Source organism: Convolutriloba macropyga, chromosome 1 (genome assembly GCF_964194025.1).
Source record: "Convolutriloba macropyga chromosome 1, txConMacr16.3, whole genome shotgun sequence".
NCBI lineage: Eukaryota > Metazoa > Xenacoelomorpha > Acoela > Convolutidae > Convolutriloba > Convolutriloba macropyga.
Genome location: NC_134468.1, coordinates 22924112 through 22985059, shown reverse-complemented (window position 1 = coordinate 22985059; position 60948 = coordinate 22924112). Strand labels below are relative to the sequence as shown.

The 60948-nt window shown below is 37.6% G+C and overlaps 2 protein-coding genes across 2 annotated transcripts; both read right to left on the bottom strand.

Annotated features, from left to right (window-relative positions):
• Window positions 1–21448: 21448 nt before the first annotated feature.
• Window positions 21449–31047, bottom strand: LOC142336646 (uncharacterized). The gene is made up of 8 exons (XM_075385559.1): window positions 30830–31047; window positions 30322–30462; window positions 27226–27588; window positions 26681–26941; window positions 26165–26274; window positions 25556–25820; window positions 24998–25159; window positions 21449–22256 (listed from the first exon to the last, which is right to left on the bottom strand). Exons 1-8 carry the CDS (start codon window positions 30963–30965, stop codon window positions 21889–21891), a joined length of 1806 nt encoding a protein of 601 aa, XP_075241674.1. The 5' UTR covers window positions 30966–31047; the 3' UTR covers window positions 21449–21888.
• A 3050-nt stretch (window positions 31048–34097) lies between these two features.
• LOC142336636 (secretory carrier-associated membrane protein 5A-like) lies at window positions 34098–53763 on the bottom strand. The gene is made up of 6 exons (XM_075385549.1): window positions 53041–53763; window positions 51696–51831; window positions 51125–51350; window positions 50240–50431; window positions 35795–35928; window positions 34098–35083 (listed from the first exon to the last, which is right to left on the bottom strand). The coding sequence occupies exons 1-6, from the start codon at window positions 53244–53246 to the stop codon at window positions 34913–34915; spliced, it is 1065 nt and encodes a 354-aa protein (XP_075241664.1). The 5' UTR covers window positions 53247–53763; the 3' UTR covers window positions 34098–34912.
• Window positions 53764–60948: the final 7185 nt, after the last annotated feature.

Sequence of the window (60948 nt, the reverse complement as noted above, 5' to 3'; positions counted from 1 at the left end):
TCCCGGCCGAATAGTCTTCGACAACGATAACTTTGACATCTTTGGCTGTCCAATTATAGGTGAAAACACTCTATCGTAATCTATATTCAAGATATAGCGCGTCTATATGTATACAACGTAACTATATAAGATCAAAGTTCAAAGGCAAAAAAGCACTTCAGAATGCCTTGGCAAATCTAGTTAACTTTGTTAGCAGGTCTTAGTCTAGGTCACCAATTTAAACTAATCCGTTCAAAAAACCGAATTTGTTAGGCTAAGCGATCAGTTTTGAGCCATTTTGGAAGTTATTCTTAGTGGGAATTCGGCCTATGTATTTCTCAGAAATAATACGTATGTTGCATTTAGAACGGAAAATCTAAGCGAAAGTTTTGATATAATACGCACAAAAATCTCTATCTAGTGATATAATTTATTCAATTCAATTTACTCGGTAACATCTTCCGGCCCGGAAGAAAATGTTGGGAGGATCGGTACAAGCTTAACGAGTGGGCGGACGAGCGATCCGGATGACGAGCGTAAGACGGCGGAGCGGGCGACGCTGTCGGATCCGTACCGAAGTTCTTCAATCCGAGCAGTTGGATAGTAACCCCTAGGGTTGCTTTCTTCAACGATCCAAACTAAATCACCGACCTTGAGGTGCTGCTCGGCAGGCGACTGCCACTTAGATCTACGGTTCAGCGCAGGTACATACTCCTTGAGCCAACGTGCCCAAATTGCATTGGCGTATGACTGTGCACGGGCGTACCGCTTACGTTGATCAAACTCGTCGACGCCAACGATAGACGGAATTCTGGTTACTTGGTTACCGAGTAGAAAATTGTTAGGTGTTATTGCGCCTAAGTCGGACGGGTCGGCGCTTACGGGCGTTAAGGGACGTGAGTTTAATGCGTATTCGACCAGACAAAAAGTAGTGCTCAACAACTCATCTGTGAGGCGACGCGTACCGAGGATAGTGTACAGTACTCTTTTAAAACTACGTACTAACCTCTCCCAGATGCCACCTTGGTGTGGCGCACTGGATGGATTGAACCTCCACTTAATGCCCTTATGTGCAAGTTCGACAGCAATGTTGAGCGTATTCCATTTTTCCACACATTCATGGAGCTCTTTCTCCGCTCCAAAGAAGTTCGTACCATTATCCGACCAAATCATAGCAGGAGTACCCCGACGGGAGACGAACCGCTCAGCTCCCATTACACAGGAACTAGTGTCCATGGACGGGAAAACTTCAACATGGACAGCACGAGTAGTGAGACAAGTGAAGAGAAATCCCCACCTCTTCTCGATAGTCCGACGAACTGTGACGTAGAATGGGCCGAAGTAATCAACCCCTGTGTTGGTAAAGGGAGGAGACTGGTATGCGATTCTCTCCTTTGGGAGGTCTGCCATGATAGGTTGAATGGTTGCTGCACGGAACTTTCTACACAAGACGCAGTTTGATTTGGTGGAACACAGTGTGGAACGTAGTTTTAGGATGGCATAACGTTCTTGTACTTTTGACCTTAAGTAATCGATGCCCTGATGATGGTTCTTCAAATGAGTGTGCCGCAGAAACAGTTTAACAAAGGTATGACGCGCATCCAGCACGATAGGATGCTTAGTGTCAAAGTCAATTTCCACTAGCCGTCGGAGTCGACCAGAGGAACGGATGAGACCGTGAGGTCCAATAAACGGAGTAAACTGAGCAATGCGGCTGCTCTTCTTAACGGATTTGTTGTCAAGAAGATCCTTTCTTTCAGTATGAAAGGACTCTCCTTGAACCAAGTACTGGAGATGGCGCTCGGCTTCGTCAAGCTCAACAAGGTCGGCTATGCTGCCGTCTACGGTACGGTAACTTTCATGAGATGGTAAAAGACGGAGCACATATGCGATGACACGAAGTAATTTTTGATAAGAACTGAACTTATCAAACGGGATTAGATTAATGCTTTGTTCCCTAGGGGCTTGGTTACGGATGCGACTAGAGATGAGATGGAGTCATCATCTTGCTCCTTAGTTAAAACGCCGAGCTTGATGTTATCAACGACGTCAGTATTTGGTACAAAAGGGAATTGCTTAGTTCTCAAGAAGTCAGGACCCCTCACCCAGCTACTTGATCGCAAAACTTCAGCGGACATACCACGCGTGCCAGCATCTGCCGGATTATCAAAAGTGGCGACGTGGTTTCATTGGTCAACGCTGGTGTTCTCCAGGATTTCACTAACACGATTTGCAATGAAGATGGGTTGTTTGTTTGTTGAGTTTAACCACTGCAAGACGATGGTAGTATCTGTCCACATAAAGACTTTGTCCACAGTAACAGTTAATGCTCGACAGATTTCCCTTTTTAAACGGGCGGCGAGGAGAGCGGCTTGTAATTCCAACTTAGGAACTGTCATTACCTTCATAGGTACAACACGGGCCTTGCCCAAGACAAACGCCAGCTCTGTTATAATCTCCCCGGAGGTGCAAGTTACTTGAGCCCTAAGAAATCCTACTGCACTGAATACGTCTTGCGAGCTATCACAAAACATGTGGAGTTCCAGATGTTGGAATGGTCCTGAAAAGTAACTTCTAGGTATAGTGATCTAAGCTAATCGCGGCAGTTCAATACACCAGGCAAGGAATCTGTCAACTGTGTCCTTAGGTAACTCGTCATCCCAACTTTGTCCATTGACACGCCAAATGTCTTTCAAGATTAACCGAGCACCAACAGTGAAAGGTGCGACAAGACCAATTGGGTCGTAGACCTTTGACACAAGACTTAAGACCAAGTGCTGTGTTAAACTTTTCGTGATGGTGCTGTTAGTACCCCTACTTACAACCAGAGTATCGTTGTTGTGATCCCACTTAAGCCCAAGCACGTGCATTGATTCCTCCTTTGATGAAACGATGACCTTCGGTTCAGTGGATTGAGCAGACCCATCAATTCGGTCAGCCAGATCTGGTACATTGCTTACAAACTTAGTAAGCTTGAACCCACCTAGATGGAGAAGATGTACCAATTCCTTCGACCTAATGAGGGCCCTCTCGGGGGATTCCACTGAGTCCAAGTAATCGTCCATGTAAAAGTTCTCAAGGAAGGCTTTCGCAGCTTCTGGGTACTCCTTAGCATTATCGCGTGCCGTGCGCTGAAGTGCGTAGTTGGCGCAGGAGGGCGAATCTTTTGCCCCAAAGATGTGGCGCGTATACTGGTGTACCACAACATTTGATGTGGGGTCCTCCCGCCACAAAAAGCGCAATGGTGGTTGATCACGTGGTAACACTCCAGCTTGGAGGAACATTCCCTCGATGTCGGCAGATACGGCAAATGGATGTTGTCTGAACCGTAGGAGTACATAGATTAGGTTTTGCAGTAGGTCAGGTCCGGTGAGTAATGACTTATTGAGAGATGCGCCATGGAATTTTGCTGCTCCGTTTAGTACCCTACGAACATTGCCCGGCTTGTTCGGGTTAACAACCGGATGGTGTGGTAGGTACCACTCTCGTTCCGAGCGACTTTCCACCTTATGAGCATCTTTGACCCTTACTACATAGCCCTTGTCTAAGTCCTCTTTGATGGTATTCGAATACTTTTACCTTAAAGTCTGGTCTTTCGTAAGCCGCTTATCCAAAGATTTCAATTGAACCAGCGCTGAGAAATAATTGTTGGGCAGTTCGATGTTATCTTTGGCCCATAGCATTCCGACATCGTAACTTTTTCCATTATGCACGGTGGTGTTTTCAAGAATATCATGCGCACGTGCATCCGAGTTGGATCGTGGATCTACTTGCTTAAGTGCGCCGTACGACTCCATGTCGTACCAAGATTTTACCTGACTAGCGAGTTCAAAATCCTGCTCCATATTAGCTTTGAAACAAGTCGAAACTAAACCTGAAGACGACGGTAGAGGGCCGCTTAGAACCCAACCTATGGGCAAGCGAACAGCGAAGGGCGAGGACTTCTCGTCGGCAGCTAAGTACTCTAACGGGCGGATGGCATGATACACATCCTGTCCAAGTATCATCTCGATGTTTCCATAGCAATATGTAACTGGGTCTAAAACTGCTAGGTGCGGGTATGTTTCCTGAAGTGCTTTAATGTTAATGACGTCGGCGCCTACATTCAAATTTTCCTTTACGTAAGGGCTGACTTTAAATGGTTCAAATGCTTGGTTAACGCGTGGTGTTACAATTAGTTCAACTAACTTAGTGTCTACAACCTCCTCGGTATTTAAACCCTTGACTGTTAGTTTCAATGCTGTACCGTGCAAACCAAGTCTATTTGCAAGATCATTGGACACCCAAGAGTTACTGCAAGTGGTATCGCACAAAACTAAAGCCGTGGTATCTTTACCAGAAGAGCTCTTCAACTGTAATTCAGTCACCTGAAGGAGGCCTTTCACATTACTCATTGATGACAAAGTAGTGGTCTTACTCGATGATTGGACACTAGAAAGTTTACTTTGATTTGCGCCAGCATTAGAATTACTATTAATGTTGTTTGAAGGGGATTTTGATGGATAAACCCTCTCAGCTCCATGAAGAAGTGTATTATGGCAGCTGTTGCAACCGTCCTTCCTGCATTTTCTAGGATTTGGGCATTGCCTGAACATATGCTTTTCTCTCAAACATGCATATGTTCAGGCATGTTTGAGAGAAAAGCATATACCTTTGCTCGCTTCCGCCACTACCTTTGCTCGCTTAGTGGGAGACTTTTCTTTAAATAACCTACACTCCCAGATGCGATGATTGCCTTTACACACAATGCAGCGAGGGGTTGCAGGCGTTGCCGATGTTGAGGCTGGTCTCTGTGTGCCCTTAGTTTGCGTATTAGCAGCAAAAGTTCTCGAGGCAACTTTGGTCTTTAATACTGAGTTGGTGTTATCTTCAATTCTTGCCTTTGATGAAGTTTGTTTCATTAAATCATGTGCCTCGGCCTTCTCCTTCAACCACTCGTTGAAGTCAAGGAGTGTTGGCTTAACCCAATGTTTCTTCACTGTGAAGAGTGACCAAGACTCTTTTTGATTGGGCGGCAATTTTTGCACAGCCGTGTTGAGCAGTGAGGCGCTCCTAAGGTCTGCGTCATATGAAAGTGATTTAAAGACCCCAACAAGACTTGAAATTGTTGCAGAATAGTTTATGATGTTATCACTATTGTGCATCTTTAATGGGGGAAAAGAGCTGAGTTTTTCTAAGTGTGCACTGACTACTGCCTGTGGTTGGCCAAATTTACGTTCGAGTGTCCTAAGTGCATCCTTATACGTTACACCACAGTATGCGAACTCAGCGATGGCGGTTTTAGCTTTTCCAGTTACAAGAGTTTTTAAGTATGTTGACTTGACATCATCAGTCGAGGACTGTGCGTCTATTGCGCTTTTAAATTGTCCGAATCATTCGTGCCACTGCAGGGGATCACCATTGTACTGTGACAACTTCCACTCGGGCAGTGGATCGCTCTTCTTACTAGTAATTGCGTCCGCCAACTGCTTTATCAAATCTGCGGAGTCCAAAGAAGGAGCCGAAGGTGTGGGATGCGGCGGGCCACCCCAACACAACGGGTTCGGAACGGTAGCTCCATACGTTGGCGGAATAACCGGAGTGACAAAGGTGGGGGCGGTAACTGTGGAAGAACTAAATGGATTCGCTTGCATGAAGTCTGATGTTACGTAATTTTGAGCGCCTGCTGCTGCGTGTACGTGAGAGGCGCGGAGCGATGTAGTGATATGAGGGTTGATTAACGGGGCCGGTTGCGCGGTGTATAAGTTTGCAGATGTACGTACAAGTGGTACGGCATTAGATGGGACTGCTGCCGGAAAACGCCAGACATTTGGATCCAGGGGAGCAGGAGGTGCGTGGGTTATAGGGACAAAATTTTGGGGTTGAAAAATCTTTTGTGGGGGTGGTGGATGAATTAATTGAGGTACAAAAAAGTTTGCGGAGGAAATGATTGGTGCAGGCGGAGAATGGGGTAAACCGATTGAAATTATTCGCCACGGGGTTAGTGGCGTGTAGTGGTAGTGCTTGTGGCGGCGAAGGAGGAAAGCGGAATGCTGGTGGGATTAACGGGAAATGCGTTGGTGCGGGGTTTAGAACGGGGAATGAGGGGGCTGGTACATTTATGTGTGCTTGTTGCGGATTAAGTGCTAGCGGAGCATTGACGAGTGTATTTAAAGATGGTGAACGCGGAGGGCTGACTAAATTCAACTGTCCCGGCATGCTCGACCTGCGCGGGAATTGATGATCTAACTGCAAACAATCGAAGTGCATTGTTGCTTGAGACAAATGTCGGGCTGTGTTTGGGGCGTTTAGTTGAGTTGGCATACCAAAGTTTACTGGGAGTGATGGAGGCGTATATTGAGGCTGTTGCTGCTCTTGCATGATGTTGTTTGCAACATGTGCATCATTGGTTACATTGGTTCTACTACTTGGTTCTTGCGGCCCATGGACATGGAGGTTGATGTGTATTGAAATTGGAGTGTGAGTTTGGAAGTTGAGTTGAGGAAGGTCGTTGAACAATTGCTTGGTTGGATTGGGCGATGGAACCAGAAAAGTGCAAACTCGGTTCGTTTGCGACATCTGCCATGTTCCCGGCCGGTGACGAATTAACCCAATCTTGAACAAGTTTCTTGCTCTTGACTGAACTTCTTTCCGTAAAGAACCCACTCATTCTGCCTGTACCAGACCCGTCTGATGATGATTTTGTCATCAACTCAATTCCTCAAGGGCTGCAGCAGCTACTTCCTTGCGATGATCCTCCTCAAGCTGCTCAATTTCCAATTCCCGCAATATTGTTTGTTTTTCAATTTCAAGACGCTGTCTAGCAATGCGAAGCTTTGCCTCATGTTGTTTCTCAAGTTCCTCTTTTTTTAAGTCTTGATATTTCTAAGTCTTGTTGACGCTGATTTGATCTTTTTGAGGAAGTCATATGTGAACCTAATCTTGAATGGTGAGAGGTATACAGCTCTGCTGTCTCTTTGTCATGGACCGAATTGATATACCCTCGAGCAGCAGCAATGAACTCATCAGTTTTTTATGTTACAGTCTCTAACCATTGTTCAAGGTTCTCACAGGCAGCGTCTGGATCTTCAGTTGTTTGTGCCAGATCAAAGAGCTCTTCATTCTTATCAACTACTCTAGTAAAAGCATCATTGCACTTAACAATCAGACGTTCGATCTTAACTTTCCTGTCTTGCTTATCAACAGCATTGTTAATATCACCATAGATGTTATTATGTTCAGCCTCTAATTTAGCCCTCGCATTATAAAGTTTGTTAAATTTGTCCTGCAACGTTGTCATGATCTTAAGAAAAAAACAGGAACCACAAGTTTAATTTGGTACTAATATAAAGTACATAGACATGCAACAGCACAACACAAATGGGTTATACCGAACCCTAGTGTGACGGTTGCCTAGCAAACCGCCAAAGAGCAAAGATGTTCGTCGAGTACAATAGTACCCGGCGAAAGAAAGAAAGAACGGTGCGCAGAAAGCGCGAAACGGGACAGAACGGGAGACGGAACGGACGGGAAGAGACGCCGAACGAGTAACGCACGACGCAACGGGAAACCGGACGGAGTGTCGGGCGAAAAGCGCTCGACGAAGCGGGAAAATGGCACGGGCGGGGCGGAAACGTCGGGCGGATGGCGCGCGACGAAGCGGGAAAAAGGCACGGGCGGGGCGGAAACGTCGGGCGGATGGCGCGCGACGAAACGGGAAAACGGCACGGGCGGGGCGGAAACGTCGGGCGGATGGCGCGCGACGAAACGGGAAAACGGTACGGAGGGGGAGGGAAAGTCGAGCGGGTAGCGCGCGACGGGATGGGAAGCCGGGATAGCACGGGAGGGAGACGGTAAACCACAAGCGAGGAGGTGGGAAGATCAACAGCAACAAACTCGACAAAACAAGCTAGCCGTAACTCCAAAATAAACTTAAATCACACCCTAGAAAGAAGGAGAGGAGCTACTGCCAGGTAAACTAGCACAAACATTATGGGGCTTTATCAACGGCATCAAAACATCAAACATGAAACAATTTACGGCAACGATTTAGTATAACCAAAAGTCGAAAAGGTCAGAAAACTTACTAGCCGTAACTCCAGAACAAACTTAAGTCACACCCTAGCAAACCACCATACCCAGACAACAAAAGTGCATACTACAAAAATTAATAAAGCTACAACAAATTGCTAGTAAACAAGTGTGGTGAAAGTCACGAAACAAACCAGCCGTAACTCCAGAATGAACTTAAGTCACACCCTAGCAAGGAACGAGACTAAACAACAAACCAGCATACTAGCAGAAAGAAATTTTACTACAACAAAACTCAACATACTACATCATACAACAAATAAACGGGGGATAGAAAGAAACAAAGTGACACGGAAACAAAAAGACGGAAACGGAAAATGAAACCAGATAACCTGCGGAAAACGGACGGTAGTGAAAAACTCGAAGAATGGGGAGGGCAAAACGTTTAGTAAAGCGCTATTGGAGAGAACCGACCACAAACTAACCCGTAACCCGTGAGTTAACTAAGTCACACCTCCAGTCAGCGGGTAGACTCCCACAGCAGCGCAAGACTGAGTGACATTCAGGTTATCAAAGGCTTGTGCGAATTCCGCCTCCTCGAACGCATGCCGGGTGCGAAGCGTTTTACGACGGCGCTTTGAAAGTTTCTTCGGTCGGGAGCGTGTTATCAAGGACCGGGGGTTGTTCTTATGAGCTAAGACTATAGTGAGTGTTTTCAGCTCAAGCGCAGGCCTTTGGTGTAATGCTCTGTACTCTTTAAGTAAACTAAGATCTTTCTGTTTACGTTTAGACACAATGTCTTTCACTAAATGGATGGTAACTAGAGTACTACGCTTGAGCTGATTGTAAATTTCAGGATTTCCCTCTCTGGGGCAATACACTATAGCTTCTATGCGCTCCTGATACTTTTCAAGCACTTCAATAAGCTGCGAAGGTGTTAAAGGCTTATTGCTGTTACTGCGATGACGGGACAATGAATTGTTCACCACATCATGCCATATAACTAGCCTTTTTTTATGACGGAAGAAGTGACTCAATTGAAATTGCGCGGTTTTTCGGACTTTCAAAGCGTTAGGATTAAAACTCAGACCCGGTAATGCGTAAATTCCTTTTTTATAATGGTCTTGTAAGGCTTGAGGCAACGTTTTTATGGCTTGATGCAGTGAACTTGCAGCTAATATAAAAACCATATAATGTTTTTAACACATAACTGATGTGAGCTTTGCTCAAACTCCGAAACTTGATTTTTAATGCGCAATTTTCACGACTTTCCAAGAATAAGCGCTTATTTGAGGAAAAAAATCAGTTACCTGATCTTCTTTTTTTGTGAAGTTTGAAAAACTTGACCAAACTTGTTTTTTACAACGTTTTAATCTATCTAACTACTATATAAATATGCTAGATTGATCAGATTTTTTTTTCAATTTTCCAAATTTGGTCAATTTTTTCAAACTTTTTTTTGCTTTGCGTAAATTAAGACGTTGATAGCTTTCTTAAACCAAATTCGGCAAGATATAACGCAATAAAACAATTATCGCATTTTTTTGCCGAAAATTTTCAAACTTGATGTTTTTCAAATCAAAAAGTGTATGGGGTGGGTCATCGGTGACCGTTATTCAAAAAAAATTAGATTAATGGAAATGAAACCAAAAATATAAGGGGGTGTAGCTAGATTTGCCGGCTAGGAAGTGAATTTACAGCATCAAAGGATTTTCAAGTAACAAAGTTTTAGTTTGGATAGTTCTTACAGATTGTGGTTTTCTTGGGTAAGTCATTCCCATCTCTGGGGTCCATTGCTGCCGATTGTATCCTCGGTCATTTGCTCGGTGGTGTTGAAGATTCTCATGCAAACAGTCCCATCACATTCCTCAGTCAGCTCCAGGATATCATTGTCCTTCGACTCCCTAGTCACTGTCAGCTCTGGGATCCCCTCAGTCACAGACACCAACACTTGCTTCAACTTCGCCTTGGACACCTTCCCGTCTGGTCTCTTCACCTCAGATTGCGTGTCCAGCTTCACTGGCCCCTGTATCGTCCTGAAGCAAGTAATGTCGCTTCTTGAGCTTCGATTGATGACGTAATACTCCTCCTACTTGTCCGTGGACTTCTTGATTCAAATCAGAGGTTTGCTAGCTGTCAAAATTCCCTTTCGAGCAAGGAGTCCCACATCCCAAGACTTGTACACCGTTTCCAATGTATCCTTCAGAAAGGGTCGCTTTATTTCCGTAATTGTAATGAGGGTACAATAGGAACAATAAATGAGGATGTATAAAGCAACTATTGTTGTTTGTACGGCGGAAACAGCACCAGAAGTTAAAGTGGCACCAGAAATATAGGTGAAAACACTCTATCGTAATCTATATTCAAGATATAGCGCGTCTATATGTATACAACGTAACTATATAAGATCAACGTTCAAAGGCAAAAGCAAAAAAGCACTTCAGAATGCCTTGGCAAATCTAGTTAACTTTGTTAGCAGGTCTTAGTGTAGGTCACCAATTTAAACTAATCCGTTCAAAAAACCGAATTTGTCAGGTTAAGCGATCAGTTTTCAGCCATTTTGGAAGTTATTCTTAGTGGGAAATCGGCCTATGTATTTCTCAGAAATAATACGTATGTTGCATTTAGAACGGAAAATCTAAGCGAAAGTTTTGGTATAACACGCACAAAAATTCTCTATCTAGTGATATAATTTATTCAATTCAATTTACTCGGTAACACCAATCATTACATTGTAGTGTGTTATTGAACACGCCAATTATCTTGATTAAATTACTGGAAAATGTCTTGTAATTCCAATGACTTTGTCCAACAGCTTTCTTTGTCGTTCATAACCACCACATTTGCTAGACTTTTGTTGATGATTGTGCAAACGCTACCGGAATCCAATAGTGCTTTTGTTTCTATGGTCCCAAAATGAATTTGCATATTGACTGGTTCTACTTCTCTCAAACTATTAGTGTTTGAGATGACTGCCACACAGTTATCATCTAAGTAATCGTATTCGGAATTCTAATTCGCATTGTAGATAGTATGCTTTTGTAACACAGAATTTAATGGTTAACCTGCTTTTCTGCTGTTGCCGATGTTCCGACCGTTGCGGCATCTGATGCATCCTTAACATTACTGACGGATTTGGTTTTGTCGGATTTTTCGGTTTGCGGCAAACTTTCGCCAAAATGATTTATGATTCCAGAAATTTTGCAAATTTTTTCCGATTCTTGGCCGTTTTGACGGTGACTGAGTGTCCAAGTATATCCACAATTCGGACATATGGTAGGCTTGAAGTTATCGTTATTTGTCCTTGGATTGGTCATTTACTTTTCAATACCGTTGATAGACCGGTTAGGGAGTTCATTAAATACTGTATAAGTCAGAGTCCCCGATATCTTTTGTTTGTTTTGGATGCCCATTTCAACATATATCGCTAATTCTAGTGCTTTTACTGGTGTTCTCGTTTCCCTTAACCATTCTCGCTGTATTTCTCCATCCTGCATATTACCGATAAATACATCACGGATGATAGATTCTTTAGGACCACCAAGGTCGCAATTTAGGGAGAGTTCACAAAGAGATCCGTACAATTTTTCCACTGGCTCTCCTTTTGATTGTTTTCGAGTGAGAAATGTGTATCAATCGAAGGTGATATTCCTTTGTTTGGTGAAAACATTATCAAGAGTATCCTACAGATCTTTTGTGGACATCTGATCAATTTGAACAGTCAGTTCTTAGAACCCAAAAATCCGTCGGCCCTCCGTGTCTAGACTAAGATTTGTAAAAGAGACGGCTTTGCTATCGCAAAGTTTCCAATGTCTGTCGCCATATGGAATTCCCGCAGCCTCGATTTTCTGGCATGTGTTGAGCCACGCCTTTTTTAGTTGCTTGTTTCGGATTCGACAACCTTATTCACTTTGAGCAGCGCTGTTGTCCACGTCCTCCTCGAAAATCGGTTCTGGAGGAAAGGAGACTTTATCACGGTGTGCTTCGCTCAAAATATTGATTGGGATGCCCTCTTTTGAAAGTGTCGCTAACTTCAAAATCATCCTCCATCTCTTCCATCTCAATGGGGGTTCAAAGGTTGGTCCTTCCTAGAACGGTTCTACCCCAAGCAGAGCGCGTTCTTTCGTTGCTGAATGCGCCATGTGACATCTCACTCCGTGGGTATGTAATAGTGTTGCTATTACGTGCTAAAGTTTTCAGCTTAGATTCGCGACACGAATCCACTATCGAATGTTCAATTGAGGTTTGAAGCTCTGATACTATTAAATTGAATTTTAACACAATTCCAGTTTAATCTTTGACTTCGAAAGCTATCGAATTTCCACTAGTGAATTATCTTGGCTCAAAACTAGATGTTTTATAGGTAAATGAATTCACGAAAGATTGTGAGAAATTTGAAATTTGATTAAGTTAAAAAAATTGGGGAGTGTGAAAAACATGAACAAACATGAACAATTGACTTTTTAGTCGGAGATAAAATTAGTTAACGGAAAAACTATAAGAGCCATCCGAAAATCGCAATCAATTTATGGAGGTCATAAGATATAGTACGTTTTACAATATACATTTACAACAGCTTCCATTGAAAGCTATTGGTTTTAGTGGCTCCGGCACTACGCCTTGTATCTAAAATTAAGTTGTATTTGTTTAATGGTTCATGTTTCCTGGTTCACGCGAGTCACATTATCACAATACTCATAGATCCCATTGGCGTTGAAAACATTAAAAATTAAAAATATATAAAAAAAATTCTGTAGTTAAATTATTTTTTAAACAAATTTGAAAGTTTTCTCTCGGATTTTTTCAATTTCTGGTTGTTGCCTGTAATTATTTTTCTTTTTGTGGGTTGTTCGTTTTTTTATTAATGAAAGGTCCCTAAATTGGCTCCCAAAATCGTTTTTTCCAAGCTTGAAACTTGGAAAGTCTAACCATTAAGAGGTCCCTTCCCCTTTCTGTTGGTTTAACTTTCAAACTCTTTATAGGTTTTATGTTACAATCGGTGTGTGATATCTTGAACAATATGCATTTTCCTAAAAGTTTTGTGACTGATCAGTTTCTGTGATTCTTTTTGTTGTCCTCTGAAATAATCGCATTGTTCACAAGTCCCAAAAATCAGATCCAAGTGAAAAATACAATCTTTCATTTATAATTTAGGAGAAATAACGCAATAATTTATATTAACATATATAAACATAACGGACTAACGTCGGGCAAAATTGCTCTCAAACGACCGGCGAGCGGCTGGCTTCGTCAGTAGCTAGCCACTGTTTAGTAAGCCTAGGTTTCGCTTAATTAAAGGGGCTTGAGGTGATCGCAGCGGTAGGCGGCAACAGGGGGCAACTGTGGTATCCTTTGGATCAATGTGGCCATTACGGCATGAACGATGTACAGGGGTGGGTATTGGGGGATAGGCTGATGTGGGGGCGGGGGCGTGCGATCAATTTCTAAGAACCGCCCTTCACACCGTAAGTATAAGTCTCCAAAAGAGTTTTTGTGAATCGCAGGAGACGAGTGAGCTGAAACGCTCTGTGATAACACAAGATCCACTGAGCGCTAACCTCTTTATCTGGTTTCTGAGAACAAAACATCAATTGGGTCTCACGAAAAATCGCAAAAAAGACCAACAGGATTAATATATATAATTGGTACGAACTCCGTTTGAGAGCAAATAACAATGACTTCCTAAAAGTGTTAATTAAGTCATTTATCATAAAACGTTTCTACAAAACTCCAACTTTAATGAGGGTAATATATAATGACATCACGCCACATAACAGCAGCTGCAATGCAGCATCAGCAAAAGCTTAAATTAAACAGAGAGAGAGAGAGAGAGAGAGAGATGGAAAGAGAAGAAAAAATCCGCGAACGAGGAAAAAATCCGAACCAAGAGAGAGAGAGAGAGAGAGAGAGCGCTAGAAATATTTTCCATGATGAGATTCGACTCTGCAACTTCTAGTTTTTTAGCCTGGTTAATAATTGGACCATATAGAAAAAAATTGAAAAGTGCAAAGTTTAAGAGAAAAGTTTTCAAATTTCGCAGTCAAAAAAGCTCGAAAAACCATTCTTTGTCTCTATAGTTCTGTCACGTAGCCCATCTGCAAGACATTTGAAATTTTGTTGGCCAGTAATGATCGTTAAACTCGGAAAAGGACAAAAAATTAAAAACTTTGAAAACAATGGAAAAATCTAACAAAGTCTTGCAATAATTCTCAATATTATTGTATTCAGAACCATTTCATTTCATCAAGAGACTATCCAATATCCTTGTTTCAAGCCTTAAATGCTTTCACTGGCACATAAAGATCCATAAACTTGAAAAAAATTCAAATTTTTTGGAAAAAAATTACATATTATCAAAAATTGCTAAAACTTGGGTAATTAAAAAATTGATAACCGTTCCAATAACTCCAAAATCTGCAACAGCTTATAATCGAATTTTGGAGGAGGTCCCTGAGCCCTTGGTGCCAGAACAAATTTAAAAAATTTGAAAATATTCAACAAACTGATATTAAAAATTGCTAAAATTTGTGATTTTAAAAAGTTCAAAATTACTCCATGGCCAATAAACACTTTCCAGCAATTTATTTTGAAACCGTAACGCAGGTTTTCTGAACCCTGAGGCTGAGAAACCCTGAATAATGACAATTAATGTTAAAAAATGAAAATTGAAAGTTTCGCAAAAAGTGAAAAACTTGTGGTGTTAAAATCTTGATTAACATCCCATTACATGTATAGAGTCTATACAAGATATACTGTAATCTATTATTAAACCCTAGAGGAGATTTCTTGGCTCTTGAAAAACCTAAAAAATGACAAAATTTTTCAAAAAAAATGATAATGTGATCAAAATTGATAATTTTTGTGATATTAAAAATTTGAAACGAGATTACATGGCAAAAAAATTAGTTTATCAAACTTTTTATCAAACCCCTGAGGAGGTTTTTTGGCCCCTGGGTCTCGAAAAACTTGAGTACAGACAATAAATGTCAAAAAAATTTTTAAAAATTCCAACACAAAAATGCTTAAATTCGTGATGTTAAAATCTTCAAAACCTTTCCATTATCCATAGAAACTATGTAGTAACCTAAGTTCCTTCACACCTACTAAACGCGTCTAAGGGCCTCTAAGGAAACTTAATGTCCGCTGGGCGCTACCTGTTTGTCCCCTTTTTGAGGACGAAAAGTCAAATGGGTCAGGCGGAGCGAAAAAAGTCACATAAAAAGACCAACAAGACTAATTTAATTGGCAAAAACTTCGTTTGAGAGCAATTAATAATCAGATAATAGCTGATGACCTTGATGCCTTCAATACTGTTTTCGCATACTGTTTTTAAATTTTTCTCTTTTTTTGTATCTGTAGTTATTTTGCATTCCTGTCCTATAGCAAAGTCGCACTAGACACAACGTCCATTGGTTTCTTGAGGACGTAAGTAGAATGTAAGCTAATGTCTTTCATAACTTTGTGATTTCTTGAATTAAAAACTCGATTTTTTGGACTTCACCTCTTCTTTCTTCTTTTTGACAACCAGTTACCTAGTCCTAAGTTTTCTAATGCGGTATAACATTTTATAATTTAGTAGTTTATAATTCTTTATAGTTGATAATTTTATAATTTGCTTAGTAGTTTATAAGGTAGCATAAAATTTATTGAAAGATCAGTCATGCGTTCTCTGAAACAGCAAAGCCTCATTATTAGAGGCAAATAGAGCACTCGCGTTTCAGTATATTCGAACAATTTTTTTGTATAAAACTGATTAGACAACTCATGTGAAGCACTCGTAAGAGCTTGCGTTAAATTGACTCTAGTAACCCGGTGCTGGGAAAATTGGCCGACAGGGCGTTTAGCCGACAAGGAAAAAATGAGAAATTTAGCCGACAGTCTCTTCATAATAGGTAATAAAAGTCCATAATTGGTCCATAAATCAGTAGTTCGGTTGTGATAGATTCATATCAAGTCCCACGGGCCGCTGAGGCATGGCCCGCGAGGCATGGCCAGATACGGTAAAATACGGTCCAACCACGGATAGACCTTCGTTACACTAGTTCATGAAAATACTGCTGTATATTTGTCCGCTTAGCAATAAGTGTTTTAAATTGGCCAATCACAGCTTTAGAATAAGTTTTATTGCTCATTTTCATTAAATTGTCGGTTAAATTTCCCAATTTTTGGTTGTCGGCTAAACGCCCTGTCGGCCAATACGGCGGCCACCTAGTAACCCATACTTGAAATGACGTTACTACAATAAGTCAAAGATCGTACTCATATGCATTACTGAGCTTTTGGATTTTCAATTTCAATTGCACGCTAGAGGGTTATTTTTTGCATAGTTATATTGCGATGTCAAAAGCGACGCTTTCGAAAGGAAATAATCTGCCTGAACTTCTCGAATATCTTCTCAGTCGTTTATACAATGTGACCAGAAGGATAATGCTTTTCGTTCGTTTACAAGGCCAATAGGTTACAATACTAATCTTCAAACTTTTGGGGGGTAATTTTAGTTTTTCTTTGTTTTAGTTTATTTGAGCTAGTACGTTTAGCCTATCAGTTGATTTTTGTCTTGCTTGAATCAACCCTCGGGCATCCTGAATCACTATTTTCAAGTTCTTTAGTTGATTTTAGCTTGTTAGTCCTAAATACTGATCGATTTCTGACCTCAGAATTTTTTGGAACATTCATGCTATGCTCCTAGGAACGCTATTTTAGCCTACTTGTCCAAACTTCAGCACAAATAGTCAAAAAAGCGATTGTCCACACATTTCACAAAGATGTCAACCTAGCTTCATTAGACGATTTTCGAAGTATTAGTGTAGTTGCAGAAATAAAAAAACATAGCAGGACAAGTCCTGACCTACAATTCAAAGAATTTTCATTGACTAAACAATAAACGACTTATAACGGACTATGAGGGAATTGGGAAAACCATTTCTAAAAAAATCAGATAAAAAAATTTAAAGAAACAGAAATCGGTGTCAAAATGCCGCATGTGAACAAAACACCACTAGCGAGAAATGAAAATTTCGTTCACACAAAAAACTAGGCCTAGAATGAGCTATTAATGGATTGGGAACAGCATTTAGAAAAAACCCGATCCAAAAAATCGAAAAAACAGTAGAAATCAGATTGAAACTGCCGCATGTGAAAAAACCACTACCGAGAAAGCGAATTTTTGTTCAAACACCATTTTCTCACTCTACTTTAAAATTAGAGCGAAAAAATTTCACGCCGCAAAACCACTCGCTTTTTCGCTCCATTTCCTGTTTCGGCGTGACCAAAATCACTACTCCAATTTGACTTCAAAAATCATGAAGATGTGTGAACAGATCTTAAAAAAAGACAGCGCCCCAATTGATTGTATTGAGTCATAACTAATGATCACAAAAACAAAAGTCTAAAATGCAGGAAATAAGAAAGCATCTGGGAAACAACGGTCGGTCGAGTTGGTAGGTGGAAACCTTGGTTTAACGAGCTTATTCTATTCATGTGCGGGGGAGGGAGGGGAATACAAGGGGAAGGGGGAAATTGGAGACTTAATCCTTGGATGCTGCGCGCCACCTTCCAGGCATGAATCCAACAGACACGAACACTTAACTTCCATGTTTTTATCTAATAATTTTTTTTGACTAAATCTGATTTCAACTCCCATATTTTAACATCTGCACCTTCAGACATGTCATAACTTACAAATATGTCGCAGTTACATTTCGTCGCACACGGTTGAAACATGTAAATATGGGATTTCTATGCAGACTCTCAATTTGAATCCGAGTCTCAATCCTTAACAGGTACATGAAATTATATATAAACTGAGCCATCTCATAAGGCCATGTAAATGCAAACAGACAACGAAATAGTGCGACAAATTCCTCGAATCAGTTCTAGAATTTATCACGTCGAAATCAGAGATTCCAACAAAGGGTACTAGTCGTGTGTTGAAAAGAATAGCAAATATAATTAATTTGTAGAATTCGAACCATTCATGGCCGAACAATGACTAAGTGGCAGCAATGCTCAATTAAAACAACTCATGAAATGAATAGTATTTCACATTGGTTTCTAAATTCAATTTATAATTGAGTAAACTATGATAGACAGTCATACAATTCGCTAACGAACCTTCATTTCATTCATCAAAACATTATTTGAGTAATTAAATACCTAAAAAGAAATAATGGTTCTTCGCAATCATTATCTCATTTGTGAAAAGCAGTTGATATAAATTTTAAAAAATAATTTACAAATTATAGAATCTAAATACTTCTGAAATGTATCATCGTAAACAATCGGAGTTATATTGCTTCAATTCACTCGATTTTTTACAGAGCACCTCAAATGCATCTTTTCCAAATTCATCATTGATACTGCCATGTCTAAGCACCAAATTAGGAGTTTACATCAGAGGGAAAACCCAAAGCATAGGCGTTGACTAAATTAGGAAAATATGTAATTTCAAAAGCGTCCTGTTTTAAGGGATATATATCTCCATCTAGATTGATAAAGCTCTTAGTCTCACTTCTCTCTTTGTTCTCATCGATCAGTTTGAAAGTGACTTTGTTCGTTTTGAAACAGGTGACTGTGTCGTCATTGTAGATCCTCTGGGAGTAGAGACCCAAGTTGAGCAGGAACCCGGTTTGCTGGAAAATTGTGCATCCGGGTGTCACGAACACATCCCCGTTGCGCCTCGGGATCCGGGGCACCTCACTTGCGTCTGAGATCCCGTTCACCAGCATCATCAGATCTTTGAACTCACCTGCTCAAGTCATTAATAATGATAAGTATATGCTTCAAATTTGCTTATCAATTATGGAAAACATTTGTGGCAAGAGAGCTAACATAACTGTATAATTTTTTCCAATAACTAATGCTTTTGCTACAATATTTTGCCAATTTCCTAGCAATCCTCCGCCATTCTCAATACAGTTTCAAATCTAAGCGATAAAATTTACATACATATATCCCCATTTTAGCTAAACTAATGAGCTACATTTGTTTACCGTTACATGTCATTATGCCCAATGCCAAAATACCCAATTGTCCATTATACCTAATTCATTCCCTTTGATCTTTTTTGATGTGTGAACAGATCTTAAAAAAAGACAGCGCCCCAATTGATTGTATTGAGTCATAACTAATGATCACAAAAACAAAAGTCTAAAATGCAGGAAATAAGAAAGCATCTGGGAAACAACGGTCGGTCGAGTTGGTAGGTGGAAACCTTGGTTTAACGAGCTTATTCTATTCATGTGCGGGGGAGGGAGGGGAATACAAGGGGAAGGGGGAAATTGGAGACTTAATCGTTGGATGCTGCGCGCCACCTTCCAGGCATGAATCCAACAGACACGAACACTTAACTTCCATGTTTTTATCTAATAATTTTTTTTGACTAAATCTGATTTCAACTCCCATATTTTAACATCTGCACCTTCAGACATGTCATAACTTACAAATATGTCGCAGTTACATTTCGTCGCACACGGTTGAAACATGTAAATATGGGATTTCTATGCAGACTCTCAATTTGAATCCGAGTCTCAATCCTTAACAGGTACATGAAATTATATATAAACTGAGCCATCTCATAAGGCCATGTAAATGCAAACAGACAACGAAATAGTGCGACAAATTCCTCGAATCAGTTCTAGAATTTATCACGTCGAAATCAGAGATTCCAACAAAGGGTACTAGTCGTGTGTTGAAAAGAATAGCAAATATAATTAATTTGTAGAATTCGAACCATTCATGGCCGAACAATGACTAAGTGGCAGCAATGCTCAATTAAAACAACTCATGAAATGAATAGTATTTCACATTGGTTTCTAAATTCAATTTATAATTGAGTAAACTATGATAGACAGTCATACAATTCGCTAACGAACCTTCATTTCATTCATCAAAACATTATTTGAGTAATTAAATACCTAAAAAGAAATAATGGTTCTTCGCAATCATTATCTCATTTGTGAAAAGCAGTTGATATAAATTTTAAAAAATAATTTACAAATTATAGAATCTAAATACTTCTGAAATGTATCATCGTAAACAATCGGAGTTATATTGCTTCAATTCACTCGATTTTTTACAGAGCACCTCAAATGCATCTTTTCCAAATTCATCATTGATACTGCCATGTCTAAGCACCAAATTAGGAGTTTACATCAGAGGGAAAACCCAAAGCATAGGCGTTGACTAAATTAGGAAAATATGTAATTTCAAAAGCGTCCTGTTTTAAGGGATATATATCTCCATCTAGATTGATAAAGCTCTTAGTCTCACTTCTCTCTTTGTTCTCATCGATCAGTTTGAAAGTGACTTTGTTCGTTTTGAAACAGGTGACTGTGTCGTCATTGTAGATCCTCTGGGAGTAGAGACCCAAGTTGAGCAGGAACCCGGTTTGCTGGAAAATTGTGCATCCGGGTGTCACGAACACATCCCCGTTGCGCCTCGGGATCCGGGGCACCTCACTTGCGTCTGAGATCCCGTTCACCAGCATCATCAGATCTTTGAACTCACCTGCTCAAGTCATTAATAATGATAAGTATATGCTTCAAATTTGCTTATCAATTATGGAAAACATTTGTGGCAAGAGAGCTAACATAACTGTATAATTTTTTCCAATAACTAATGCTTTTGCTACAATATTTTGCCAATTTCCTAGCAATCCTCCGCCATTCTCAATACAGTTTCAAATCTAAGCGATAAAATTTACATACATATATCCCCATTTTAGCTAAACTAATGAGCTACATTTGTTTACCGTTACATGTCATTATGCCCAATGCCAAAATACCCAATTGTCCATTATACCTAATTCATTCCCTTTGATCTTTTTTGATGTGTGAACAGATCTTAAAAAAAGACAGCGCCCCAATTGATTGTATTGAGTCATAACTAATGATCACAAAAACAAAAGTCTAAAATGCAGGAAATAAGAAAGCATCTGGGAAACAACGGTCGGTCGAGTTGGTAGGTGGAAACCTTGGTTTAACGAGCTTATTCTATTCATGTGCGGGGGAGGGAGGGGAATACAAGGGGAAGGGGGAAATTGGAGACTTAATCCTTGGATGCTGCGCGCCACCTTCCAGGCATGAATCCAACAGACACGAACACTTAACTTCCATGTTTTTATCTAATAATTTTTTTTGACTAAATCTGATTTCAACTCCCATATTTTAACATCTGCACCTTCAGACATGTCATAACTTACAAATATGTCGCAGTTACATTTCGTCGCACACGGTTGAAACATGTAAATATGGGATTTCTATGCAGACTCTCAATTTGAATCCGAGTCTCAATCCTTAACAGGTACATGAAATTATATATAAACTGAGCCATCTCATAAGGCCATGTAAATGCAAACAGACAACGAAATAGTGCGACAAATTCCTCGAATCAGTTCTAGAATTTATCACGTCGAAATCAGAGATTCCAACAAAGGGTACTAGTCGTGTGTTGAAAAGAATAGCAAATATAATTAATTTGTAGAATTCGAACCATTCATGGCCGAACAATGACTAAGTGGCAGCAATGCTCAATTAAAACAACTCATGAAATGAATAGTATTTCACATTGGTTTCTAAATTCAATTTATAATTGAGTAAACTATGATAGACAGTCATACAATTCGCTAACGAACCTTCATTTCATTCATCAAAACATTATTTGAGTAATTAAATACCTAAAAAGAAATAATGGTTCTTCGCAATCATTATCTCATTTGTGAAAAGCAGTTGATATAAATTTTAAAAAATAATTTACAAATTATAGAATCTAAATACTTCTGAAATGTATCATCGTAAACAATCGGAGTTATATTGCTTCAATTCACTCGATTTTTTACAGAGCACCTCAAATGCATCTTTTCCAAATTCATCATTGATACTGCCATGTCTAAGCACCAAATTAGGAGTTTACATCAGAGGGAAAACCCAAAGCATAGGCGTTGACTAAATTAGGAAAATATGTAATTTCAAAAGCGTCCTGTTTTAAGGGATATATATCTCCATCTAGATTGATAAAGCTCTTAGTCTCACTTCTCTCTTTGTTCTCATCGATCAGTTTGAAAGTGACTTTGTTCGTTTTGAAACAGGTGACTGTGTCGTCATTGTAGATCCTCTGGGAGTAGAGACCCAAGTTGAGCAGGAACCCGGTTTGCTGGAAAATTGTGCATCCGGGTGTCACGAACACATCCCCGTTGCGCCTCGGGATCCGGGGCACCTCACTTGCGTCTGAGATCCCGTTCACCAGCATCATCAGATCTTTGAACTCACCTGCTCAAGTCATTAATAATGATAAGTATATGCTTCAAATTTGCTTATCAATTATGGAAAACATTTGTGGCAAGAGAGCTAACATAACTGTATAATTTTTTCCAATAACTAATGCTTTTGCTACAATATTTTGCCAATTTCCTAGCAATCCTCCGCCATTCTCAATACAGTTTCAAATCTAAGCGATAAAATTTACATACATATATCCCCATTTTAGCTAAACTAATGAGCTACATTTGTTTACCGTTACATGTCATTATGCCCAATGCCAAAATACCCAATTGTCCATTATACCTAATTCATTCCCTTTGATCTTTTTTGAAAATGCAAACAATTTTGATTTGATTTCACAGTTATGCAAACTCCCGTTTCTTAATGAGAAGATTCAAGGGTTTAGCAAGCATCAATTCCAAAACGCATTGGAGATGTAAACTAAGACTTATAAGAACAAAGTTAATGTAGCGCGCATCCAAAACTGGGCTTTATGGGTTGATCCTGTTTTCATTTTTTGTTTTTCGATACCGATTCTGTTCAAATTAGATTGCTTTGCAGAGCAACTGCTATTTCCAAGCAGTTTGAACAGAATTGGCTGCGAAACACGTAGAATTCCGTACGCAATTTCAAGCGTCGGAACTTCAATTTCATTAAAAAAACCGTACATTCAGTCAAAAGCATTACATTTTCGCTTAAAGCAGTAACTCCTCACCTCAGCGGATTCGATTTAAAAAACTTACCCCAATGTAATAACAAGAAAGATTTAAATATTGAAATCATTGGAACATCAAAAAACTATTAAGACAACATGCAGCAACAATACAAAGAAGAACAGATTGAAATATAACATACTTTTTTCTAAAAAGAGTCACTTTCTAATTTAAATCTTGATAACAAAAAAATTCATCTTATTAAACATGTTTGAAAACCTTGAAAAATGGCCAAAATTCTTAGGATGATCAAATACTCATAGACTAAAAAAACTGACACGGCTTAAAACTGTCAAGAAATAATTCATGACACTAGTCCTAAATTAGTAGAACTCAACAATAATCAACTCTGCGACACAATGTGAAAGTATGGGGCAGATAACAATCGTTAAACTGATTCTCTCAAATAAAAATAATCCTTAAAAATAGGACTGTAGAAAACACAAATGTTTTCCTTTTAAAGTCATAGCAATCAGGAGAATTTTCTCGTGTGAGATATCATAGACAAAATGAGTTCAAACTACTGCAAAAAATTAATCATGGGAACGACAAAAAAAAAGAATAAAAAAGAGAAATCGTTTCTTAGCAAAACCGAGCCCCCCCCCCCCCCCAGAAAATTTCCAAGAAAAATCAGACCAAAAAAAAAGAAAACATCAAAAAATTTGTTTCACAACTGATTAAAGCAGAGCAAAATAAACTATAAATCCTAGAAGAATGCTGGAATGATACATGCTAGAATATGGTGAGTACGGTCAGTTGAACATCAAAATCAAAAAATGAGGTAGAAAAACAAATAAAATTCACTATTGAGCAATTGATGCCTCAAGTAACAAAAAATGTTGAAAAAGTTTAAGAAAGTCAAATCATTAAAACTTTAAATAATTTTCAAGTTTTCACTAAGGAAAAATTGGACAAAACTACCAAAATGGATTTAGCACATGTACCATTTTTAAAAAGCAAAACAACTTCACAATGAAAAGAGGCATTCAGTGCCTGAATTATCAGAGGGAAGTTGCCACGTTCATCAATCAAAAACAGGCAACAATTGTTTTTGAAAAATAGATGCCCATTTTAAACCTGAAACGCATTTTCAGGCTCTCGAAAACACAGCGGTATCAATATCAGAGAACTATATATTGATGCATCGACTACAAAAATTCCACAAAAACCAAAACATACCCGGCAGATTGCCGGAAAATAGCCGCCGTTGATTCCCATAACTCTATTCGGATTGAAAGAAAAGAAAATATCAACAAAAAATGATTTTTGTACAAAAACATTTTTAAGTGCGATTTATTTTGATACCATTTTGTAATTGAACATACTCCTGTCTCTCAGTGAGAGGCTACAGGGTCTAGTATCAATACCAATGAGCATTATAGATAGTAACTAAAACTTAGTTCAAACTTACTTGAGAACAAAGTTCAAGTACCGGGCATCTAAAAATGGGCTTTATGGGTTTATCCCGTTTCTATTTCTGACTTTGATTTTTTTAATACTGACTCTCTTCATTTTGAATTGCTTTGCTGAGCAGCTGCTGTTTAAAAGGACTTTGAGCGGAATTACAGAAGAATCAAACTAGCCTAGAGAAGTCAAAAAGATTTCACGCAAAATGTCGAAAAAGCGGCAAAATGGGTAAAGCGAAAAAAAGTTCGACGAAGTCAAAAAAATAGGAGCGCTATAATAGCCGGCTGAGAAGATGAGGGCGGCTATTAATTACAAACAAAAAAACCGGGCCAATTGGACGAAAAAACGGTTTAAAAGGTTATCTATTTGTCTCATACGTTATCATATGCGTTATCATATGATCAAAAAAACTACTCTCGCTCCAAAAAATAGCTGACAGGACAATTTTACTCTTTCGCTTGATGGAACCGCCGTGTTAAAACGCCGTCTGAACGAATAGTACTTCAGGTTTAAAAAAAACCTAAGAAAACCAATACTCCTCTTCGAGTTGTAAAAATAGGAGGGCTATAATAGCCGGTCGAGAACATGAGGGCGGCTATTAACCAGAAATTAAATAACAGCTTCATGTACCTTCCACAACTTCATCGTGGAGAATTTGTTTTTCTTTCGATTGTTGTTTTGTTCCTTCAAGCATTTTATGCATTGTGATCTGGGCTCTGAATGACTTGTGCTTCAGCATTGCACTTGTAACCCCAATTATGTACTTGCCAGGTCCCAGGAACTTCCATCGATCTAAATATTGAACATGTAATTTGGAAATAACGAGCGAAGTTATATAAATATAGGGAGCAAACAAATCCGATAATCGAAAAACTGACTTTCTCTAAAACTTCTATGAGAACCATTCAAAGTCCTGTAACTGTGACTTTGAGCGAGAGGAACGAAATATACGTTCAACACATGCTTGCATAATACAGTATCAGAATACCGCATATAAAAGCAGTTGCAGAATGGCATGAAAATTGAATAATAGTTGTTCTCTTGAGCTTCCTGAGCTTGCGGAACCACACAACCTCACAATAATGTTGATCAGGTTTTCCATCCCGCTGTAACGAGGATTTTGCCAGATAGTACAAGATTTGCTTAGCGCATCTATCTGTGATGTTGCTTTAGGTAGTGAAAACAAACCTGCTACCACAATGGCGTCAGATGTAATTCCATAGTTGACACAGACAATTGCCAAGCCTATCAGACTCCTCTCACTATCCATGTTCCTTGCACACACTACAGGAAGTGGTGTTGTCCTTCCCAGAATCAGGGCAGCCAATGAGGGCTCCAGGTTGAATGATCTGGTGAGGTAGTGGACTACACCGTTACCACTGCCACAAGGTATAATTGACACATTGATGTCAATCTGAGGAAGCTGGCCGTCCGAGTCCAGGTCAAACTTGCCCTGTTAAAAAGTAAATCTATAAGACCCGGATTTTTACATTTTCACTAGTCAAGCCCTTGAAACCAACTCACATTAATGCCCATCAAGTCTAAATTGCCTTTTGCTAGAAAATGACTCTAATCTGCCCCCTGATTTTGCTCGAAAAAATCGCATTTGGATTATACATGACCAGAGAACTGCTTCATTTCTTTAATAGGTTTGAATGGCTCGTTAATGAAAAACTGTACAGCAGCTAGATTATATTTTTCAGCAAATATTGCTCGGAACCACTTGCCGGGTTCTTCGGAAACGGGTATATTACTGAACACGCAGAGTGCAGGGTGTGGTTGTTTTGGTGATTGTACCTGGTTGTGCATCTTTTCGTAGATAGCAGTAATTGCATCCCTGTAACTACCATCTCCGCCCACTATGACAATTGCGTCATACACACTGTAGTCTGTACTGAAGATTATGCCTGCAAACATCACATTATTACAATTCATCGTCAGAATCGGCAAAATCGGGAGCAATTTGTAAGGTTGTTGAGATTTGTTTTGCGCCAAGATGCACCCTTATTGATCCTCTGTGTTTTCAGGAATATGATTGATCCGAGATTGAAGATTTTTGTAGCTCTTCCCTTATTCTGTCAAACACCTCAACCGTATTGAAGCGTGACGGTTTAAATTGACCATTTTTATAGTTATATTCCGCATCAGAATATTGTTATCTGATAATTGTAATAATAGCCAGTTCCATCTTTTGGTTTGTCTAATAAAAAGCTATCAGGGCAAAATCAACATTACCCTGTTCTCATAAGCAAACAAACACAATAATGGAAACTTTGTTCAGCGAAAAAGAACAGATCCAAATAGTCGGAATACCTTTGACACTGTTAGCACCATCTTTGTCTGTGATTCTTACATCTGCAACCACTCCAGCCAGTCTGAGCATGTTTGCAATCTGATCTTCGTAACTGGACACCGCCTTGCCCCTCCCACTTGCCGGGTTGAGGAACAGGAGCACTTTTCTGGGTCTCCACGTCTGTTTAGCCAACTGGCTGCGGATCAACTGGTCAAATGCCTGTAGCTCTGCGAGTGATTGAAATTCGAGCACCAAAGACGTCGTCAATACTTCGGGGTCTTCTGATAAACGTCAACGAAATTTTGCCATTTTGCATTTTTATCTCCCAATTTACTGCTTTTTCAAACCACATTTTCATTAGCAGCTAATAATTCCCAATTTTACTGAATATCGCCAAACTCCTGCTAAAAATGATTGGGTCATCTCCTCAAAACTGAGAACAAACTCTTGCAATTCAATATTTAGTTAACCCTCGAACAAAACTTTCCAAAGAACAACTTAGCAATTCCTCAAAACTGACACCCAACTCATGAAACATTCATTAAGTCTCTGAGAACTCAATTACCTTTTGACTCAACGACCTGGACAAAGGACAGGTGACCAATGAAAAGCCCCTCATAAATCTCATGGTAGGATCCACTGTCGTCCACGTCAATCAAATTATCACCATACATTTCTGCCTCAGTTCCCACGCTTTTATCTTCTGCCAATGTCCTATCGTGGCCAGGTTGTGATTTGGGAGTAGCATGGTCTACTGAAGAGGAGGAATGTGTGGGTGGGTAGTAGGTCTGATGATGGTGGTTGCTGGACTTGGCAATTGAACTGTTACTGCTGCTGTTGCTAGTACTTATGTTGCCAAGAGAGCCCAGCGACGATCTTTCCAAGCTAGTTGATTCAGCTGAGTCAAACTCGAACACATCACCGGTATCTAGAGCAAAGGAAAAACAGTTTAATCATTTTATTCTGAGGTTTCTCCGAAAATTGTCTAAACTTGCATTGTTACAAAGCCTGTGCGAGGAATTGGCAGACATTGATGAGCACATTTTATTGATCTGCCGCAGGTCTTTTAAGTTTTCACCCCTTTCAATACACGAATATCTTCAGCATTCCTCTTTTTCCCTCTATGCATTCTTCGTCCAAAATCTCAATAGCCTTGATCTTTTCCCCTAGTGTTTTAGTTCTGGTCCAAATTTACAGGCAGCGTTATCCCATTAAAGACCTCTCGCGGAAAAAATTTAACATATGCTCTTTGTTGGCTGGCCAGGAGTTCGTATCTTTACACCAGAGCAACTATGTCATACACCTCTGCTTCAATTTTCCATTCCAAGCTGAGCGCGACTCAAAACATACCCGGCAGATTGCCGGAAAATAGCCGCCGTTGATTCCAATAAGCATGATTGGGATTGAAATAACAGAAGATATTGAAAAAAAAAAGATTTTTGTACAAAAACATTTTTTAAAGTCCGATTTATTTTGATGGCATTTCGTGGTTGAACATACTTCTGTTTTAGAGAGAGGCTACAGGGGCTACCATCAATAACAATAAGCATTAGAGATGGTAAATAAGACTTATAGGAACGACGTTCAAATAGCGGGCATCTAAAATTTGGCTTTATGGGTTTATCCCGTTTCTATTTCTGACTTCAATTTTTTATACTGACTCTGTTCATTTTGAATTGCTTTGCTGAGCAACTGATGTTCAAAATCACTTTTAGCAGAATGAGAGAAGAGAGAAACTAGCCTAGAGAAGTCAAAAAGATTTCACGCAAAATGTTGAAAAGGCGGCAAAATGAGGTAAAGCGAAACATTTTTTTATTCGACGAAGTAAAAAACATAGCAGGACAAGTCCTGACGTACAATTCAAATAATTTTCATTGACTAAACAGAAAAACTAGACTTAGCATGGACTATGAATGAATTGAGAAAACCATTTTTTAAAAAATCAGATAAAAAAAATAAGAAAAAAACACAAAATCAATGTCAAAATGCCGCATGTGAACAAAAAAAAACCACTAGCGAGAAATTAAAATTTAATTCAAATAAAAAATTAGGCCTAGAATGAGCTGTGAATGGATTGAGAAAACCATTTAGAAAAAATCCGATCCAATAAATTGAAAAAACAGTAAAAATCAGAGAGAAATTGCCGCATGTGAAAAAAAACCACTACCGAGAAACCGAATTTTTGTTCAAACACCGTTTTCTCACTCTACTTTAAAATTAGAGCGAAAAAAATTCACTCCGCAAAACCACTCGCTTTTTCGCTCCATTTCCTGTTTCGGCGTGACCAAAATCACCACTCCAATTTGACTTCAAAAATCATGAAAATGTGTGAACAGATCTTAAAAAAAAAAAACATAGCCGGAAGAATTCCGGAAACGACTCGAAGGAGAAAATTACCCATACTTATTACTAAACAGTTATAACAACAATTGTGAACCCTGACCCTCCAGAAATGCCATAAAACGTTTAAGGAAGAATAGAAACGGAATTCATAAACAAATTGAACAAAAAAAAATTAGAAAACCTTAACTTTTTTAAAATTGTTTTTTCTTTAATAGTACAAGGAAACAAAAATCCTTTGCAATTAGAGCAATGAAAATCTCGCAAAACAATGGGCAAGTCATAATAGGCTAAAAAACCTTTCTAAGATTTAAAAAAAATGGAAAACTGCAAAAAAAATATGAAAAATGGTTAAAAATTTCTCAATTTTTCTGTCAATTTTCCAAAGAAAAAAGTGATTTATACCAAGAAAGCTTTAGTCAATTGGCATCTGAATACTCCTTAAGTAACAAGCTTCTAATGAAATCCCACTTTAAGCATTGAAACAAAAAAACAGGCAAAAAATCATTAAATTTCGTCCAAAAATGAGCAAAAACTGATCAAAAACCTCCAAATTAGCATCAAACTTAAATTAACTGGTTGAAACCTTCAATTCCTATCAAAACAAGCCTAAAACTAATACAATATCATAATCAGACCTCATAACCATCAAAAGTTGCAAAAAAACTGCTTTCAAAAAGCCGCACGTGAACAAAAAAATTCGCTCGCTTAGACAAAATTTTTTCACACATCAATTTTTCGCTCTCTCAAAAACAGCGGTATGAACAAAAACCACTCTCTTTTCGCTCCACTTTTCATTTTTGTTCAGCACCAAAATCACTCCAAATTTTTTCACGCGTTTCATTTCCCGCTTCAAAATTCACTCCAATAAAATTGATTAAAAAAAAGGACTTCCCCAATACTCCTCTTCGAGTCGTAAAAAGACAGCGCCCCAATACAATTCAAATTCTTTGAATTGTAAAAAAATAGGAGCGCTATATTAGCCGGCTGAGAAGATGAGGGCGGCTATTAATAAAATTTTCCACCTATTCTAAATAACTTTTGTTTCAGTCAATTCAGGCATGGTCTGTCTGGTCGCAGCCAGTACTAAAGGTCTCTTCACACTCATTAATTAGATGCAGTAAACTGAAGATTTTCGCCACGTCTACCAAATCGGCATTAACTCCGAAGTTGTTGTAACTGTAAAATTTATCAAGCAGACACATTTTCACACAAAATTAAATATATGACTGCTTTGTACTTTAAGAGTACTCGTAAAATAGCTGTTAAGCCCTTGCCAATGTAGACAAATGTTCAGAATTGGTCTAGAGTGGCTGCTAACCTGGACTGGGTATTTCGAAGTATATTATGTTGTCATAAGATATAAAGAGTGCCTCCTCAGTTAAAAAGAGACCACCAATTCCACCTCCATCCTCACTACTGCTGCTTTCGTCACACTCCACACAACTCGCTTCTCCGTCAACTAAATAAATGTAATCTTTTGAAAATCAAAAATGGGTCAACCTTTTGCGACTTCTACATGATTTTGCTCGCAATTTTCTTTTCTTGCGATTCATTCTTTTAATATATTAGAAGAAAAACGTTTTACAAACACTCGAATAATCTCACTGATTAGTTTCTCGTCAAGAGCTATTAAGAATAGAGCTCATATTCCCAAGAATACCAATCACAGTGTTTGCAATAAAAACTAAATCCCTTTCGCTAAACCCAAGTGGGATTCATGAATGGAATGAAAACTTAATTCGGGCTTGAGAAGTGACCAAATATGGAGGATGATGAATTTCTCAAAGTTTACAATTAACGTCTTTCGGAAAGTCATTAATTCTAACCTAGAACATTGAAAGCAAGCTTCTTGCTCAGCTCTTCAACCGAATCACTGTTGTCAAATAGAGTGGTAAATTTTGTCTCCTCAAATGTGGGTGTTGTACCACACGCACTTTCATGCATTTCGGCAAACGATTCCATTTCTAATGATCCTCGTTCAGTTTCTCTATAACCTCACCTCGACCATGGACACAAGTCAACGCATTTGAAATCAGACCAATCTGAAAGCATGGGAGATCATGACAAAATATAATTTTAACCCCGCAAACTTTTAACCCCAAACCTAAACCACAAAACTCTATGTATCGAGTAGTTTGGGTATTAATGACTAAATTCTTTGCCAAAACCCTACGTATTCCTAATAATTAATGTTAATAACAACAAAATCTTAATGGATTAATATCGGGGTGAGATAACCTGGGTTAAATAATAGGGCTGAAAAAAGGGCCGACTAATGCTCACAATGTGCCTCGGACAATAAAAGGAGAGCTAAAAACTGTTTACTCAGTGAGTTAAATGAAGTATAAACAACATTTGGCAAAGTATTGATTCGACGTTTGATAGCTGCAGTGATTTTTTAATCAAAACAGCAACCACAACTGCTTTACTCTGAGCTAGCAGCAAAAATAAATCATAAATAAAATAAACAAAATAAATAAAATAAAATATAACTTAAGAAATAATGCAAATTCATTGCTTTTATGAAAATTTGTGGTGCGAAAGTCAGTACAATCAATAAATGCATAAAAACTAGAAACAAGAGCAAGAGGTAGAATTTTAAACATTATTTGAACTCCGAACAATCAAATAAAATGATTAGACCAATAAAAAATTCAAAGACTCGCCCTTTAAACCATGAAATAACGGCTTTACATCAATTTCGGTGCGTTGTATAATTTTCAGAAGTAAGAAACACAAACATTTTTCTCTCATCACCAACAGCACAAACATCTACAAAATTTTTCTCAGAGCTTCAAAAGGCTTTTTCAGTTTTTTACACAATGATCTTTAGATAATCAAATTATATAATTTTACAAAAAGACAACCAACGGGTTGTTGCATATAGACAGTCGCTAGGATAATTTTCTCTACAAAACCTTACGAATCTCTAATAGTCGGTTAACTCATGAACCAAATCAATCCTACGTAGCCCTTATTTTGAATATAAATTGTACCAATTATAACATAGCCGGCTGATTGCCAGAAAAAAGCAGTGATAGCTTTGTAGCCCTTCATGAGGTAGAACGATCTAATTTTCGATCTGAAAAACAGATAGAAAAAGAAATGTCTTTTTATTAATTCCTGGGATGTTAAAATTTGATTAAGTATCTGTATAACTTATCGCTGCTTCCATTGTCTTCTCTCAAATAAAATACAATAAGAGTGACAAAGACTAAGTTGACCTCATCTCGTTGAAACAAAGTAAAGTCATTTTGAAAGTAGGGAGGAAGTCATTTTTGAGAATGAGCTAACTAACTCACGTGCAACTGAAAACTTAATCACCCAAATGAAAAAAACGCAGTCTACCAAAAGAAGTCACTCACGCAAATGAGTTGAAATTGCCTGAATGCATTAATGAATAATCAAAAATTACTGACAGATCAACTGAAGCAAAAAACTTACTAAACAAAAAGCAGCAGTTTTTAAACCCGGATTTTGATAGACAATCCATACTATAATTTTTCGAAAATCAAAATAACTGAGGAACTTCTGTTTTGGCCCCCAACTTAGTGGGCTTATCTTTTACGCCTCCCCCCCCCCAGCGCACGTGCTATTTTTTACATAGTACCGTGCTATATAACAACATATAATTTGTAACTGGGGCGTTAAAAACACTGTGGAGTAAAAAACTGAAATAACATTAAAAAGCTGTTCAGTTGAGCGTAATCTCAAAACAAATCTTCTTCAATTGTAGAATTTACAATTTAACGCTATTATTTTCTTCCAAAGACAACACAAATCAAACTAAAATAAATAAACATAACCGACTAACGTCGGGCGAATTGCTCTCAAACGACCGGCGAGCGGTTGGCTTGGTCAGTAGCTAGCCACGGGGGGGGGGGGTGGGGTGGAGCCAATAGTGGGGGTGGGAGGTCAACAAGGGGGGGGGGGGAGGTGTCTCAACCTCTGAACCGCCCTTCACACCATAAGTATAAGTCTCCAAAACAGTTTGAGCTGAAACAGACCTGAAAGGCTCTAAGAGCACTTAATGCCCGCTGGGCGCTACCTGTTTATCCCGTTTTTGAGGACGAAAAGTCAAAAGCGTCAGACGAAAAATTGGTCAAGCGAAAAATCGCATAAAAAAAGACCGACAGGACTAATATAATTGCTACAAACTTCGTTTGAGAGCAATTAAACAAAACGACCATCCTTTTTAAAAATATCATGAGAGCGCTTCACGAATAACAAAAACGAGACACAAAATAGACGCAACAAGTTCCAACTAAATCAGCACAAGAACGATAGCCCTTAAAAAGTGTCATAAAGAATAATGAAAGAAGGTTCAGTGAGCCCTGGTGCTTCAGCAACTCCATTAATTAAAATAACTTAGTGAAGCAGTAATTAAAATCAAACTTCTGAAATCAAAATTCAACATTGACCCCTAACTGCATGATACCAAAAAATTTTAATTGCCAGCAAAATATCTGAAGTTTTTTTTAACAAATATTTCATTAAAATACTTTCCAATTTCAAACAGAGATATTCGTTTCTCCAGAGCTTTTTCACAACTGTGCTGTCAAAAAAAAACAATTCAACAGTAAATTTGAAAAGGGATTCAAGAAATAGCTGAACACAAACCTTTTGATATTCAGTTTTTCAATAACTCAAACGAGAGGCCAATAAATTGTTTGATTACAAAACAATTTGTAATCAAACAATTTATGTTCTGTTTGATTACAGTTTTGTTAGATTACAAAAATTGCAAAAAAGAATTTGGAGATTTTAGTGACAAATTCTTCCTTTAAATTAACGCGCTCCCAAGAACACTCATTATATCATTAGTGCTAGATAGTTGTTTTTATCTCAAAAATGACGTATGAATAAAAGTCTTCCGGTATAAAAAAAATAACGATATAAAACCAAAATTCCTCTCCGTGTCATAAAAAACAAAGATAAGACCAATAATAGCCCCAGATATTGCCTTGCGAGGTTATTTGAATATTCGAACAGTCCCTTGCAGCTCCTCTTTAGCTACGCTTTTTGAGCCCGATCAGTCGCCTAAAATTTGTATAAAACAGAAGTATGAACTGTGCGGGCCAATTTTAAGAAAAATACATTCAAAAATTAAATATCAAACATGGATATTATCACGTTGATAGATACAATATCTGGTGATATTTCAATTATAGCAGCACAAAGCGATTGATCCTTGGTTTGTACAATTATCTATCATATCATAAATATACACTTCACAGCATTTATATTTTCAACCCATTGATGAGGCTTACGAAACAAGGGCTTAGCAAACCAATTGCGGAAAAATTGTCAATAGATACAAAAACTTAAGCATTCAAAATGGCATTTTGCTTGGTGTCTCTTTCATAATCGTGGATCAGAACACGGACCAATTGACAGGCCACATGAGCGCTTCCTTACCCTATTTTGTGATCACCCCTATTAATCGTCTGCAACCAAATCCGATTCTTCACACATAGCTGCGGGAGCCACCATAAATTTGACATTTTGCATTAGCCTGCGCCTGTTAAAATTGTTTGACAAAAAAACCCAGCGAAAAACTCTTAATCCCTCCAGTGTGAGAGAAACCCAGTCAACAAAACTGAACAAATTGATATTCTCTCATGCGCTTACTTTGAATCCTTCCATATCGAAAAGGAATTCCTAATTGATGAGAAAGCATTATTTCTATCGCAATGCCTCCATTACCATAACTTCATTTGAGACACTCGCAAAATAATGATTAGACATGAAATCAAACAATTTAATGAGTATTCTTGATTGAACAACGAATAGCAAAGCAATGATTTTGAGATCTGAAATACTCCAGGCCGTTCAATTCTATCAATACGGATTCTGCTTAACTGTGAGGACTTTTACTCCTCTTCCAGGCATGCTGGAGCGCTGACAGTTCAAGGATTGCGTCCGGTCGAACTGGTAGCATTCTGTGCGGCTGTTGTTGCCGCGGATCTTGCAGCACTGGCGGCTGCTGTTTGCACATGTTTGTTCGACATTACACCAGTCGAGAACTCGGCCTGTGCTTTCTCGAAACTGGCGTCTGATCGCCGATAGAAAGCATGAACCTGAAACTATCAATTATAAGAAAATTCATTTATACATGGCTCACCAAAACAACACACAAAAGTTTCAATTGTTGGTTGAGCATTTTTAGCTTATATTCGCAGTCAAAATCGAACAACGGAATCACAGATTGCAGATAAAGAGCTAAAATTTCAGATAAAGAGCTAAAATTATTTTGTTTTTTTTTAAGTCGAGTTTTGCCTCTTTTTACAGGTCAGTCAGCTGTGCTTCAACTGAAGCAAAGCATATTTTCATCCAAGTCATATCTCAGAGTAAAGCCCCCTATAGACAAATTCAATTAGAGCGGTTTGGTGTACAAAAATTGATGAGTATCAACTGAATTAGCTGTAAAATAGGCAATATTAACTGATTTGAATTTGTGGCAGATAACAATCTTCATTCAATGAATAATCTAAATTATTTTTTCTCTCGTGTATTAAATAGCTGATGCTTATACTCTCCAAATGACCAATTCATTGTGTTAATGACTCCGGTATACACAAACTCGAGGAATCCGTCTCATAGTGAGGAGTAAGAATAAATAACTCCCAATCACTCGACCTTAGGGCTATAGAAAGACTCCACTCTGGGTATATCTAAATGTGAGTAATGTTTAGTTCCCGTCTATCCGCAAGTTTTGTGAAATCTAACAAAATGTGAAAGATGTCATTGAAATAGGCTTGAAATAGAAACAGATTGTTATTTGAAGTGACCTTTTGCAGCATGAGGATCATGACTGCACAGAGAGCTGTTAAGGCGATTGCCACCACCAAACTGCACAATGCACCGAAGTAGTGGTCATCCGCAAACTGCTCAAACACTATTATCCATCCACAAGTCCCGTAGCCTATAACGTACAATCTACACATATGAAGAAGCTTTGCTGGCGACCACTTCGGTTCTCTTTTGTTTTTACAGATCTCAGCTGAGAACTTAGTCAAGAGTTTATTATTTTCACTTAAATACAACTGTGCGTAATTCCTTACAAGAAACGGTACCTGTGAAATATAAAATAACATTGCAACGGCTGCCTGTTTCTATTGGTGACAGAAACGAGTTAACTACCTTCCAGTTCGTTAAGCGGTTGATATTTATACTTTATTGATTTCATTGATTCAGACCAAATTTCCTATCAGTTTTCTCTGAGTTTTTGATGAACGAAATTTGAAATATCTGAACAACTCTTGAATAGATTAGTCTAATACAGCCTATGTGTATAGTTCGAATCCAAAACAATTGATTGTTGATAACCGCGTATCGCTTAGTTGTTCAGCTCAGTGGGCACGATTTAATTTCGTGCGCTCAGTTACAAAGGTCAACCTAAGTTTTCGAGCTAAATTTTAAAAAACGGAAGTCCCGCTTATATTGCTTTGTTTCGTAACCTCTTTGGTGGCACAGATGAATCCAGGTGTAAAATTCTGATTCTAACGTCAAAACTAGGGCACGGTTTTAAACAGGATTTTGCATTTTCTCAGGTTTTGGTTCAAATCCGTGAAGTTCTTTAAAATGCTGGCAAAGGTAATGAACAGGCCAGTAGTTTCGAGAAATGGAAAGAGAAAGGGTCAGCTGCCATACTTAAGGTAATTTTTTGGGCACGGATGTTTCTGTTGCCCGAAAAACTGAATTTCAGAGGAATCGATGAAAAAAGAAAGTAGTTCCTATCGAGTTCTGGTAGCTCATGTGCATCGTCTTTTAAAACTTAAGAGAAAGCGTTCCAAATTAGAGCCTTCTTTTGTAATTTCTCTCAAGTGCAGTACTTCCGCTCCAGTGAAGGTGGAGCGGAAGTAGAGCCCTTGAGATAAATTACAGTAGAATGCTCTTAATTGAAAAGCTTTCACTTAGTTTTTAAAGAGGATGCATATGAGCTAATACAACTCGATAATTTCTGGGCCAGTAATGTTATACATGCGCGTTTCTACCTAAATGAGGAGGCTAGAAGTTGGCTTAGATCACTTCCGCCACACTCCCCCAATGCTCAATGACTCAACAATTTCTTCTGCGCTCTGCTTAAAACGCGTTCCTGCAGAAAAAAAACTGATCTTCTGAAACACGGAAATCTATCAAATGACTTTGATCTTTTCTTCATCAACGAAACTTGGATTTTTTACAATATTGATGAAAATAGGTTAATCAGACAAATTTTTTCTAATTCTCTTTGCTTTGATCACATCAGCTTACCAGGAACTTATGGAAAAGGGGGTGGACCAGTAATTATTTATAAAAACGGCTCAACATTACAAGTATGTCTCATGGTTGCTAACAATCGTTTGAGCACGTGTGGCTTCAATTTAGTACAACAGAAATAATTTTATTTGTTTAGTGTACCGGCCACCTATCCCAAACAGTTGAGTTTTGGAAGTTTTTATATAAGGAAGTTTTGCCAAAGCCACTCGAGTTCAGAGTCGCAGTAGTTGGCGACTTTAATTTGCCTCATAGCAATGCTCTGACCAGCTTCCTTGAAGAAACGTTTTTGACCCAACTAGTAAATGAAACGAACCATCAGAGTGGAAATGTGCTTGACCTAATTCTTACTAATGATAATAAATGAGTCTATGATTTCTGTCAATTAGTTGAGCTTTTCTGATCACAAACTTATCAAGTTTAGAATATCATCTCTGCTCAAACCCAAAAATTGTGAAACAACAAAAGGAAAAATTTTGAGGAAAACAGTTTGGAGTGCATTTCACAATGCAGTAGAACTTCCTCTCTGCTTGAATCAACACATTCACTGCCCTAATGACTTAGCAAACTTATTACTCGACACTTTTTCTGCGGCTGTAGAGGAAGCTGTCCCAAGCGAAAAACGCATTCTACAAAACTGATCTACCCACTTTGTTGATGAAGAGCTGGAACTTCTGAAACGATATCACCGGAAGAAAGAAAGGCTTTACCAGAAAAACATCTCTATTGAAAATAAAACTGAATTTCAGCTATCTATTTCAAACTATGAGAAAGTTTTTAGAAAAAAGCATTTAGCGTTTTTTGACAAAAATATAAACAAAAACTTGAATCTTCGTTCACAATTCTCAATTTTAAATCAACTCTTGGGCGTTCTCAATGAACAAAAACTTCCTAAGAATTGTGGTTCACAATGAAAAACAGCAGAGTTCAAGAAGTACTTCACAAACAAAATTCTTGACCTTAAAAGCTCAATACCCAATCCCACCCAAACAAAAAACAAGAATGACGGATGTTTCAGTGTCCTGTCATTACTTTCATTTTTCTACCTTAAATGAATTTAAGCTGATAGAGATACACAATTTGAATATCGCACTTACGAATCTATCTAACAGCTACTGTGATCTGGACCCAACTTTTCATCTCTGGTCTGATAAATTTTAGAAACCTTGCTAACTGCAGCTTCGAACAAGGCGTGTACTCGGATGTTTTCAAAGTAGCAATCATAAAACCAAAGCTCAAGCAAGTTTCGCTTGACCCAGAGGTAGCCAAAAACTATCGACCTCTTCAAACACCGTATTTTTTTCGCAACTGCTAGAACGACTAGCCACCGATCAACTCAAACGATATCTTGAAGACAATAAACTGCTTGACGTCAAACAGTCTGCTGGCAGAACTGATCACTCCACTGAAGACTGTTTAATCAAAACCGTTAATGATGTTTTAACTGATCTTAATTTAGACAAGACAGTTCTTATTCTTGGCCTAGACCTTTCAGCAGCTTTCGACACACTTGACGATAATACTTTCGCTCACATAATAGAAAAACACTTTAGAAACAAAGAGAAGGCTGGCAAAAGCTGAATTGCAAAAACTGGATTATGTCGTACTTAAGTACAAGAAAGCAGAAAGTACAAATTGGCAACAAGTTTTCGTTTAATTCTGTTAGTTACGGAGTTCCCCAGGGCTAAATCCTGGGATCTCTACTGTTTACCATGTATAACTCCAATTGTCGACTTCATGCGGCAAAATGAGCTAACTTATCGGATATACGCTGACGACACTAATTTTATTTAGTCTGAGCCACATTGACATAAATTCACCAATCAACAACATAACTACTAAAATGTGTAATCTTTTTCAAGTGTTCAATAAGATGAAGCTGAAAGTCAACGCTGAGAAAACAAAATTAATGCTAATTGCGTTAAGAAAACGAAAACTCCAAGTCAATGAGATTCAACTAGCGAGCGAACTGTTAACCTTGAAACCGAAAGTGGTCTCCCGGTGGTTAACGCTCGATCAGCACCTAAGCATGTCGGACCATGTCGATTCAGTTACTCGTTCCTGTTATAATGAACTTTGTAAAGTCTACAAAGTAAAGCACTACCTCACTTTCGAAACAAGAAAAGTTGCTGTACAGAACCTAATTATTTCACGTCTTGATTATTGCAATTCTTATTTGTCAGGTATCAGTAAAGGGGACATTATGAAGCAGTAAAGAGTACAAAATGCTGCCTGCCGGTTCAGTTTTTCCTTGTATAGATATGAGTCGTCTAAAGATTTCCAGTTTAACCTGCACTGGCTGCCCGTTGAAGAGCAAATTGATTTTGAAATTTTAATTTTTGTTCATAAAATAATACAATTGTCCTGCTCCAGAGTACATTCGAAGTCTTATTACACTGCAGCCTAAAAAAGATTCCAAACGATCAGCTAATTTGTGGAAAGCGCTTCAAGTCAGGTATAAAAACTCATATGGTGATAGAGCATTTAGTATTCGCGGTCCCAAATTATGGAACAACTTACCAATTAATTTGAGAAAAATTAGCAATCACTAAATATTCAGGAGTGAATTGAAATTTCATTTCCACAAGGTATTATCAACCTGTTTTCAGAGGTTGATATGGATACCACCGATTTTCAAAAATCTCGTATCAATACTAACAAGACAAACCTCAGTCTCAGAGGTTGCCCATCAACAGAATTTGAAAAACTGTTCCGAAGAATTGTCGACAACAATGAGCAGTTTGAAAAGACTTCGTGCATACTCGGTTCGTCTTTAGTCTTTGGCGTCTTTGCACAAAACAGCATTACCATTTCTTGTCCAGGTGGAAGTATCTCGACTATATACTGTGATAGTATTTTTAAGGCGCTCTTAAACAAGAAAGTATGACAAGTCGTAATAATGGCCGGTACTAATAACCTGTATAATAAGAACAGCGAACGGTTAATGGGTCCAGTGGAAACATCGGACGAAATGTAATATTTTGTGCAAAAATTGAAGTTTCATTCTATTAACGTGGCAATTATGGAGCTATTTCGTCGAAAAGGCAAAACAGAAACTGTCAGGAGGCTGAACAATTGTTATAGAGACGTTGCAAGAGAGTTAAATGTTCCTTTTGTCAATTTGAAGAAGTTCAAATTGGACAAGCATCACATGTAGTGATTGACTTCATCCAAACCCGAGCGATATCAGAGAACTCGCATCTGACATTCGACGCGCTATCAAACAAACTTTTTTATTCAAGGAGACGTTAATGTGCACCGTTAGTGCTGAAGCTCTTTTAATTCCAATATTTTTTATCTGAATGAATTAATGGATTTGCAGCAAAGTACTGGGTTAGAGTTGAAGATCGACAAATCAAGAGCGTGTTCTGGACGTACTCTTTTGAAAAACTTCCCGATTGGGGCGGAAGATATTCTACAGATGCTATGTACCACCACCTGTGTAAAGAAAAGGAGGATAAAGAAAGACTGGACTACTACTACTACTACTACTAGTAGTAGTTGGAAGATGTTAATCACCAGTGACTTTATTTTAAATTTCCGATTGCCCTCGTTAGGCCTAGTGGTACTGCAAACTTGGCTGTGTAACGTTTGGCAACAACTCGAACGCTTCAACAGCTTCTTTAGTGTTGGTTTTAGGAACTTTTCCTGTAAGAAAATTCAATGAAGAATTGATTTAATTCTCTTTTTCAGATTTCTGAACTCATTATACAGCAACTGAAGTTCAGTCCGCTCAAAGCAGCTTCTGAGATGAGTACTGGATTAGTTATAATCACCATGAACACAATTTACACAATAAATACATTTTTCAAGCAATTTTAAGATTAAACTTAACAAATAAATGTTACCTGCAAAACACACTTATATGATGACCACCGGACATTAAGTGAAAAGTTCATGTATTCCCACATAATGGATTGGCTTTCAGGCAAAACAATTACACTGTAAATATAATTTAAGACCAAGCCTGTCGATAAATCAAACAAGCAAATTCACTTTAACTTTGACACGAAAGTAAACAAGGAAGCTCGGTAATGTGCGTTCACACATTATGTTCCAACCCTGCTCGACCACTTTTTTGGCTTTATTGTCCACCAAATGAGGAAGAGATAGATAACTTCCCGAAAAATCACATTGTTCAAAAATAATTGCTTTATTCATTTAAAAAATCGCTTCAGTTCTAACCACAAAACAAAAGAAACCATACCTCATTAGAGGGCCGAAGACAACTGCCATTAAGGAGCTTAAGAGACAACACAATAAAAAACATGCATTACTTACGACAAAAACTCAATGTAACATTTTTTTTTAAAATTACCGAAAAAGTCACAAAAGTATCAGATAAAAAGTAAGCTAAACCAAATGACTTGCATTTCACCAAAAACGATGTGACCTGTCTTTATTGAGAACAATTAACAAGTAGAGAAAAAACGGGCAAAATTAGAAAAAAAGTTCACAATTTTTGAAAACAATTAACTTCAAATTCAAGAAAGCAATTATCTATCAGCTGAAATCATTCAACGGCGTCATTTTTATCTTCAAAACAAAACCATTGAGACCTGCTATTATCCAGAATCTCGTACGACTACAAAAAGAACAAATACAAAAATCAGAAAGTCATTTCAATTTTGTGAGGAAACGATGTCGAAGCCTATAAGATCAAAATCTATTAACTAAAAATATTGAATATAGTCAATTGTGCCTTACTTCAACGCCATGAATGTGACTTGCGAGTTGTCAATAATCCGCAATTAATGTCATGATCAGAGAGGGCAGCAAACCTCAAAAATTGGACAATGTCAAAAAATAAAGAAAAAGTACCAACACCAAAAACCTTTACTTAAAATGAAAGAGAAATTAACACTACATTATGATTCACTTAAAAAAATGCAGTCTCTCTCCTTACTCAGACTGTGCTAAAGGTAGAAATAAGACGAAAAAGCATATATCATAAAACCAAAATTTTAACTGCAAACAATTTTTTAAAACCCTAAGACATTACAAGCATTAGCTTTCAACTAATAAATGGTAAATAGCTTAACTTTCAACTGCATAGGAAGTCAGTTGTATATATCATTAGTGAGACTGAGTCAAAAGCGTCATATCAACACTGAACATAGACAATTCAAAATTTCACGGACAATTTTAAGAAAACAGTGCTGAAGCCAAAAAATAACATGGATTTCTTCGCTGAAATTGTTATGTATGTTCATTTGCCTCCATTTACTTGAAAATGACCTGTCAATAATTGAGGTTTCAAATCAATGTGGTCTGTAACTAACAGGAAAAAGAAAATAGCATAAGTATTTCAAAAAGGTATATAGAGCCCCATTACAATCCGAACAATTTTCGAACTATAAAATTCCGCAACTAGACGCAATCTGGTGTTGCTGAATCTCTTTTAAAAAGAAAATAAAATAAATGTTACCGAAATACCTAAATTGATCCAAACTCAGTTGAAAAATAAATGATGAGTTTTGGATACTTATCGATTTAAATTACAAAAAAAGTATTATTTATCAACTGAGAGCATTAGAGAGTTTTCTTAATAGCTCCCTCCCTAGATATCGAATGAGAAGTTTGATTAAATAAAATCAGTGATAAGCCGACAAAAAGAACATCAAATACTGGCAAATATCAATTAAATAAAACTTACGAAAACAATTTGTCAGAACCATAGAAACCACGAGCATTACTCATAAAATGACCCCGTTGGAAAATAAAACGACCTTTCATTAATTGAACTTGTCAATCAAAAAAGACTTTCTTGTAATTGGGATGAAAAGTAAAAATGTTTCAAAAAGACCGAAAACTCATTCCAAAGTATTTTTCATTGAAAAACTCCATGATGAAACCAAAAAATGCCTTGCTATCGCTGCACAGCTGTTAAAAAACGCAATTGTTCAAAAATATTGCGTAACAATTTTTTTGGCACAAAATGTTATCTCCAGAAAACTTTCGTAGTAACCGGAGGTTCAATTGGCCGATATGTGAGTAGCGGAAGATTGTGTCAGCAGTTTTTATCTCTTCATCACCGGTCAAACTGGAGAAAAAGTGCTAAATTTTCAAAAAAAAAATTGGGCGGCAAAAATTTTGCCAAAACAGTTAATTCAAACAATTCCCCAACTATCTTCTATCTTTAATCGTAAGCAAAATTAGACTATAGTTGATAATTTAACCACATTTTAGCAAGAATTGATCAAACTTAAGCAAAAGTTACGGGAAAAATGAAACATAGCTGGCAGAATGCCAGAAAATAGCCGCAATAGATTCGTAGATCGGCAGTCTAAAAAAAACAGTAAAAAAGACACCAAAAAATTCGTCTTTTCATTGAAGGTTGATCTGTTATATTTTGATTAAGAATCTGTATAAGTTATTGCTGCCTCTATTAGCTGATCTCGAATAACCTTCATTTAGAGTGACACACATCCATTTGACCGTATCTCTTTGAATTGAAGTAAATAAAAGTCAATTTCAAAGTGAGGAAGTCATTTTTGAGAGTGAGGTAAGTCAAGTGTGACCAAAAATTTAATCACGCGCATGAACAAAAAACTCGCTCCACTAAGAGCGAAAAATGACGTCACATGCAATTCAGTTGAAATTGCATGAACGAATGAACAAAAAGTGGCTGTGACGTCATATGGTCGTAACAAAAATCATGAAGACGAAATAAAAAAACCAAGAGAAGCCCAATAATATCCCCAGCTATCGCTGTGCGGCTATTAACAAAAAACGAAAGTTAAGCTAACGTTCACAAATCGTTAAACCTCCGTAACTCCTTCGAAAAAACAGAATTCAAAAAAATCTAGTTTGTAATTCTACGCTTGACAAGCTTTCTAATGATACCACTCGCAATCCTGTAAAATGATTAAATCGATCGGCGAAAACTGACTGAATAAAAAAACTCCATTGAGTTAATAGTTCCTCCCCCACTAAAAAGGGTCGGAACAATAATATCTATTTTAAGTAACTTCACAGGGCTCAGTGACTTAATTGCTCTAATGGGAAAATTCAAAGAGATGATTGACACCGAACAGGAAGTATGTGATATCAGATGAAAAAGAAAATTAACGAGAGACTATTAAACAAAAGGCTAGTATAGAATGTTCTGAAGTCTGAGAGTTCTTCTTCCAGCTACGCTCTCACAAAGACAAAAGAATAGATGGAATTAAATCCCTTCAAAAACTGAAGCACATCACTTTTCTGTAGGAATAATGCTAAACAGCCTCCGTATAACCGACATTTCGGCAAGATTTCACATAGCGTAAACAAATCATTCGTGGTTGTAAAAAAACCTTGATCTCAGCGTAAGCAATTCACCTTGAAAGCGACAATTTTGATGTATCATCAAAAGCAACTAATTCAGCAGTCAGGAAAAATTGTAAACATAACCGGCAGATTGCCGGAAAATAGCCGCCGTTGATTCCCATAACTCTATTGGGATTGAAAGAAAAGAAAACATCAACAAAAACCGAAAAAAAAAGATTTTTGTACCAAAACATTTTTTGAGTCCGATTTATTTTGATGACATTTCGTAGTTGAACAAACTTCTGTTTCTTAGAGAGAGGCTACAGGGGCTACTATCAATACCAATAAGCATTAGAGATGGTAACTAAGACTAATAGGAACGACGTTCAAATAGCGGGCATCTAAAAATGGGCTTTATGGGTTTATCCCGTTTCTATTTCCGACTTTGATTTTTTTATACTAACTCTCTTCATTTTGGATTGCTTTGCTGAGCAGCAGCTCTTTAAAAGGACTTTGAGCAGAATGACAAATGAGTGAAACTAGCCTAGAGAAGTCGAAAAGATTTCACGAAAAATGTCGAAAAAGCGGCAAAATGGGTAAAGCGAAAAAAAAGTTCGAAGTAAAAAAAAAAAAAAACATAGCAGGACAAGTCCTGACGTACAATTCAAAGAATTTTCATTGACTAAACAGAAAACTAGACCTAGAAAGGACTATGAATGGATTAGAAAAACCAATTAGAAAATCCGATCGAAAAAATCGAAAAAACAGATAAAATCAAAGCGAAATTGCCGCATGTGAACAAAAAACCACTAGCGAGAAAGCGAATTTTTGTTCAAACGCCGTTTTCTCACTCTACTTTAAATTTGGAGCAAAAAATTTCACGCCACAAAACCACTCGCCTTTTCGCTCCACTTCCTGTTTCGGCGTGACCAAAATCACTACAACAATTTGACTTCAAAAATCATGAAAATGTGTGAACAGATCTTAAAAAAAACATAGCCGGAAGAATTCCGTTGACGACTCGAAGTGAACATCCATTTAAACGCCATCCAACTACTCATCAAACAAAACGTGCCTTCACTAATTTATGATTATGTTGAAACAAAGTCATGAAACAAAAAAGTAAAAACAATAAAATAAAATCTGTTAAAATATGATAAAAAATCTGATCAAATTTTGTTATAAAAATTGAGATCCCGAAAAAACTATCTCTGACAAAATAACTTCATAAAAAGAACTAGTAATTACAAAAACAACTTATGTGAATTTTGAAAAAATACTTTAGGCTAAAATTAGAAAAAAAAAAGCTCTTGAAAACAACTTTCACTGAAAAACTGGAAAAAGTTACCAAAGTTTTTAATATTTCAAAAACATATAAATCCAAATAAAAATTCCCTTCAGCCAATAGGGCATCCAGACGCTCGCAAAACAATAGGCAAGCCATAATAGGCAAAGTAATTTAGCTTAAAACACGAAAAACTGCAAAAAATTAAGAAAAATAGTTCCAATTTTCGCCATTTTTTGTCATATTTCTCAACAAAAAATGATTCTTACGCACAAAACTGTAACCAACTGTTATCATAAAATTGCTCAAGTAGAAGGGGTTTCTTCAATACCCATTTGAGCCAGTAAAACAAAATAATCGTCAAAAAAACGCAAAAATTAGCCCGAAAATCAGCAAAATACATTAAAAACCTCCGACTTATCATAAAATTCATATTAATTTCCAAAAACCTTCAAACGACTACCGAAACCAGCCTAAAATTAAAACAAAATCATAAACAAATCTCTTAACCAAAATAAATGAAAAAACTGCTTTAAAATGCCGCACGTGAACAAAAAAATTTCGTTCGCTTAGAGAAAATTTTTTCACACATCAATTTCTCGCTCTCTTTTCGCTCCGCTCTTCATTTTTGTTCAGCGCCAAAATTTTTTCACGCGTTTCATTTCCCGCTTCAAAAATCACTCCAATAAAATTGATTAAAAAAAAGGACTTCTCCAATACTCCTCTTCGAGTCGTAAAAAGACAGCGCCCCAATACAATTCAAACTCTTTGAATTGTAAAAACAGGAACGCTATAATAGCCGGCTGAGAAGATGAGGGCGGCTATTAACCAACTAACGTCGGACGAATTGCTCTCGAACTAGTGGGAGTTCGAATCTATTGCAGCCTGCTTTATTCGAGGGGGCGGGGGATCTGGGACAACTAAATTCACTAAGGGGCGCTTCAAATGACCTCATTAGAAGTTATTACATTCCACTAGAAACATACCCGGCAGATTGCCGGAAAATAGCCGCCGTTGATTCCAATAAGCATGATTGGGATTGAACGAATGGAATATATTGAAAAAAAAAAGATTTTTGTACAAAAATATTTTTTAAGTCCGATTTATTTTGATGGCATTTCGTAGTTGAACAAACTTCTGTTTCTTAGAGAGAGGCTACAGGGGCTACTATCAATACCAATAAGCATTAGAGATGGTAACTAAGACTAATAGGAACGACGTTCAAATAGCGGGCATCTAAAAATGGGCTTTATGGGTTTATCCCGTTTCTATTTCCGACTTTGATTTTTTTATACTAACTCTCTTCATTTTGGATTGCTTTGCTGAGCAGCAGCTCTTTAAAAGGACTTTCAGCAGAATGACAGAAGAGTGAAACTAGCCTAGAGAAGTCGAAAAGATTTCACGCAAAACGTCGAAAAAGCGGCAAAATGGGTAAAGCGAAAAAAAGTTCGACGAAGTAAAAAAAAACATAGCAGGACAAGTCCTGACGTACAATTCAAAGAATTTTCATTGACTAAACAGAAAACTAGACCTAAAAAGGACTATGAATGGATTAGAAAAACCAATTAGAAAATCCGATCGAAAAAATCGAAAAAACAGAAAAAATCAAAGCGAAATTGCCGCATGTGAACAAAAAACCACTAGTTAGAAAGCGAATTTTTGTTCAAACGCCGTCTTCTCACTCTACTTTAAATTTGGAGCAAAAAATTTCACGCCACAAAACCACCCGCCTTTTCGCTCCACTTCCTGTTTCGGCGTGACCAAAATCACTACAACAATTTGACTTCAAAAATCATGAAAACGTGTGAACAGATCTTAAAAAAAACATAGCCGGAAGAATTCCGGTGACGACTCGAAGTGAAAATCCATTTAAACGCCATCCAACTACTCATCAAACAAAACGTGCCTTCACTAATTTATGATTATGTTGAAACAAAGTCATGAAACAAAAAAGTAAAAACAATAAAATAAAATCTGTTAAAATATGATAAAAAATCTGATCAAATTTTGTTATAAAAATTGAGATCCCGAAAAAACTATCTCTGACAAAATAACTTCATAAAAAGAACTAGTAATTACAAAAACAACTTATGTGAATTTTGAAAAAATACTTTAGGCTAAAATTAGAAAAAAAAAGCTCTTAAAAACAACTTTCACTGAAAGACTGGAAAAAGTTACCAAAGTTTTTAATATTTCAAAAACATATAAATCCAAAGAAAAATTCCCTCCAGCCAATAGGGTATCCAGACGCTCGCAAAACAATAGGCAAGCCATAATAGGCAAAGTAATTTAGCTAAAAACAGAAAAAAAAACGAAAAACTGCAAAAAATTAAGAAAAATAGTTCCAATTTCCGCCATTTTTTTGTCATATTTCTCAACAAAAAAATGATTCTTACGCACAAAACTGTAACCAACTGTTATCATAAAATTGCTCAAGTAGAAGGGGTTTCTTCAATACCCATTTGAGCCAGTAAAACAAAATAATCGTCAAAAAAACGCAAAAATTAGCCCGAAAATCAGCAAAATACATTAAAAACCTCCGACTTATCATAAAATTCATATTAATTTCCAGAAACCTTCAAACCACTACCAAAACCAGCCTAAAATTAAAACAAAATCAAAACCAAATCTCTTAACCAAAATAAATGAAAAAACTGCTTTAAAATGCCGCACGTGAACAAAAAAATTTCGTTCGCTTAGAGAAAATTTTTTCACACATCAATTTCTCGCTCTTTCAAAAACAGCGGTATGAACGAAAACCACTCCCTTTTCGCTCCGCTCTTCACTTTTGTTCAGCGCCAAAATTTTTTCACGCGTTTCATTTCCCGCTTCAAAAATCACTCCAATAAAATTGATTAAAAAAAAGGACTTCTCCAATACTCCTCTTCGAGTCGTAAAAAGACAGCGCCCCAATACAATTCAAACTCTTTGAATTGTAAAAACAGGAACGCTATAATAGCCGGCTGAGAAGATGAGGGCGGCTATTAACCAACTAACGTCGGACGAATTGCTCTCGAACTAGTGGGAGTTCGAATCTATTGCAGCCTGCTTTATTCGAGGGGGCGGGGGATCTGGGACAACTAAATTCACTAAGGGGCGCTTCAAATGACCTCATTAGAAGTTATTACATTCCACTAGAAACATACCCGGCAGATTGCCGGAAAATAGCCGCCGTTGATTCCAATAAGCATGATTGGGATTGAACGAATGGAATATATTGAAAAAAAAAAAGATTTTTGTACAAAAATATTTTTTAAGTCCGATTTATTTTGATGGCATTTCGTAGTTGAACATACTTCTGTTTCTTAGAGAGAGGCTACAGGGAGCTACTATCAACACCAATAAGCATTAGAGGTGGTAACTAAGACTTATAGGTACGACGTTCAAATAGCGGGCATCAAAATTGGGCTTTATGGGTTTATCCCGTTTCTATTTCTGACTTCAATTTTTAAAACCGACTCTGTTCATTTTGAATTGCTTTGCTTAGCAACTGATGTTCAAATTCACTTTTAGCAGAATGAGAGAAGAGAGAAACTAGCCTAGAGAAGTCAAAAAGATTTCACGCAAAATGTCGAAAAAGCGGCAAAATGGTAAGGCGAAAAAAAGTTTGACGAAGTAAAAAAATTTTCATTGACTAAACAGAAAAACTAGACCTAGAAAGGACTATGAGTGAATTTAGAAAAGCATTTTAAAAAAAATCAGAACAAAAAAATAAGAAATAAACAGAAAATCAATGTCGAAATGCCGCATGTGAACAAAAAACCAATAGCGAAAAGAAAATTTAATTCAAACAAAAAACTAGGCCTAGAATGAGCTGTGAATGGATTGCGAAAACCATTTAGAAAAAAATCCGATCCAAAAAATCGAAAAAACAGTAAAAATCAGAGTGAAATTGCCGCATGTGAACAAAAAACCAATACCGAGACACCGAATTTTTGTTCAAACACCGTTTTCTCACTTACTTTAAAATTAGAGCGAAAACTATTCACGCCGCAAAACCACTCGCTTTTTCACTCCATTTCCTGTTTCGGCGTGACCAAAATCACTACTCCAATTTGACTTCAAAAATCATGAAAATGTGTGAACAGATCTTAAAAAAAAAAGACAGCGCCCCAATACAATTCAAATTCTTTGAATTGTAAAAATTCTTTGAATTGTAAAAATTCTTTGAATTGTAAAAAAAAATACGAGCGCAATAATAGCCGGCTGAGAAGATGAGGGCGGCTATTAAACACTAATAAAATTTGAAGTAAACTTACACCACTTTCGGCGAACTTTTCAAAAACACGGTGAGACCAATAAAAGCCTGGCTATCGCTTCGCGGCTAAGATGGGACGAAGTGCTAGATCTGAAGGTACAATATACTTTCAATCAAAGGGAATAAAGGATCTACAATAACCGGTATTTTATAGCTTCTGCCTTTAATTATGCTTTCGCTGCTCACCTGGTGGTCCAATGGCGAAGAGGACAAGGAGGCAGATCTCGAGAAAGAATGTGAAGAAGAAAAAGAAGAAACTAAAGGATGAGTCCTTCTTGAACGCATTGTACACAGCTCGCATCCAGCAGGCGTAGCCACACGGGGTCCCCAGCACAAGAACGAGCACTCCAAACACTATCTGCGAGGCCGCCTGATCACCTGGTACAAATTTAAGGAACTTTTTTGTGATCAGAATTTTTAATTTAAACCTCTGAATTAAAAGATGAATGCCTTGGTAAATCGTTTTCAGCATTGTTTATTTAATCAATCAAAGCATGAATAGCTTCCATTTTATCAGTTTAATCAATTTTGTATGTATTCGAGTCAGTTGACACTAACATTTTTTTTATTTGGTCAATAATCTAGAGGCAAGAAGAAACATTTGTCCCAGAACTAACTTAGATAAGGGTAGCTCATTGATGATTAGAATGCTAATGATTGTTTTTATAGTATGTCAAGTTAGCAACAAATCCATTACCTAATTAGCTCCAACCCGTTTTAAAGGATGACCAATCGCTTCATTATTTTTGTTGCCGCAATCTGAAATAATTCTAGGGGATTAATTTGCGGACGACCACAATTTGAACCAGGTGGAAAGTGCTTAACAGTCGTTAATGATTGCAATCATCTTGATCAAGCAAAGGTTATTTGAAGACGTGCCAATATGTATGTCCAATAACCATCTGTATTTCAGACAAAAGAATAGATTTGTGCGGGGTATATTCTACATGCAATCCCAAATCAGCTGTTGAATAATTTTCATACAGATCACATTATCATTTGCTTATAATCAGTGTCCACTGACTTCGGTGGATGAAACAGTAGATCGTATTTTTTTTGTTGTTCAATTACCGTCAGAAGCTGCGTAGACTATACATGCCAACACATTGATCACAAGAGTCAAGACAAGCCCCAAATAGATGTAGTAGATGTTCTTGACAGTCTGTCGGAACTCCTGTGCGATGTCAACATCGAAGTCCTGGTAGAAGCATGGCTGGATGGGGATAAAAGAGGGGAGAGGCGGAAAGTTGTTTGGTCTGATGCCGGCTGCCACTTCACGCTGGTTGATCTCACGTTCCTTATCCAAACAAATGATACGTTGATCTAACAGTTACCATTACAATGAAACTCACTAGTTCTGTTTTCGATCAGAATCTCTTAACTTACAAGCCTAGTGCTTATCTTTACATATAATTTAGTCTGGTGATTTTCTTATCCAATGAGGTAGCCTTACTTCGACCATTTTTTCACCCATAACTATATATTCCGTAATCTCAGTAGCTGAATCGGAATTTCAAGTAGACTGACACAATAGCAAACTAAATGCTCCAAATGCACTTTCACTAGATCTTAACCCCCTCAACTTGGTTACTTCAAAAATAAGTTCTCTCAAGACAAGTTTACTTGGATGCATTCAACTCACCTTTCTGTCTAGTTCGGCTGCCTTTTTCTCAAGCATATCTTGTTGTCTGAGTAACTCGTCACTAGTCAGGGGTCTGTTGCTGGCACTGTAGGGCGGCGGTGGGCTCACTCCATACGTAGAAGAGGTACTTCCTGGCCTTAAACACATTCATATGCCCCGTTCTACAAATCAGATTTCTTATGTTTGCATTGTTTGTTTTTCGTTGCATGTTTGTTTGCTCAATATGTCCGATATTTTACGTTCTTTTACTATTTATCCATATAGCCCACGCTGATCAGCACGTGATCAAGTTTAAAATTATAAAATTAACTGAACTGAAAAATAAATATGTAAATGTAGCGGCTGATAGTTTTATTTGTCTAAAGAGGTGTTCGATTTATTCCATGCTATTGTAGCTCCGATAGAATGCAGGTGCTCTGAGCAGCAGCTTTCTGCTTACCTCAAATGAAAAAGTCAGCACCAATGCGATAAACCAGTAGTTAAAAACACTCAAAAATCAGTTCCATTTATTCCAGACAGGCTTCATTGAGGAGCTGAATGTCTCATATAACTCAATCACAAAATATGAGGAATTCAAGCCAAAATATCTTTCACGCAATTAGCTTCAGTAGGACTAACCATTGATACGCAAGAACGCTATTGACATCCTGACAGCTTTCAACGGCTTTAAGAATTCATACATTCAATCAAGATTTTATCGAAACATTTGAAATGACCAACATTGACAACAATGGTGGCCCATAAATTATTAATTAATAACAAAACAGTTGTTCTATCATACTGCGAAGTTCGGCTTCCTCAGTAGCTTCGGTGAAACGCATACTTAGAGCCTACGAAAATTCTGAGATGTACACGAGACTTAATTCACTAGGGCTTTACAACAGTTAATCCCGTTTCTAAAGACGAAAGGTCAAATCGCCAAGAAAGAACATTCTAGAACAATACGGCAAAACTCTCATGCAAAAATTTTGCATTAAAAGACGACTAAAATAATTGCATCAAAATTTGTTTGGCGAGCAATTAATTACATAACATAATAAGTTTCATATCCAAACTCAATGGATAAAAAGTTTGCGGTACGTGATTACAATAGCACTAAAAGGGGACCCAGGAACTCAACTGCTTCTACATTTGCCGTTAAAATTCAGATTGATTAGTTGATACACAAAAAATACTGCTAGTAGTAAAATTTGGGTACTCTGCCGTATGAAAATGGATCTATTTACAGATTAGTCCAGAACCCAATCTGTGGTCAGAGAGATCCTAAATCTGTGCCCCAGACCACTTCATTTCTCACTATTTTCAAAAACTGCAAACTGAAAGCGCGTCAAAAACACAAACTAACTGATTTGATGACGTGCTTGATGTCTTAGCAGACGGAATGACATACTGCGCTGCTGGCTCATTGTTTCCCACAACATACGAAGAGTAGCCTGATTGCGTGGGAACTGTGGCTGCAGTCGTGCTCGCACCAACACCCCCACTGCCTGTTCGTGCCCCATTCTGGTGCTCCAAAATAGCCGGATCAGTGAATGGATTGTAATCTTCCATATTGGTATATCTCTTTTAGTAATCACTAACTATTGACTTGTCTTGCGAAAATAATTTCAAATAGTACTAATAACTTGGCTGAAAAGATCGATAATGGCTAGCTTGTCTGCCTATGATGCATTGAAAGGGATCATTAAATTTTTAAGCATAAAATGAAGTGATAGTTCCTTTTTCTTGTGCTGTACACACTTCAACATAACATCTAAAATATCAATTAAGAAATGTATCTGCAAATTTTTAATCAGTGCCTAACAAAAAAATGGAGGACTAAAAAAATAGGAAATTAGATCTAGGCATTTCTAGTAAACTCATGACACGTTCTTCATTGTTTTTGTTTGGCTTATTATTTTTCGCAGCCAATGCAAAAACAAGAAACAATGTCAAAGGAAGCCACTTTAATATAGTTTACAAGTATTTTAAAATACTTCAATGCTCAAACAATCGTTTTATTATTAGAAAAAAGATGCAGATTGCAACGAGCAAAGTCGATATTTTAATAACGTGACGATAAATCCGACACAAAACACCGCACAAAAAGTCAATAAGCAACGGATGAAAGACAGTTTCAGGTCAAAACAAACAAAGAATCTGTTAAACTCACAAACGCAAAAAGGTCAACAACTAGTATATTTGAGACTAAAAATAACATCTATAAAATCTTGCAAATTGAGCAAACAAATCTCATTCATGCGCAAATTATTCGAGCAGTAAGTTCTAGCCGCTAACAGTGAGCCATGGCTAGCCCTTCCGATCAATAAAAAATAGCCATTTTGCTTTTTAAAACGTATGACAGGCAACATTTTCAACCATATTGGCAACACTTCCGCCACGTCGACCTTTCCAGCTACTGTAACTAGTGTTTCAACTTTTAATGCGGCCTCAGATAATTAACACCTTTCCGGAAAATTTCTTACTTTCACTCAAAACGTACAGTGACATTTATTTCAAGATGACACGAAAGCGACAAGAGAAACATATTAGCAAAGGCTTCGTCGATCTGCAGTCTCAAAACACCAAAACAAAAGTAAAGAATTTTTATTAACAGCAGCGGTCTCAAATTGTGATCCTGTTTGTATCGCTTAATATTCACTATATTGACTTGTCTATTGCGAAAATAAAATTTAATAGTACAAAACTAACAACTTGGCTGAAAATATCGAAAATCGCTAGCTTGTCTGCCCATGATACCTTAAAAAAGATCATTAAAATTCAGCATAAAATAAACGGATAAATCTTTTTCCGCTGTACACAATTCAACATAACATCTAAAATTGCAATTAAGAAATGTATCTGCAAATTTTAAATCAGTGCCTAACAAAAAAAACGAAGCGCTCAAAACTATTTAGGAAACTGAATCTAGGCATTTCCAGTAAACTGAAGACGAGTTCTTCATTCTTTTTGCTCGGCTTATTATTTTTTGCAGCCGACGCATAAACAACAAACATAGCGTCAAAGGAAACCACTTTAATACACTTTACAAGTATTTTAAAATACATCATTGCTCAAACAATCGTTTTATTATTACGACATAAAAGATGCACATCGCAAAGTCTCGATATTGCAACGACAAGATGAATCCCAGATGAAATACCGCAAAAAAGTCAACAAGCAACGGATCCAAGATTGCTACAGGTAAAAACAAACAAAGAATCTAACAAGCTAACAATTCTCAGTGCTTCAAAACAACGCAAAAAGGTCAAAAACTAGTATACTTGTGACTATAAAAAACATTTATAAGATCTTGCAAATTAAACAAAAAAATCTCATTTATCTGCCAATTATTCGAGCAGTAAGTTCTAACCGCTAACTGAGTCATAGATAGCCTTCTGATAACAAAAAATCGTAATTTTGCTTTTTAAAAAGTATGACAGGCAACGTATTCAACCATATTGGCAAAAATTCGGCCATTCCGACCTTTCCAGTTGCTGTAACTAATATTTCAAATTTTTTGATTCGACCTCAGATCATTAACACCTTTCCGGAAAACTTATTACTTTCACAGAAAATAAACAGTCACATTTATTTCAAGAAGAAGCAAAAGAGACAAAAGAAACATATTAGCAATGGCTTTGTCGATTTGCAGTCTCAAAACGCCAAGGATAAAACGAGCAAAAAAATTTTATAAACAGCAACGGTGTCAAATATTGATTCAGCTTGAAGAAATTTTGTTTTTATTATCTCGCCTCAAATGATCTTCATTTAAAGCGAGGTAACCGCAGTTAACCATAACTGCTTCAATTGAATTGAACAAGTCTTTTTAAGAGTAATGAAAGTCGTTTATGAACAAGAGATACGTCATTAGTGACCGAGAATTTGTTCAGAAAACTAGAGCAATCAGAAAACTAGCAAAAACCGCTGAAGATGGGTTATTTAATTTCTGTCCAAATATTCCAAATTAAATTGCATCACTCAATAAACAAACAACTCCGTTCTGTTTTCCTATTATTTGTTCTACCAGGAAGAAAAAAGGACCTTATATAAGTTTTGAAATTAGATTTCATTATTTAACATATATATTTATTTTTATTATCATGTTTATTATTGAGGTGTTTTCGTCAATCGTTATGGACTTAAATTTTCTGAAATAAGCAAACAGTCCCTTATTTGCTGTAGAGAAAATATTTATAATGTATCAAGGAAGGACGTGTTTCGAAGATTGAAACTGTTCAAACAGTAGTTCTTTAACCTAATCCAATTTTCTTAAAATAGTCCACCGCTCGTCACTGAGAAAATTACCAACCTGGGTTATATTTAGCCAAGATTGAAAATTTTCTCAAAAAAATAACAATAAAAATGAGGGATATATATAAACTGTTTTTTAAAAAAAAAAAGTTGGAAAGCTCTTAATAAACACACTTCATATTATTTTCATTACGTGGCCAATGTTTTAAAAGTTAAATAAAAATTGACTCATGTTTCAAGATTAGAGTTTGAAGAGTTTGTGGAAACGAAAGATGACACTACGCTTATTTAGTTCAAATTTGCTTACAACTACCCCTTTCCCACAGATAGAGTATCCAATAACCGAAAAAGAAAACCTGATGGGTAATCCATTTCAGAGATTTCCCTCTCTATTCTAATTTTGGATTAATAGTGGTTTTGAAATTACCCATAGCACTTTTCACAAGAACAATTAAGTCTTTGAATTCGGTATCAAATTATTACTAATTAAATTAGGGCAAAGCTTTCCGCTAATTACATGCTCAAAATGGTTACGTTTTCACAAAAGACAATAGATATTAAAATTTGCATTATCGGACATTGTCGACGTAATGTTAATTGTCCAAAGACTGTGCGCTGTTATTTTGAAAACGACAAGTTTTCAGAAGTGGCTACGGTGCATTTAGCAATGACGAAATGCGTACCAAAGCAATTAGTATATCCAGTGAAGTTATTGTTTTCCACTAACTTTAAAACTAAATTTTTCAACATCTCTTGAAGCAATAAAAATTGGCAGTGCAAAAAAGACAATCAGTTTTGCAAGAGCACATTTTTTCTGTTTAGATATCTCTCCTATTTTTTCTGTTTAGATATCTCTCCTATTAGAACATTCATTTTGAAAAAATTTGGAACGATGTCTTCCACAAAAATTTCAGATTTAAATTCAACTTTGCAGACCTAATATTACTTGTAAAGTAATGAGATTGTTAGCAAAATTATTTACGTCGAAATGGCCGCTGAACACTTCTAGTTTCTAAATTAGCTGGTCCATCCTGTTTTTATAGCTTCTATTAAAAGCTCATTATAAAACAAACTTTGTGAAATATTACATTAAAAGATGATGGTGTGGAGAAAGGAGAGCCGAGTGATTCTCTGTAACCGACTAAGCACTTCGTTGATTACTGAAATCACCAAAAATAGGATGAAAGAGCTATCTGTCGATAAATCCATGACTGCTTTTAATGATTTTTGATGAGAAGTAGAATGAGCATTTGTTTAAGTCAAATTCTTGAAATCGAGCTATCAAAGACCTACAGAAACCTAAATCATTTAATTTAAAAAGCCATTCATTTTCAATTTCAAACGCTGAACAATTCTTTTTTTATTTTTTTTAAGTTTGAGGATGAGCGCGGTCGGAAAATTACCAGAGTCAGATTGTTTAAAAACAGCCGCTTCACTGACTTCAATAGTTACGGATACAACTATTCGAAAAACTGATCAGCAGATATTTTATCGACGACCGACCAACTTAATGTGTATACGTTCCGTGTTTGGAAGACCCGCTGTGTTTGGAAGCTGCTCAGCAAAGTCAACAGTCCGGTTTTATTTTTAGACAGCAAAACAAGACCAATTTATAAGATAAAGAATGGAAAATATCAAGATACTATTTTATTCAGCATTTTACAGAAATGTTCATATATTATGACCTGTTTTTGACACAAACGGTAGATGGTTGCTCTCACCAAGGGTTTTGAAAAACGGAAATCAGTAACGCTGAAAAATATTGAAAATGTCAAGCAAAATCAGAAACAATTTCTCCAAAGTTTTATTTTATTTGAAGGCCAGGAGCTATAGGATGGAGAGTTTTTCTGTTAAACCAGTTGATAACAAACGAAATATTTTGATACGAGTTACTGAAAAAACATTTTAAACTAAAAATTTCACGTATCGTTCGTGTTTGCTAAAATAATTTTCATTATGCCGTACAATACTCTTAATGTCTCTATGGCTCCCTAGAGGAGCTCAGAATATCTATTTATTTATTAAGGAGGAGAAAAACAAAAACTTCGAAGTTTCACGCCCTTCCAGTGTCCTGTTCTTCCACATCATGTAATCAAAAAAAAATTTTTTTATTTCCATTTAAAAATACTAAATTTAAGGTAGGCTTGGTTGGGGACATCATGGTTGAAATCATTTCTAAGCTCAGTCGATTCTCAGAAAGTTTTCTTCCGATCAGCCTTGTGCCCACAAATCACCATGGTGCCCACGCAAATGAGTATTTGCCTTTTATTTGTTCCCAGAAACCCTCACAATCGGGTCTTCAAAATTTCGTCATCATCAACCCACACAATCGGGTTGAACGGAAGAAATGAGCATTATCCCAACTCATTGGGTGACAAACAAATTCGCGCACAGCAGTTTCGTGCAAACTGGGCAACTAAAATTGGGAGAGCCAAGACTGTAAATTGACCATTGTGGAGCTGAGGGTGTTGTCGAAGGAATGAGTCTCATAACAGGGGATCTCTGGCGATCAGCATTGTATGCAATTGATAAACCAGCTGGTTGAAAGTTTCGGTTATCGGCAAGCAAGGCTATACGTTTCAAAGTTTTACGAACCAAATCTGAGAAGCCCCCGAAAGATTCAAACGCGAGTGATACAAACTGGGTACCTATTTCGGCACATTTTTGGGCATATTGTTCATATTTCCTATCTTCAGCATTTGTCAGGGCAAAACCACAACTCCTCGCCGCATCTGAAATTAGACTGGGCTGCAGTGGGGAAGTTATGGTTACGTCTAACGCAGATGGTTGTCCCGCTGACCAGCTGGGCAAGTACATGTCTCCTGGCCTTGAGTGATTATCTGGAATCAAATTTTTCTGTTCGCAGACGGGTGATAAGTTTGCGGTCGAGCAAGCAGCAAATATTCTATCCCTCACTCTATCGTGCCGCGATATCATATCCCCCCGACCATGACAGCTTAAAGCGTGATCACCCAGCTTGTCCAGTCTGCCGTTTTGACAGTAAGGGCATTTTCGTTCCTCTATGTATAACGGAACACCAATCCGATACTTCAATGCGGCTCTGAATTCATTTGGCTGAAGGTGAAGGCCCAGACTAGGGATTGGAGGTGCGGAAAGCCACGCACCAGATTGAGGCAATGTTAGTGAAAGCAAACGAGCTTTCTCCCGATTTGAATTCTGATTACCAAGAAGGTCAGAAAAAGCAGCATCGTCAAGTGCCTCCTGAATCTTGTGTTGTGTATATTGGCTAATTTCTAGATTCTTCAGTTCTTCCACTGTTTCTTTGAAAATTTGGTTGTCTGTAATTTTCTCACCGGTTATTTGTTCTACTAAAGCGTCTGCTTGCGATACTGACCCAACAAACGCCGCTTTCAATTGGTCAACTGCTTGTCTAATACCAACGCCAGTTTTGTTTATTGGTAGACAAGCCTGCTTCCAAGCGCTGTCACTTATAACGGTGCCTAACATATTCTCAAATGTTGTTCTCTGAAGGTTGTCAAAATTCTGCAAAATAACAGGATTCGTCAGATGGAGTGTTACATCGCAGGGAATATACCATTTTTGGGGCACCAAGACAGCTTCGAAGAATTCCAAGCGCACAATGCGGGTCGTCTAGATACGCCAGGTTGTCGAGTAGTTTTTCTATTTTGTTGACTCTTTTTCTCAAAGAAGCAGCAACAAAGCTGGGATTGCCGATGGCAGCGCCCAAGATCTCAAGTCCTTCTTTGCTATTTCTCTTTACTCTGTTATCTATAGCGTTCAGATCAGCGGGTGACCAAAGCTCACATTTTTCTATTCTGAGCTCTAAACCGCATCCTTCACCCAAATTTGTCAACAAATTCAATGCTTTGCAAAGTTGTTGGCGAGTACCAGCAAGGATGCCATCATCCAAATACCAAATATGCTGCACTAGATTTGGTAATGTTGTTTCAATTTCTTTAAAGATTGGCCACAGAGCTAGTGAAAACAAAAGCGGCCCCAAAGGATCCCCTTGTTGAACTCCCGATTGGCTACTTAAGTATGTGTTGTTAAAATGCAAATGACTGTGTTGTGAGTAGCAAAAAGTCGCAAAAGGGGCACCACTAGGTAAGAATTTTGCGACTGCTTCCAAAACCTTGCTTCTTTTTACCGAATTGAAGGCATTTCTGAAATCAATCTGCAATATTCCGGAATTTTTTGATATTTGCAGTTTTTCAAAGGAAACTCTTGTTGCGTGTACTATCCCCTCAGCACCACCCTTGACTGCTACTCCCAATTGTTTTGTGTTAAATAGATCAGCAGCTTCTGAATTCGCTTCACGAGCTATGCATTTAGCAATAAGACGCCGAATGACTTCCCCAACAGCGATAGGACAAACCCCACCTTTTTCAATGCAGTTAGTGTTGCACTACATAGTATAGGAGCAACGAATTCGGGAAGGTGACCCCTGCTGGCTAAATTGACGAATTTTGTTAAGCTAGTGATTGCTCGCTTTGACTGATCAGGGGCACCACAGTTTACTGCATGCAGCAGATGCTCGGGATACATTTTTGACGGCCCAGCTGCAGTAAATTTGGAGAACGACTCGATTTGGGAGAATACTGATGCCTCGTCAAATTGAATTGCGTTTGTGTTAGCATCTTGATCAGATTGGGGATCAGGTTGCTTTTCCTTAGGGTGCAGCTTTTTAAGTTCATTCAACGTTGCAGCATTGTCAGGTGCGACGCCGTCAGAAGACAGAACTTTCGCTGCCCTCCCAAACTGCCCCTGCAGGCAAAGAGATTTCGCGCGGCTTGCTAAAGCGTCTATTGACTCAATGCTATTTTAATTTGACTGCTTCATTGAGGCCGCCTCGTACCACAGTGCAGCATAATCACCTGATTTCCGCCGTTCAAGTCTGCTAAGCAACTGTTTCTCTTGCTGCTGCTTGTGTTTCTTACCCCCACGATTAGACGCGCGTAGAACACATTTGCTAATAGCAAAGAGTTTTTTCCAATTTTCTAACAATTGCGCGTGTGAAATGCAAGCATCGATAACGGAT

Bases quoted from the DNA above. Each gene is read 5' to 3' on its own strand.
- LOC142336636 (XM_075385549.1), bottom strand. From the start codon at position 53,246: ATGGAAGATTACAATCCATTCACTGATCCGGCTATTTTGGAGCACCAG. The intron at 51,351-51,695 runs GTGAGTTGAATG...TGTTTGGATAAG, and splicing joins CAGCCGAACTAGACAGAAAG to GAACGTGAGATCAACCAGCG. The intron at 35,084-35,794 runs GTCACTTCAAAT...TGATAGTTTCAG, and splicing joins TGATCCTCATGCTGCAAAAG to GTTCATGCTTTCTATCGGCG.
- LOC142336646 (XM_075385559.1), bottom strand. From the start codon at position 30,965: ATGGAATCGTTTGCCGAAATGCATGAAAGTGCGTGTGGTACAACACCC. The intron at 26,275-26,680 runs GTATTCCGACTA...TGATGTTTGCAG, and splicing joins TGGTGCTAACAGTGTCAAAG to GCATAATCTTCAGTACAGAC. The intron at 25,821-26,164 runs GTACAATCACCA...ACTTTTTAACAG, and splicing joins ACGAAAAGATGCACAACCAG to GGCAAGTTTGACCTGGACTC.